This window comes from Triticum urartu, chromosome 6A, assembly GCF_056163025.1.
Source record: "Triticum urartu cultivar PI428250 chromosome 6A, HENAU_Tu73, whole genome shotgun sequence".
Taxonomy (NCBI): Eukaryota; Viridiplantae; Streptophyta; class Magnoliopsida; order Poales; family Poaceae; genus Triticum; species Triticum urartu.
Window position 1 is genome coordinate 296,867,026 of NC_141878.1, and position 72,089 is coordinate 296,939,114.

Sequence of the window (72,089 nt, forward strand, 5' to 3'; positions counted from 1 at the left end):
GTCTCATGTGATGCTCCTACATCATCAAGTGAAAAACAAGCCTTCAATGAGGAATTGAGCCTAATGGTGAAGAACTTTAAAAAGTTCTACAAGAGTAGAAGCAAAGAAAGGAGTTCCAAGTCAAGGTCCTACAATGACAAAAGATCTTCTAGTCGTGAGCGTCATTGCTACAATTGTGGAAGACCCGGACACTACTCCAATGAGTGTACGGATCCCTACAAAAGAAGAGAAGACTCACCTAAAAGGATAAGTTGAAGAGAAGAATCACCTCCAAGAGAGAGAAGGAGTAGAGATGATCATTATGAACGAATGACCTCTCGCAGAAGCAAGGATTCGGAAAGGAAGGACAAGTCATCAAGGAGCTACACAAAACAAAGACATCAAGCTCATGTTGGTGAATGGGTATCCGGCTCTGACTCCGACCATCACTCCGAGAGAAGTTATCACTCCGACTCCGAATATACTCAAGATGAAGGCGTTGTCGGTCTAGCACTTGTGTCAACCAACTCATATGACATATTTGACTCACCAAATGAAGGAATTGGAAGATGCTTCATGGCTAAAGGCCCAAAGGTATCACACCCCGAGTATGTTGATTTCAATATGATGAAGATAATTTGCTAGGTGATGATGATTTACTTGTTGACAAATCTAGTGATGAAAACTATGATGAACTTGCTATTAATCATGATAATCAAGATAAAATGAATGATGGTGATAAGAAGGAAATTGAGCGTCTAACTAGAGAACTAAACACTCTTAAGTTAGCTCATGAAACTACCTTGGAAGATCATCGAGAGCTTTTAAAGACTCATGAGAAGCTATGCTTTGAAAAGCTCAACCTTGAGCAAGGGCATGGGTTCTTAAAGGCAATCATCTTCACAAGAAAAGTTCTTCTTAAATTGTCAAGCGTTTACTCTTGTCTACTTACATGCCACAACTAAATCTAGCAATAAAAGTAAGAAAGACTCTTCTTCTAGTAGTAACAATACTCATGCTAAATCCAATGTTGTTGCTTCTAGTAGTTCTATTGATTCCACTAATGGTTCTCTTAGCCAAGTTACACTTGAGCAAGAAAATAACTTATTGAAGGGAATTATAGAGAAAGGTGTTTACAAGAGCCTTGCCGGAAGTAAGCAATTTGAGGAAATTGTACACAAGCAAGGAAGGCACCAGAAGAAGCAAGATGTTTGTTTTGAACGAAAGTTCAATGCCAATGGAGTTGAGTGGTAAGAAGATCAATGCCCCAAGACAAAGTTTTTTCCTCAACAAGAGAAGTATGATCCTACTTCTTTCAAGGGAACACAAGCTCAAGATGGTCTTCCACCACAAGACCACAAGCAAAAAGGCAAGGACAAGCTTCAAGAGGAGATTGATGCATTTGAAGAAGCTCCCAAGGCCTTGGTCAAGTGGGTTCCCAAGACTACATCAAGTTCTGCTTCATCAAGTATTACTACAACTCCAAGGATTCCCATCAAGTTGATGTGGATCCTGAAGAAGAAGAACTAGAGAGTTCTTGAGGGTGACTCCGCCAATATACTTCACTCATATCATTTTGGCGAGAACAAGTGCAAACAACTTCCACATCTTGCACTAGTTCAAGGAGTCACAAACCCGCTTGTTGGTAAGACAAGGGACAAGGTAACCTAATGCTTTCATGGACATCATCTTGTGTGTACTTCACTCTATGTCTATGGATATCCTTGTTTGTTCCTTGTGGGACTAACCCATGTAGGTATTGAAAGTGCAACTCACTCCAATGGATTGCTCCAAATGATGAACATCAATATTGAGCATCCACATCTTCAACATCTACATGAAGTCATCATCGACAAAACCCAAGGTTAGTTCATCCCTCTTAGGGGGGATATCACATCTAGGGGGAGCTTTACTCTAAGAATTGAGCTAAAGCAACTCTAATGATGTGAACACAACAATGCTTTATGTAAAAGTGGTAACCCCACTTGTGCTTAAAACGATGAGTATGACCTACGATCAAATGTTCTCATTTGACTCCTTAATCAATATACTCATATATAGATGACCTAGTCATCGCCAATTGCTTGATAAATGCTAGAGTGTTTGTGCATGCTTTGCCACATATTTCATTTGCCATTTTATTGCATGAGCATGTTGGTTGCATATTTTACTCATTCGAGGACATCCATTTCTTGCTTTGATTGTTTGGTTCTTTTTCTTTTGCCAAATGGATGGACAAGAATGCCTAAGAACTTCCTCTAGCTATCTATGCTTTCCACATCTCAAACTATATTCATGCTACATCACAAAGTTTGATCAAGTCAGATTTGAACACTCTGGGTGAGGAGCACTCGGAGTCACCGATTCATCATAGACTTAAACTTCCAAAACCTATCTGTACATTTCGGTCTGACCGATACATCCTCTTCGGTCTGACCGAGTTCACTGAGTTGATCTAGGTTTTCAATCTCGGTGCAATCGAATAGAACCTTTCGGTCACACCGAGTTGCAGTAACCGCTTGCGATTCTACATCTCGGTGCCACTCGAGTTGTTCCACTCGGTCACGCCGACAGGGTCAGGATATATATACCGACGGGTCAAATTTTGGAATTTTCTCCAAAACCACTTCGCCCGTGTGTGTCCTACTCTACCGTCTAGGGTCTCTGAATCATCCTCTCCTCGTCAGCAACCTACCGCCGCTAGTCTCCGTCGCTGTCAACGGACTTCAACACCGCCGTTGCCGCCATAGCGAACTCGTCGCCGAGTTAGGGAATGAGTTCAACCCCTTGTGCATTCTTTTTAACTCCGATTCTAAACACAAGGTCAATGCCATGTTTCTTACCACGTATGAGATCAATCTATCCAGTGAAATCTTCCTTTAGATTAGTTTTCATTCGAAAATTTAGGGTTAGGTTTCCGCCGAACTCATCTTGGACCAACCGAGTTGTGGAAATCGGTCTCACCGATTTGGCTTAGGCCATTGCACTTACACCTTTCGGTCTGACCGAAACTTGCAAATCGGTGTGACCGAGTTCAACTCTTAGTGAAACCCTAGCAATCTCGGAGCCTCCGAACTGTGTCTCAGTCTGACCGATTTCACTAGTTTAGACTCCAAAAGTTGGTTCGGTGTCACCTAGTTTACAAATCGGTAGCTCCGAAATGCTTTCTGTGGAAAACTAAAACTAAGTTTTTGAGTCATCTATTTTGCAAAATCTCTACACTTTGTGATGATCATCCACTCTATCTCATCTATAACTATTCACAGGGTCAGCTGCCAGCTTGTAGTGCCAGTATGTCTGATCAGAGTGATAGCCAGAACAAGTCTGAGGAGCAGTTGAATCTGATTGAGGGCACAAGTCCCTCTGGGAGTTATGATGAAGGCAGTAGAAGTACTCCTAGCAACCTTCCTAAGGCTGCTACTAGGCAGAGGAGGAAGAAAAATTCTGAGTCTAAAGATGAAGACAATGTAGCTGCTGAGGAGGAGGTAAACTCCAAGAAAAAGAAGGTTATCAAGAATGAATTTGGCACAGCTGCATCCACAAATCCTGGTGTGCACAAAAAGGCTCCTGCAAAGAGAGTGCCCATGTCAAAGGCCAGAGCATCCACTCTTCAGACTTAAAAATCAACTGAAGAGCCTACTGGTGAGGGCAAGAAAAGAAAGGAAAGGGCCAAGAAAACTATGGCCAAAGTCATTGGGAGATCCTCTATGATGGAAGACCCAGCTGAGGATGAAGAGGAAGAGGAAGAAGAGGATGTTGCACCATCATCCAAAGCTCAAAAGTTGATGGCGGATGCCATCATGTCTGGGGGTGCCGCTTCTAAGCCCAAGACTGCCCCCAAAGCTTCTGCTCTAGCTCCAAAGACTGCACCAAAGATGAGCACAAGGAATATACCATCTGAGGAGAAGAACAAGGCCCTAGTGCCTGAGACTGAAGTTGAGGAAGAAGAATAAGAGGCTGAAGCCCAAGTTCTTAGGAAGCTCAAGCCCATGATCCCAGACCATGATGACAATCATCTAGTGGCAGAAAACATGAAGATCAGAAAAGATGTAGGTCTCAGACTATGGAGAGAATCTGATCCATATGCTGTGAGGAGAAGGACTGTCGTGGATTACAGGTTTCACACCAAGGAGCAGCAGGACTTCTATGAGAACATTCTGCTAGATAAGAAGCCCATTGTCTGCAATATGAAATGGGTAGACTGGAAGTATATTGACAGCAGTGAAGACCACTTCCCAGGAGTGCATGAGAGCTTCAGGCTATGTGGGGTAGACAAATTTGTGGGTCAGAAGTTAACCAAGTGGAATGATGAACTTATTATGCAATTCTACTCCACAGCACACTTCTATCCTGATGGCAGAATTGTCTGGATGTCTGAGGGTACCAGGTAACAATTGACAGTTGCTGAGTGGGCAAAGCTGATAAATGCCCCTCCACAGCATCAAGATGACATAGATGTATATGCCAAGAAGAAGAAGGATCACAACTCCATGGCTAACGTGTATAAGGAGATTCCAAACAAAGCTTTGGAGACTCACAAGATGGGCTCCGTATATTATCTATTGTCTGGCCTGACCACCATCAACACAATCTTGAGGCATACCTTGTTGCCCAAGTCAGGAGATCATAGTGTCGACGTTCTGGGACCGGGGGTGCCCAAACTTGCCTGCCTGCGGCCCATAGCGTGGCTCCATCAGCGGCCCTGTGCGGCCCAGTTCAGCAGCAACAACACAAGACCCTCGCGAGGGGCCAAGCCTCGCAAGGCGGACGACACCAAGACCTCCCTCGGGGGGGGCAGCCTCGCTAGGCTGGCTCCCGAGGAGCGGAGATATCTATGCAGGGCGCACCTCGCGAGGTTCACATGACGTGAGCCATGACGACCAAGGCCAGGCGGGCGCCAGTGGGTGTAGCGTACTAGTTTCCCCTTTGGTGCTAAGGGGGCAAGCGCGGGCGCGGAGTCCCGAGGAATAAAGCAAAGGTTTCCATATTGGTGCCACAAGACCAAGACCACCAGGACGACAAGATGGAGGTCATCGCAGAGCCCACTACAGCGTCACCACCATAGCCTTTTGCAAGCGAAGACTACTTTTGTCATGATAACTTATACTAGATGTCTCCCTTCCAATTCGCCGTTGTGGGATCCCTTCCCGCCAACATTTGGGAAGAGGACCGAGGCCACTATAAATAGGACTTAGCCACCACCATAGAGGGGGCGGATCATTTGGACCATCCTCAGACCCACCAGCTCGTCGAAATCAAGAACACCTCACCTCCTGAGGCTGTTCATTCAGTGTACTAGTTAATCCTCAGCCCTTCGGGGCAATCTGTCGGCGTTCTGGGAACGGGGGTCCCCAGACTTGCCTGCCTACGGTGTGGCTCGAGTGGGGGCCCAGTGCGGCCCAGCTTCATCAGCTCAAACTCAGGACCCTCGTGAGGGGCCAAGCCCTGCGGGGCGGACGACGGGAAGCTTCCTTAGGAGCAGCCTCATCAGGCAGGCTCGCGAGGAGGCAGAGAGATCAAGGCAGGGGTACCTCGTGAGGAGCCCGTGACGCAAGACATGACGATTGAGATCAGGCGGGCGTCAGGCGGGCACCGGCCTGTGCAGTGTCCTTGTTTCCCCTTCGGTGCAAAGGGAACAAGCACAGTCCAAGGCATCGGGCAAAGGTTACCATTCCGGTGCAACGAGACCAAGACCAGCAGAGCGGCAGGACGGAGGTCATTGTGGAGCCCAAGACGGCATCATCACCAGTGCTTTTGGCAGCCGAAGACCACCTTTGGTCAGGATAACTTGTACTATATGTTCCCCTTCAAAATGGCCAATTGTGGGCGCCCTTCCCGCTCGCATTTTGGGAAGAGGACCAGGGCCTCTATAAGTAGGACTAGCCACCATAGAGGGAGGGGGATCCGAACAAAGTAGAACATACCACACCCGCTCAAGAACACCTCTCGCGAGGCCGTTCTTCCCCATGTATTGTTCATCATCAGCCCCTGAGGCAATCTACTACACCACACACTGGAGTAGGGTATTACACCACATCGGTGGCCCGAACCAGTATAAACCTCGTGTCCCTTGTGTGTTCTTCTTTCCAGCCTAGATTCCTTGCGAGCCATAGAAGCGCGAGTTGGTAGGGGAAAGATCTCCGTGCGCACCCCAGAGTTAGAACTTTAAGGGTCTTCCGGAACCTGAAATCCAACATTTGGCGCGCCAGGTAGGGGTGCGCCGGAGTTCTCCCTCTCGACGACCCGCTCTCCACCAACATCGCATTTCGCCCTCATGGCGGACAACGCGCCACCCGCTCTCGCAACCGATGCCGGCACTGGGGCCGGGGGGCTCCGAGCCTTGGCCCCCACCTTGCGACAGGTGCAGTGGCCACACAAATTCAAGCCCGAGACGCCGCCGCGCTACAACGGTGCGACAGATCCGCTGGTTTTCCTGCTGGTGTATGAGGAGGCCGTCCTCCAAGCCGGGGGCGACGATTGAGTGATGGCCAGCTGGTTCCCCATGGCCCTCGCCGGTGACCCGCGCGCATGGCTCCTCCACCTGCCGACGGCCTCTGGGACCTCCTGGGAGGAGCTGCGCGACCTCTTCCTCGCCCGTTATGCCGCACCAGTGCCGCCCGTTGTTGCAGCTCTCCTTGGTGGCTCACAGGCACCACCCTCGAGCCGCCACGTCAAGCCGTTCACCCGCCAGATCAGCACCGCCTCCAAGCGTCGAGAAGCCCCCCGGGCTGGGTGGAGCCCGAGGCCGATCTAACATTCGACTCGGATGATCACCCCTTCAACCCCATCAGTTCGGGCGCGCTCCCGATGTTGTGCACCCCCACCATCTGCCAGGTGGCCTTCACCAGGACCCTCATCGACGGTGGTGCCGGCCTCAACGTGCTCTCGGTGGAGACCTTCAGCTTCCTCCATGTGCCGCTAAACCGGCTTCTGCCTAGCAGGCCTTTCTCGGGTGTCGTAGTCGGTTCCACCGCCTCCTTGGGACAGATCCGCCTCCAAGTGACCTTCGGCACCCACGACAACTTCCGCACAGAGCTGATCGACTTCGACATCGCCCCCATCGGCCTCCCCTACAACACCATCCTCGGCTATCCGGGCTTGGCCCGGTTCATGGCAGCAACTCACCCGGCGTACAACCTCATGAAGATGCCCGGGAGCAGCGGCGTCCTTACCGTGTCAGGAGACACAAGGGATCTATTGCAGGTGCTCAAGCTTGCTTTCAGGGCGGCCGTGGTGGCGCAGCCCACCAACACCGACGCCCTTGAGCCCAAGGGGGCTGCGCCGGCTAAAAAGAACCAGTTGTTCACCCAAGACAAGGCGGAAACCAAGCAGGTACCGGTCAACGAGGACGGGTCCACTGACGCTACCTTCACCATAGGAGCCAACCTCGAGCCTGAGCAGGAGAAGGCCCTGCTGAGGTTCCTGCGTGCGAACAAGAAGGTGTTCGCATGGGAACCTGATCAGTTAGCAGGGGTCCCGAGGGGTGTGATTGAGCATCACCTTAACGTGTGCCCCAACATGCGCCCCGTGAAGCAGAAGGCGAGGCGACAGTCCACTGAGAAACAAGCTTTCATCATTCAGGAGACCTGGAAGCTAGAAGCGGCAGGAGTTATCCGCGAGATCCGTTACCCAGATTGGCTTGCTAATCCGGTCATTGTGCCGAAAAAGGGAGGAAAGGAACGCATGTGTGTCGACTTCACCAACCTCAACAAAGCCTGTCCACAGGATCCATTTCCGCTTCCCCGCATTGACCAGATAGTCGACTCTACCGTAGAGTGTGACCTATTGTGCTTCCTAGATGCCTTCTCAGGCTAACACCAGATCAAGGTGGCGATAGAAGACATGGAAAAAACGGCTTTCCTGACCCCATGTGTAGTGTACTGCTACACATGCATGCCATTTGGGTTGCGCAACGCATGCATAACCTTCCAGTGGCTGATGCACATCGCCTTAGGCCGGCAGCTCGGGAGGAAGGCTGAAGCTTACGTCGACGACATTGTGGCGAAGTCCCGGGAGGAAAAAACCCTGATACAAGACCTGGAAGAAACCTTTGCGAGCCTCAACGAAGTGGACCTACGTCTCAACCCGGAGAAGTGCATGTTTGGGGTCCCCTCGGGCAAGCTCCTGGGTTTTCTCGTGTCCCACAGGGGCATCGAGGCCAACCCAGAGAAGGTCAAAGTAGTCGAAGACATGAGCCCGCCAAGGACCCTAAGAGAGATGCAGAAGCTCACCGGGCGTGTAACCGCGCTAGGGCGCTTCATCTCCAAGCTGGGGGATTGAGCACTGCCTTTCTTCAAGTTAATGAAGAAGAAGGGCCCCTTCGAATGGACTGAAGAGGCCGACAAGGCATTCAAAGATCTCAAGAGGTACCTTACCAGCCCACCAGTGATGGTAGCTCCGCGTCCGCGGGAGCCCCTGGTTCTCTACCTTGAGGCCACCCCCTACTCCGCTAGCGCAGCCCTGGTGGCGGTCAGGGAGGAGTGCCGGACCAAGGCCGCAGCCGCCGTCCAGGCTGAAGCAAAGCAAAGTCAAGAGGGCCTCGTGAGGACCACGACCGCAGCCGGAGTGGAACAGCCACAGCGGTAGAACGCACCCGGGGAAGGAGAGGCCTCTTCAAGCAATCAAGCACTGGGGGCTCCACCATCTCAGGAGACGCCTCGACCTCTGGAGGATGCAAGCTGCGCTAGCACCCTCAACCTCGTCGAGCATCCTGTGTACTTCGTCAGCACAGTGCTACAGGACGCAAGGGCGCGGTACCCCATGCCTCAAAAACTCCTCCTCGCGCTATTAGTGGCCTCACGCAAGCTGCGGCACTATTTCCAAGGCCACCCATCAAAGTCGTCTCAGCATACCCCTTGGAAAGGGTACTCAGGAGCCCCAACTCAGCTGGAAGAGTCGCTGAATGGAACATCGAACAACAAGCATTTCAGCTAGAACTCAGTACGACCAGAGTCATCAAGGGAGCCGCACTTGCGGATTTCATGGCAGAATGGGCAGAAGCACCGGGTCTCGAGGCAAGCGAGGACCGATCACTTTCCCTGGGAAGTGAGGCACCAGACGGCTGGGTCATGTACTTCGATGGGGCATTCTCCCGGCACGGCGCGGGAGCTGGCGCAGTGCTCGTATCCCCCACTCAGGACAAACTCTACTACGTCGTGCAACTCTGTTTCCAGCACGGAGAAAAGGTCTCCAACAACATAGCAGAGTACGAAGGCCTGATAGCAGGCTTGAAAGCCATAATCGCCTTAGGGGTAAAGCGCCTCATCATCAAGGGCGATTCGCAGCTCCTCGTCAACTTCTCCAACAAGATATACGAACCAAAGGATGAGCACATGGAAGCCTACCTTGCTGAGGTTCGCAAGATGGAGAAGCAGTTCTGGGGGCTGGAGTTGCAGCATGTGCCTCGCGGCACCAATCAAGAGGCTGATGACATTGCCAAGAGGGCATCCAGGCGGCTGCCTTAGGAGCCTGGCGTCTTCGAGGAGCGGCTCTTCAAACCCTCAGCGGCACCATCACTATCGAGCACGGCGCAACCAAGGGAGGAGCTCCCTCAGCCGCCTACCTCGGGAGCTCCGGCCTGCGGCTTGGCTTCAGGGGCACGCCTGCTCCTGGCGTCAGAGCCTCAGGAAGGGTGTTGGATCACAGAGCTCAAGAACTACTTGATGCAAGGGACCCTGCCGGAGAGCGAGGAGGAGGCAGAGCGTGTAGCGCGGCAGGCCACGACTTACTGCATCAAGGATGGGGAGCTCTACCGGAAGCAACCAAATGACGTGTCCCTATGTTGCATCTCCAGGGAGCAAGGGAAGGAGCTGCTGGCGGACATACATGGCCGAGACCGTGGGCACCACTCATCATCGCGAGCCCTCGTCAGAAAGGCGTTCCGTAGTGGATTCTACTGGCCCACGGCACTCAGCGACACCGTTGAGCTGGTGAAGGCTTGCGAGGCCTGCCAGTTCCATGTTAGGCAGATCCATCAGCCGGCGGGGGGTCTACAGACTATACCCCTCTCGTGGCCGTTTGCAGTTTGGGGGCTAGACATTCTGGGCACGTTCCCTCGGTCGCGAGGGGGCTATCACTACCTCTACGTCGCTGTGGACAAGTTCACCAAGTGGGCTGAGGTTGAAGTTGTCCACACCATCCCAGCAGGCTTCGCAGTCAAGTTCGTCAAGGGTCTCGTGAGCCAGTTTGGGGTGCCCAACCGCATCATCACCGACAGCGGTTCGCAATTCACCAGTAATCTCTTCAAAAGGTACTGTGCTAACCTTGGAACGCAGATATGCTACGCCTCGGTGGCGCACCCCCGGAGCAACGGCCAGGCCGAGCGAGCCAACGCGGAGGTCCTGAGGGGCCTCAAAGCCAAGACCTTCAAGAAGAAGCTGGAGGCTTGCGGCAGGGGCTGGTACGACGACCTCTAGTCCGTGTTGTGGTCTATCCGCACAACCGCGGCCAAGCCGACTCGCGAGACGCCGTTCTTCCTCGTCTACGGAGCAGAAGTTGTCCTCCCTCACGAAGTCAGGCGTCGCTCCGCGCGGGTCCTGGCATTCGACGAGACGCAGCAGGACGTCATGCGGGGGACGGATCTCGTGCTAGGGGAGGAACGCCGTCGAGAAGCCGCGCTACGAGTGGCAAGGTATCAACAGGCGCTGCGGCGATACCACTGCCGCAACATCCACCCCAGAACTCTTGAGGTAGGGGACCTCATGCTCAGATGGGTTCTCTCCAGGGAGGGGCTGCACAAGCTCTCTCCCATGTGGGAGGGCACATTCAAGGTTGTTCATGTTTCCAGGCCTGGCTCCGCGCGCTTGGAGACCCCGGAGGGAGTACCCGTCCAGAACGCGTGGAACATTCAACATCTCTGGAGGTTCTATCCCTGAGCGAGGCCTAGCGCCTATGGAAAGGCCCGGTGCCTGTGAAGAAGGCCAATGCCTGTGAAGCTGCCGCATTTTGGGAAAGGCCCGGTGCCTGTGAAGCCGCCGCATTTTGGGAAAGGCCCGGTGCCTGTGAAGAAGGCCAATGCCTGTGAAGCTCCCGAATTTTGGGAAAGGCCCGGTGCCTGTGAAGAAGGCCAATGCCTATGAAGTTGCCGCGTTTTGGAAAAGGCCCGGTGCCTGTGAAGAAGGCCAATGCCTGTGAAGCTCGCCTCCCGTGACACTCTCACGTAATAATGAGTGGGGCTGTACACGCCCCGGAGTCTCCGGAGTGCCGCCCTCGGGCCTCGGGGGTTCCCGCCCACGCCCAGTGGCAGCACTTAGCTCCGCGTTGGTGAGAAGACGTCGAAGACTAGAATAGGTGCCGGACGCGACTTTTTCATTTGCTTTATGCAGTTGGCTTGTTCGTTCCTGTTTGAACTTTTACTGGAGCTGTTGTCGTCCCAGGCTTGTGATTCTTTGTCGTTTTCACTCACTTGCCTCGTTTTCTCTCGCAAATCTCGCGAGGGAGGTTCGCGGTCGCCCTTGCGAGTGTTTTCTGCCCCGATCGTTTGAAGCTTTCATGTCCGGGTCCGCTGCGGGAGCACCCCTCCTAGTCCATGCCCCATGGGCATCGCGACACGAGCGCGGGACCTGGGCCGATTGCCCTCGCAACCAGACCAAAGGCTACTCCTCCTGCTAATCCTTGCAAGACATGAAGCGCACGGCGAGGCATCAGCCTCGGGAGGCGAGGACCGTGTCAAGCCCCATTGAGCTAAATAATTCCCGCACATGGGCACGCGACGCGGAAACATAACGCAGAAACAGCGGAAGCAGCACAATGATTAATAGCAACAGTTCTAACACGCCCCCGCAGGGTCCTATACTACCTTCTTTTTTTGCGCAGGGAAAGAAGAAAGACAAAATGGGCACGACTTGTCCGGCACCAACTTGCGACGAAAGCTCGGGCTGCCTCAGGGGGCTCAGGCGGATCCCTCCTCTCGCTTCACTGGGGCACGACGGCGGGCTGACCCGCTACCTTCACCCAGGCGGGCGTGATGGTGCGGGGGCTAGTCGCGGTCACCGCTGGAGGAGCTCGTGCCTGAGAAGGAGCCGCCAAAGCTTGGCAAGCCCCAAGCGCCGCCGCCTACACGCCTGCCACCGTCTTCATCCTGGTCAGCACCGGGGCTGGGCAGGCAGTCGCGGTCATCGTCTTTGGGGTAGCACCCAGCGCGGCGACCGTCTTCCCTGAACACCCTCACGTAGAGGGTGGCGTCGCCATCGAATTTGAAGTGCAGGGTGCACCACCGGCTCAGGCCGCGCGCACGGGCAAACGTTTGCCAGCCGCGGGTCAGGGCCGCATCCCCAGAAGCGGAGACCTCCAGCGAAGCCCAGGAGGCCCTGCTGCAGCAACCATCTGCCTGAAGCCAGAGGCCGCCCCGAGCACCGGCCGGCAGTTCACCTACGAAGAAATGGGGGAGCTGGAGCCAGGTGCTGGTCGGGTTTGCCAACCACACGATGAACTCCGGCAGCACCTCCGTCGAGCGAAAGCGCGGCCTGGGGGGCCTCGCGGCCACGGCGTGCCTCCCATCGGCAACCGGGCGCTCACCACCGCGCAGGGAACAGCCTCCATGGCCACGGGAAGCCACTACAGGGACCGCGGGGTGCTTGCGAGGGCAGCCCCGGCCGCGCTTGGTCGGTGGGGAGTCTGGCCCTGCCGGACGAGCTTTTCCTTTCTCCGCGGCCGAGAATCTCTTCGGCAGAGCCATGGGAATGGCGAGTAGCCTAGAAGAAGAAAAGGAGTAGCAGGAAGGGATACGCTAACGAGGCTCGCACAGTCCTGTACTTATAGCTGGAGAAGGCCAACCGCCGACCACCATGATCGCAGGTAATCATGACCCATTTCTCTGCATGCAGGGACTTGCCAAGTCGTGCAGTTGCCGAGGCGTCGTGGGGAAGCGCATACGCCCACGACCAACCTGTCGCCACGTGGCGCCCAAGGCCGCAGGCTATTGGGGCCCGCAGCGCTTCGCGCTTGCCCTTTCGCTTCTCTGCTAGGCCTAGCCCGGGCGCGCCTCGGGACCAGGGGCTACTGTCGGCGTTCTGGGAACGGGGGTCCGCAGACTTGCCTGCCTGCGGCCTGCAGCGTGGCTCGAGTGGGCGCCCAGTGCAGCCCAGCTTCATCAGCTCAAACTCAAGACCCTTGCGAGGGGCCAAGCCCTGCGGGGCGGACGACAGGAAGCTTCCTCAGGAGCAGCCTCATCAGGAAGGCTCACGAGGAGCGGAGAGATCAAGGCAGGGGTACCTCGCGAGGAGTCTGTGACGCAAGCCATGACGATCGAGATCAGGCGGGCGCCAGGCGAGCGCCGGCCTGTGCAGTGTCCTTGTTTCCCCTTCGGTGCAAAGGGAACAGGCACAGTCCAAGGCATCGGGCAAAGGTTACCATTCCGGTGCAACGAGACCAAGACCAGCAGAGCGGTAGGACGGAGGTCATCATGGAGCCAAAGACGGCGTCATCACCAGTGCTTTTGGCAGCCGAAGACCACCTTTGGTCAGGATAACTTGTACTAGGTGTTCCCCTTCAAAATGGCCAATTGTGGGCCCCCTTCCTGCTCGCATTTTGGGAAGAGGACCAGGGCCTCTATAAGTAGGACTAGCCACCATAGAGGGAGGGGGATTCGGACAAATTAGAACATACCACACCCGCTCAAGAACACCTCTCGCGAGGCCGTTCTTCCCCCTGTATTGTTCATCATCAGCCCCTGAGGCAACCCACTACACCACACACTGGAGTAGGGTATTACACCACATCGGTGGCCCGAACCAGTATAAACCTCGTGTCCCTTGTGTGTTCTTCTTTCCAGCCTAGATTCCTTGCCAGCCATAGAAGCGCGATTTGGTAGGGGAAAGATCTCCGTGCGCACCCCAAAGTTCGAACCTTAAGGGTCTGCCGGAACCCGAAATCCGACACAATCCACGACAAAGCTGGAGTAGGGTATTACATCGCAAGGTGGCCCAAACCAGGATAAATCTCCGTGTCTCTCATTCTTTGGGTTCTCGAGTCAAGCTATGGAATCGTTGGGCCGGCAGGTCGGGGAGTAGGAGTTCTTCGTATGCACCCCAGCGTTCAAACCTCTCAATGGTCTATGGAACCCTGAATCTGACATTTGGAGCGCCAGGTAGGGGTGCGTGGAAGCCTCTCTTCCATTGATTGACTCGCTGCTGCTCCACCATCTCCATGGCAGATGCTCGCCAAGCCCGTGCTGAGCGTCGAGCCGCTCTCGCCGCGCGCGTCGCCTAGACGGCGCCCGTCAACGGGCCTCCCCGTAGTTCTCCATCACCAGCCGCCAACGTCGTCACGGGGACGGTAGGGCATGCGCAGCAAGCTTCGTCGCAGCATCCCTCCTTGCGGCGGGACGGACGCACCACCACCCCGTCACTGCCTCCGGCCGGCTCGTCGTCCCACGCTCATCATGGCCCAGGGAACGCGGAGGCTACATTGCTCATGGCACGTGAGCTTCTGCGCTACCGCCCAGTTGACGACCTCTATGAAGACTGGCTGGACCGCATCACCGAGCTAGTCATCACTGTTTGGCGCTCGCCTGCACCGTCCCTCTCGTTGCCTCGTCCGCTGCCTGCTGCGGGCGACGTGGCCCATGGAGCACCTCTGCCACCTCCTCGTCAGGACGTCACCCTCGGCCCAAGACGCATGACCCACCGCCCCAGGCGCACGTGCGTGAAGAAGAAAGCTGCCGGGAGGTCCAGCGGCCGCAAGAAGGTGCTCCAGCGCTCCCTCCAGCACCACATCAAGACCGCGCGCTGCTTGCAGCGGTTGTGCGCGAGTGCCAAGATCAGGCTCCACCTCCACGATAGGCCCCGGTGACCAGAGCGGGCTATCGTGCCATCACCCCTGAGCTATGTAGCATCGTCTGGCCAGGCAAGTTCAAGCATGACCTGCCTCCGCATTACGACGACACCCCCGACCCTGCGGAGTTCTTGCAGCTCTATGAGCTGAGCATCGAGGCGGCCAGCGGCGACGAGAAGGCCATGGCGAACTGGTTCCCCATGGCCGTCAAGGATGGCGCACGCTCGTGGCTCTTGAACGTCCCCACGGGATCAATCTCCTCCTGGGGCGAGATGCGCGAGCGCTTCATCGCCAACTTCCAAGGTACTCGCGACCACCCGCCTGCCGCGGGTGACCTACAGCGCATCAAGCAACAGCTTGGGGAGACCCTGTAGAAGTACATCCAACGCTTCAACAACGTTCGCCTCAAGATCCCCAAGGTTTCTAATGAAGCCATCATCTCGGCGTTCTCCGGTGGACTCCACGATGTCAAGATGAAGGAGGAGCTCGCCATCCACGAGGACTTATGCACGGCTCTGGAGATGTTCAACATGGCTACCAAGTGCAAGAGAGTTGAAGAGGGGCACCTCTCCCTCCTCGAGCTCCTAGCTGCCAACCCAGAAGACAAGAAGGCCAAAGTCAAGGACGTGAAGTGCAAGGGGGCTGTCATGCTCGCGGACGAACCGGAGATGAGGCGCGGCTGCGACCACCCAGAGTCGTCCAAGGGCAGCCATCCATTCTGCGTCTTTCACGGTTTACACAGCCACAACACCAACGACTATCAGGAGCTCAGGGCTATCCGCGATAGGCGCCTCGGTCGACGCCCCGAACGCAATGACCGAGGCTACGGCCGCGGAGGAGGCAGAAGTGGAGGACACTGGGACGACCGCGGCCCACACCAGGAGTGGCGCGACCAGTCCCGTGAGGATCGCTGGCAAGGTCAGCCTCATGAGGGCGCCTGGAGAGACCAGCCTCGTGAGGACCGTCCTCAGGGCAACGTCGGCCTCCCTCCGCTGCCGCCACCACCAAGAAGGAATGACGAACACCACCAAGATGAGGGGGCTGGGGGCTTCCAGGAGCCTCGCGCCATTGCCTACATCTTGGGTGGCGCTTAGGCCCTAGCCTCCCACCGCATCTTCAAGCAGTTCGCTCGTGAGGTGAACGCAGCCCTCCCTAGGCTCGAGGCCATGCATCCTCTCAGGTGGTCCAAGTGCACCATCACCTTCAGCTCGTCCGACCAGCTCAAGTGCACAGCAACTGTCGGTGCTCTCCCAATGTTGTGCCCGCCCGTCATCAGCAACGTCCTTGTCACCAAGACCCTCCTCGATGGTGGCGTAGGGCTCAATGTTCTTTCCATCGAGATGTTTGACCACCTCCAAGTGCCGTATGATCAGCTGCAGCCCACCAAGCCCTTCTCGGGAGTGACCGATGGCTCCACCATCCCGATAGGGAAGATCCTCCTCCCTGTCACCTTCGGCCAGCGCGACAACTACCACACCGAGCTCATCGACTTCGACATCGCGCACATCCACCTCCCATAAAACGCCATCCTTGGGTATCCGGCCCTGGCCAAGTTTATGGCGGTGACCCACCACGACTACAACATCCTCAAGATGCCAAGAAGCTACGGCATCATCACGGTCGCCTGCGAGGAGAAGGACGCGGTGTGCTCCCTTGAGCGCGCCTACCAGGCTGCGGTGGTTGAAGACCCAGACAACAAAGGTGCCATCTACCCACTTGAGGCAGTCCCCAAGAAGAAGAAGCAGCTGCACCACCAAGAGCCTCATGAGAGCGGCGTCTCCAGCGGCACCACCTCAGGACCAGCGCCCATGGATGGGGCGCCTCCCTCTCTCGCATAGGAAGGCGCACCCTGCGCCCTCCTCAGGCTGGGGTCAGGCGCTTTCTTCTGGAGGGCCTCTGGCCTGGCCAATGTCATGAGGGACGCGCTTAGGCACCACGTGGAGGCATGCTTCACTGCACGCTTCCCTCACGAGGGCACTAGGCACAAGGTGCCAGGTGCTCAGGAGTTCATCACCAAGACGACCGAGGAGCTTCAAGAGGCAAGGGCCATGCACGGCGACTGCCGCCCACCACCTAGCGCAGCTCCTTGTCCTAGCGAGGACGACGAGCTGCGCGTCTGCGTCAACATCCCAGGGCTTAACAGAGCCGCAGCTCAGGAGCGCTTCTGGCCTTCGCGCACTAGTCGGTGTGAGGGCCCATCTCACAACTACGTTCGCATGCCCTTTGGCTTGCCGAGCGCGGCTGCCGCCTTCCCTCACCGGATTCTCTCCGGCCTCATCGTCATTAGGGAGGGTGCGGAGGATATCTTACAGGCGGGGAGGAGAAGTCTCCCCCACCCGCTCCCGGGTCGCCTCCGAGTCCGTCCCCTCCTCTTGGCCAGACTCGCTGGAGGAAACCACCACCGGGGTTCCGGTGGGCGCTGGCGGCACGAGACTGCGCTTGTTGCAGACGGGCATGGCGGCGACAATCTTCGCCCCATTCGGGCGATGGTACAACGGAAGATGGGTATCAGGCGGGTACCCCTAGTCCTCCCTGACCAGGAGGCGGAGGGCCTTCTCCAGCTCCTTGTCGGACAAGGCATCCGGGCGCAGACGGAGGTCACCTCCCTCGTCCGTGAGCTTCCACATGGGGCGCGAGCGCGCCTGGAGTGGAGCCAGGTGCTGCGCCAGGAACTCCTTGATGATCATGGCCCCCGTCAACTTCTCCGCCTTTGGGTCGTCAGGCTTCAGGTCGGCTACCATCCTCCCCAACATCTACTCCGCCCATGGGTCGGTGAACTTCGCGCTATTCCACCCCTCGTGAGGCGCTGGCATCCCCATCGGCAGCACCAGCTGAGGGTAGGGGCTCTTGGCATCCATGAGGACCCACTTGTTTTGGAAGCCCTCCACCTTCTTCCCGGCTCTTGAAATTGTGTTGCTTCCGTTGGCCGCGACGAAGTTGGCACACCCCGAGCACTGGCCCTCCTTGTTCCAGAAGTAGAGGAAATGGCAAAGCAGCGCCACTGACGACATCACCCCCACGAATGCTTCATAGTAAAAGGCGAAGATCGACAGGAGGAGGATGGAGTTGGCATGAAGATAGAGCATGTGGAGCTTGTACTGGCGGAGGATGGCATAGAAAAATTCAGAGAAAGGGGGACCAGCCCCACGAAGACACTGTGCATGAAGAATGGGTAGAAGGTACTACCCGAGGCCTCCGGTTCGGCGAAGCCGTCCCGAAGTGCGGTCTCTCCCCCCTCATTGTTGTTGCCCGCCGCCATCAGGAGCGCAACGGCGAGATTCTTCTCCGAGACTGCGGATGCGCTTAGGGCAGGCTCAAACCAGGAGTTCAAGCGCACAGCCTTAGCCTTGTCGGTGGCCATCGGTTGCAACCTTGGGGAGAAGTTTCAGCGGATCTGGAGTCACTTTGAGCAAGAAGGAGAAGGGGATCTGGAGCAAGACGAAGGGGAGCAATGAAAGCCCTATGGTGGGCGCGAGCCCCTTTTTGTCAGGCAAGGATGGTTGCCGAGGCAGCGTGGGAAGCAGAGGTGCCCACGACCCGTCAATCGCCACGCGTCGACCGAGGCTGCAAGCGGTTGGGGCCCGCGGCACTCCGCACTTGCCCTTTGCCTTTGTCTCGAAGCCAAGTTCGAGCGCACCTTGGGCCCGGGGCTACTGTCGACGTTCTGGGACCAGGGATGCCCAGACTTGCCTGCCTGCAGCCCATGGCGTGGCTCCATCAGTGGCCCTGTATGGCCCAGTTCGGCAGCAACAATACAAGACCCTCACGAGGGGCCAAGCCTTGCGAGGCGGACGACACCAAGACCTCCCTGGGGGGCAGCCTCGCTTGGCTGGCTCCCGAGGAGCGGAGATATCTATGCAGGGCGCACCTCACGAGGTCCACATGACATGAGCCATGATGACCAAGGCCAGGAGGGTGCTAGCGGGCGCAGCTTACCAGTTTCCCCTTTGGTGCTAAGGGGGGCAAGCACAGGCGCGGAGTCCCGAGGAATCAAGCAAAGGTTTCCATATTGGTGCAACAAGACCAAGACCGCCAGGATGGCAGGACGGTGGTCATCGCGGAGCCCACTATAGCGTCACCACCAGATCCTTTTGCAGGCGAAGACTACTTTTGTCAGGATAACTTGTACTAGATGTCTCCCTTCGAATTGGCCGTTGTGGGATCCCTTCCCGCCAACATTTGGGAAGAGGACCGAGGCCACTATAAATAGGATAGCCACCACCATAGAGGGGGACGGATCATTCAAACCATCCTCACACCCACCAGCTTGTCGAGCTCAAGAACACTTCACCTCCTGAGGTTGTTCATCCACTATACTAGTTAATCCTCAGCACTTCGGGGCAATCCACCACAAAGCTGGAGTAGGGTATTACACTGCAAGGTGGCCCGAACCAGGATAAATCTCTGTGTCTCTCGTTCTTTGGTTTCGGCGAGTCAAGTTGTGGAATCGTTGGGCCGGCAGGTCAGGGAGTAGGAGTTCTTCGTATGCACCCCAGTGTTCGAACCTCTCAAGGGTCTGCGGAGCCCTGAATCCGACACATAGAATGATAAGAGGCCACTTCATTAACCTGCTGCAGTTGTTTGATGTGCCCAAGAAGTTCAAGGTGATGAGTCTGATTGTTGAGACAATCAAGAGGACAGCTGCAGACCAGAAGAGATCATGTGGGTATGCTTCACACATCCAGGTGCTCATCAACTCCAAGATGGGCACAGGCACCTACTTGTTGGACAAGAAACATCATCCCTTGAGGCCTAATTTTGAGGACAACATAGTTGTCATGAATGATGAAGATCCCACATCTACAGAGGCTTAAGAGAAGAGGGAGAAAGCTAAAGATGAGAAGGCAGCAAAGATGCCAAGTGCTGAAGAGGCTTCACAGGTGTTTCTCAAGTCAAAGCAAGACCAACTTGGATATCTGATTCAAGCCACCTTGAGGATTGAGAAGGGATTGGCCACCCTGACTCAGAACCAAGAAAGCTTGGAGAGGATCATCGAGACTAAATTCTATCATCTTGACTTGAAAGTAACAAAGATGCACACAACAGTTGAGCAGCTCCAGGAAGAAGCTTAGGAGAGGAAAGGGTATGCTACCACAGATGCCTTTCAGAGAGTGCCAAGAGGACAGATATCTACTGCAGTGCCAGTGACTGACACGAGAGCAACTACATCAGCACCTGCAGCCACAGCATCAATGCCACCTCCAGTTGCCACTCCACCAGCTCCAACAACTTCAACCGATGCATTCGTCCTTGGAGTCCTCTCAATGCCTCCTCCCGAAGATCAACCCTAGAGAGACATATAGCACTATACATTTTCGAGCTTGTTGGTAACTTGTTGCCAAATGGGGAGAAAGTGTATAGATCATAGGCTTCGAGAGAGAGAGTTTTGCTTCTTTTTGCCTTATTTGCCACTTGTTTGATACTTATTTGTGTGCTTGCTTGGATGATACTCTATGTTTCTGTGTGTGAGATACCCGTTCGATCATGTGTCTGATCATATCATACCTTAATGCTTGTGCGTGAATGATGCCATTATTTATCACTTATGTATGATCATTCACTTTGCCTTGGTGATGAGTGCACATTTCATATTCTATTATTTTGAGAGCTCCACCAAGATGTATGTGACATGGAAGAGTAACCCATGATCCTAATTGATTGTGCATTTGCATTCAAAAGAAAATTGTAAATAATGCACAAATTTAGGGGGAGCTCTTGCTTATCACATACTTCTTAAAGCGATAATGTATTTCAATCTTATTATCATTTGTCGAAGCTTTGATCTATATGTTGTCATCAATTACCAAAAAGGGGGAGATTGTAAGTGCAACTATCCCTGGGTGGTTTTGGTAATTCCTAACAACATATAGCTCATTGAACTAATGCTCTTTCAAGATGATTATTTCAGAAAGTTCAATGACTGGCATGGCATGGACTAGGAATGTGGACCCCTCAAATGCTAAGGACACATATTGGCAAAAAGCTCAAGACTCTACATTTTCATTTTAGTGATCCAAGATCACATTGAGTCCATAGGAAAAGTCAATACTATTAAAAGGGGATGAGGTGTTGCTTAATGGCTTGCTTGCTCAAAATGCTTAGTGATATGCTCCAAAAGCCCTCAACCACTTTCTCATATCACATTTGTCCCAAACCAAAAGTCAAACTCGGCCCCACCGATTTGATCTTCCGGTGCCACCGAGTTCATTTGACATAGCCATAGCCAGAACCCTAATCAGTTCAGTCTCACCGATAGGGATCTTAGTCTCACCGAGATGGGATAGAAAACTATCGATTTCCCTTCGTAACGTTTCGGTCTAACTGAAATGAGCAATCGGTCCCACCGAGTTCGCAATGCAAACTCTATGTTTCCTTTTCGTAACATTTCGGTCTCACCGAAATGAGCAATCGGTCCCACCGAGTTTGCCTGACCAACTCTCGGTTTGCCTATTACAGAAGTTGGTTCCACCGAGTTCATGTGATCGGTCTCACCGAGATTACGTTATGCCCTAACCCTAATGAAAGCAGTCCCACCGAGTTGATCATATCAGTCCCACCGAAAAGCCTAACGTTCACATTTGAACTGAATCGGTCTGACCGAGTTTGTGTAATCGGTCTCCCGAGTTTGGTAAATTGTGTGTAATGGTTAGATTTTGTGTGGAGGCTATATATACCCCTCCACCCATCCTACATTCGTGGAGAGAGCAATCAGAACGTGCCTACACTTCTACCATTCATTTTCTGAAAGAGAACCACCTACTCATGTGTTGAGACCAAGATATTCCATTCCAACCACAAGAATCTTGATATCTAGCCTTCCCCAAGTTGCTTTTCACTCAAATCATCTTTCCTCTAAATCCAAATCTGTGAGAGAGAGTTGAGTGTTGGGGAGACTATCATTTGAAGCATAAGAGCAAGGAGTTCATCATCAACACACCATCTAATACCTTTTGGAGAGTGGTGTCTCCTAGATTGGTTAGGTGTCACTTGGGAGCCTCCGTCAAGATTGTGGAGTTGAACCAAGGAGTTTGTAAGGGCAAGGAGATCGCCTACTTCGTGAAGATCTACCCAAGTGAGGCAAGTCCTTCGTGGGCGATGGACATGGTGGGATAGACAAGGTTGCTTCTTCGTGGACCCTTCATGGGTGGAGCGCCCCGTGGACTCGCGCAACCGTTACCCTTCGTGGGTTGAAGTCTCCATCAACGTGGATGTACGATAGCACCACCTATTAGAACCACGCCAAAAATATTCGTGTCTACATTGTGTTTGCTCCCTCTAAACTCCTCCCTTTACCTTCATATGCAATTATTTACATTCCGCTGCTATACTCTTATACTTGCATGTGTAGGTTGATTGCTTGACTTGTGCTAAGTTGCTAAAATCTGCCAAAACTTAAAATTGGGAAAAGGCTAGGTTTTTATTTGGTCGAGTTGTCTAATCCCCCCCTCTAAACATACTTTTGATCCTACAGTAGTAGTAAATGATGAGTGCCCGAAGATTTTTTTTTCGAAAGTACTCAATAATGGGCTCGTTTTCCTCAAGAAAAATGTGTTTACTAACGTATTAATTGGAATGCATGTGTGAGGAACAAATGACAAGAACTTTTACACGCATTGGTGAGTTATCTCTTAATTTTTGCATGCAATGTTTTAATCAAGCTTGAAATATGAACATGTCAATGGGAGGGAATAAAAGCCTCATGCATGCATGCAACATGCAACACTTACACGTACACATGGACGCACGCAACACTCATGCACCCATGCGGCACACAGCACACGACGCAACACACACGCTCACGCTCAAGTGCTCAACCTACTCCCTACGTCTGTGAAAGACTGTACATTTAGAGATTTACACATTGACCAGGGCATAATTAACGCCCAAAAGTAGCAGACTTATGTGTGCATAAGACCATTGAGAGAAGAAAATTAAATGAAGGTTGTTGCATGTTGTAATTAAGGATAGACATGTAGCCTATAGCTAGAGCACAAGTTGGTGCATTAGTCAATCAATATCGATTTAGATTAAAGGCTAAATGCATTGGAAGTGTAGATGTACACTCATTTTTTCAGCCGATGTACACTCTTTGTTGGAAGACCGAGGGAGTACACGTGCATGCACTCACATACATAGCTAGGGTGGTTCGCGCGCAAGGGTTGGACTCATGTCGCGCCTGCGTAAAGTTTTGTTTAACTGACTAGAACAATGCACGTGCGTTGCAACAGGGTATAAATATTCTATTATGTTAGCTTGTGATTTACCTGTCAATAATAATGTGGTTGTGTAAATAAATGTTTATCAAATTCTGACCATGAATTGCCTTATATTTTGATTAGAAGTTTGGTAAGTAAATTAAAGTGGAATTGTTTCAGAAGGTAAGTAAATTAAGGTGATTGATTATCATATACATGGAAGGTTGGACGAAGGTGTGGTGAAAAGAAAGGTGAAATGGGAACCTTACGTTCTTTTTAAGTAGTATATAGTAGAGATTTCTTTGCTCTGCCAACTGATAGGTGGGACCCAGAAACCAGGTGACAATTTAACCAGTCAACAAAGTGCCATGTCGAGTATGTGGCCGGTCAGTAGGGTGTAATACGGTGCTCTACAATGAGCTAGTGATCATATAATCACCGCAAAACTATATAGTGACCGTAAAGAGCGTGTTGTTACATACGTTGACCGCCAGTGTATTTTTCTCGTTTCAAATTAAGCCATATTAACCGGAAAGGACGCAGTATGGACTAGTACTAGTACTGCTTTGATGTGTCCCGTCAACTCGTCGAACTGGGAGAAGCTTGCTTAGAGCATGGCTAATAGAAGAGCCGGCAACGGGCTCTATACTAGTGCCATGTCACTTATAGTCTTCAAAGAAAAAGTTTGATATAATAGGGCTGGCTATAGAGGAGTGGCTCATCGGCTATAGTAATTAATTTTGGCATGCATGAAGAAGGAGGGAGACACACCTGATTGGAGGGGAGAACCAGCGCCAGCTTTTAAGGGCTGCATGCAGCTCCTTTCTCTCATACATTGCGCTATAGCCAAGCGATTAGCGAAGCGCCGGCTGCACTCTCTTTCCTCCCTTCTCTCTTTTCTAGATGGGAATTTGCTGACTTGGAATGGCTTATAGCCTGCTGACTAGGACCTATTATCCTTGCTCTTACTACGCTTCTCCCTCGCCCAGGCACGCGGTGGCTCGCAGGACGAGGAGAGGGTTTTGACTATAGCACCCTCTCCCTCGCCCTCGCCCTCGCGGTGGACGTGTAGTAGTTCAATCGATGTCAGATTGCCAGAAGCATGTTGTATTGTAGTATCATCATTGTTGAACCTTCCGAAGAGGCGAAGAGCCAAGTGCAAGGTTCACACGAGTACGAACTATTGAACCTCCCGAAGAGGCAAAGAGCCAAGCGCAAGGTTTTATAGGAGTTGTCGTCCTAGTAGGAGTATACTACAACTATAGAGAACGATGCTACTGTATGATGCCGCCACGTCACCTATATCCAAAGTTGTGCCACATTTTTTTCTCAAAGAGCGTGTTGGAACCCATGCAACAACAACATAAGTTGCACGTACACATAACACATTTACTAGTAATAAATTCTAAAGGACAAATGCTAGTATGCCACACAAGTTCATCTCCACTTCATGTGATAAATTTGTGCACGACTAGTCTACATATATTCACAGCGCTACTGTTCACAATTTACCAAACTCCACTTACACATTATATATGGGCTACATGTCCTCCTCCAGGTTCTAGTCCTAGGTGTTCTTTATGGATGGCACGATCCATAGCGGTGGGCAATGGGAATCACTGTTGCAGGTTTCTACTCCAGTTCCACATGATGGAGACTCATCCAAGCTGAAGCGGCATAAATCAGGGATAGCGTGTCTCAGCATGTCATTCATCCGGCAGTGCACACTGAAGACACAACCATGCTTCATGAACGACAGGCCTTCGTGTCGTGCACAGAAGGTGGCATCCACTTCACAATGGGGTAGCTGTCCCCAATGAAAAGTGAGTACTCTCCAAGAGTATTCCTTGGCACCCACGTAGCATCACGGGGGTCGAACTCGGCGTCGTTCATCTGGTACACGCGTCATCTCAGATCTGGACACATGGTGACGTACATAGTCAAGGTCCATGCATAATAATGTTGTGCTCAAATATGGCGGTCAGTAATAGTGTGCAGCAAATAGTACTACTCCGGTAGTATAGTGGAAGTAAAATAACCATCTTATTATATATAGCCACTCTTGGCTACATGGATGAGATAGTAATAAGACATGGAAAAACAAAAATGGTGGGAGCTAGTGGGTTCAAGTCTTCAAGGGCCTAGCTAGCTATACGCGTCCTCCAAGGTAAAAAGTACTCCTACTAGTACTATTAGTAAGTAGTACAACAATGAAAGAGAAGGCGAGAGGGTTAAAAAATATAATACTAAATGGAATACCTAGGTAGATGGTGATGGTCCGATCATGGTAGATTGTGTGACCATGTTGCACATCAGTGGTACCATGGGTAACGACTGCTAAGATAGTTGATCCCAATAAGCCAAAGTCATCTACAAGGTTCCAGGTTAGACCGAATCGCAGATGCAAATGCACATCCAGGATCGGCGATCTTATTTTGATCGGGGGATGACTGGTCCCTGCAAGATAATGCAGTACCGTTAGGGATGCAAATGATGGTTTGTGCATTCTGTTTGTAATCTCCCGTACCGTAGCATGGCAACCATATGAAACAAGTCCCATGGCTTGTCACCGCGAAGATGAGGCCTAGATAGCGCACGACGTCTTTGAACATGTAGGGGTACAAATCTATCGTAGCCAACATGCGCCGGCCTCTACCGTTACTGCCTCTTGCATTGATGGCAATTCTTATGTCGAACACCGCAATGAGATAGTAATCGTCCTAGCCGCGTTGCTTTGTCAGTGGGTCCGCAATTGCTATCTTCTTCAATCTCATGTAGGCATCATCATATGTATTCAAGCCCAGCCAGTCCGGAAGGCCGATCCCTATGGTGGAGAAGGGGTCTACGGGAACGGCCGCACTGCTGTGGTTGTTGTGCAAAATGATGGTGGTATCCGGCCAGAGGTATGCAAGCCAATCTTTGTTGGCACCGACCCAGACCTATATATAAGACGGTGGGCAGCGGAGAAATTAGGGGATGGAAATGGAATAACTAAGTACTACATGATCAAACTCCATGACTGACCTGCTCATCGGACAAAATCCGACTACCTCTCAACATCGGCAACTCTAGCGGAGTCAACATGCAACCATGGCCAGGGAGCGCTGGATTGTTCGAAGGATTGTCCCATAGAAGAACCTTCTCCTCGAGGAGGCATGGAAGACCAACAAGCATGGCCTTTTCCCAAGCCTGTTTAAGCACCGTCTTGAAAAAGTTGGTGCAGGAAGCACTGAGTCTTGCGGCAGTGAGAACGTCGGAGCAGCGTGCGATTTCTCCCAGAGGATCATCATCCAAGGTCTCCCAGCCCCGACGAGGAGGAGAACCGCCTGGCGAATCCATGGGAGCAGCGACGAACTTCCTTATCTTCGGGGGGAGGGGAACTAGCGAGGAGGAGATAAGAGCATAGTAACCGCAGGGCCTCGTTCCTTCCAACTGTAGCTCCTCGATCATTCCTTAGCGAAGGGGTGAGGCTATTATTTACTACGTACTCGTACTGTAGCAGTACTAGTACTACTTTCTCAACTAGTAGTGTGATGTACTGTACTTCTACTATAGTGCACCAGTTTTGAACTCTTGAATCTCAGGGCCAACGAGCTACAGTTAGAAGTGGAGGGTACTACTATTCTCTAGAACCATCAATGTACTATCAATGCAGGGAAAGTACACCTGCAGTGGGAACTCTCGGTGCTCTATTCAAGCGCGTAGCTTGCCTACTCAGCCGCTCCTCTCACGCACACACTAGCTGCATGTTTATCAGCAATGGTTACTGCGGTGGTAGAACATTTGAGTTATTTGATACAGCGAGACTAGGCTTTTTGCTTCCACTTGTGGAGGTGTAATGGATCTCGTCGAACTTTGTTAGTAGTTCCTTCTTTATGAATGAGATGAGGCAAAGCTTTTGCCTCCACTTCAAAACAAAAAAATCACGTCAAGTTTTATAGAGCCGATAATGGAGTGAAGTCCATGCGTGCAACGCCACAAGCTACAGAGTAGTAGAGTACTAGCATTTTACGTACAGAGCCATATTGCACAGTTGCCAATGCCGCGCCAGGATTTTCTGGCTCCTCGGGCTTAATTGGGAGGCACTAGTTTAAATATGCTACTAGCTGATGAGGAAGCCGCAAGCGAGGCACGGCTAGGGTGAGCACGCGAGCCACGAAATGATGGGAAGGAAAACCCATTCACGTGGCTGGGCTATCCAGTGCACCCAGATTGTGGTGCGACACGTTCGTTCGACTTCAAAACTCAAACTACCAGTGTACAATATTGGCTTGTAGCAAAGTTACTATTTAAAAAAAGGATGTCGTGCGTTCGGTTGGGATCGACCCCACAAAACAAGCTATACACTCCCGTGACCATTAATAGTACTCGTTGGAGTACAATGCAACCTAGAATCGCCTTTTGTCGCTACTACATTGTTCCTTATAGGAAACCACTAATAATGCCAAGAAACCACTAATAATGCTAAGAAACTACTACCACTTGCATACGTGGCAGACTTAAGATAAGACTACCTTATCAACCATTATACATGCCCTTACCAACCAGCCCTACCAAGAAACGACTACTCTACAAATTGCAGTTATAGGCACGTTTCAACTCATGTTGCCCCATAAGTCAACGCCTTCTATTCGACCGGCAAGTTAGGCGTTATGACTTGTGGGACCTACATGTCAGTCTGCACAAAAATCCCATAGTGACCTCCTACCTTCGGCTCGTCCACCTAGTCACCCTCGGCCATGGGACGCAGCTACCACCGCCGGCAGAAGGCGAGGTCAAAACCGTCGGCGGTGCGGAGCCCATCTTGCGGCAGTCCGGATGCCAACTCCGTCCGGCGCCCGCGGCCGCTAGCTAGCCAAGATAGCACACACCCTGCTGGATGCATCCAGTTGCTTGTCTGCAAGATTTGCTAGCTAGATTGGCACTGCGGTGCGGCGGCTTGCTCGCACGCACCGCGCCAAGGCCAGCCATCTGGCTCGAGCGAAGGCTAGCGCGGCGGCTTGCTCTCGTGTGGCCAGTGTGGCGTCCGGCCCGTCCAGCGGAGCGGCGGCCAACTCGCTCATCACCGGCGCCACCAACGAACACGCATCAGTACTGTTTGAAGTAATGTTCAGGAAAAATAATGATTTGAGGGGGAATAACAGGATAGAAGGTCAGATGTGGGTCCCTCGTGTCAACGGTCAAACAAAATGTGTTGGTTTAAGCTGCCTCGTCAGCACAGACGTGTGGGCCAACCCTGTCATAAACGGTTTTAAACGAGCCTAATCGACACTAGGTAGTAGTTTTTGGCGCGGATTAAGAAATTTTGTGTATGGTTTTGCTATTTTTGTGCAATAGTTTCTTCCTAGGGCTGGTTGAAAGTGGTAGTTTTTTGTTAAATACTCTACATACTGTAAGTAGGAGTGAAAGTTAAGCTTTGGAATCCAATAAGCAAGGCTAGTTACATAGTGCCTACGTGTACGTGACTGAAACTAAATATCAACCATGAGTGACTAATATCTTGATGGAAAACTCGAAACTATGGAAATACTAGCATTGTTTGCATGGTTGGAAATACTAGCAATGCTCATGTGTGTTGCAACGGATCATAATTAGAATAATACTTATTCACAAACTTGATAGAAAACACTCTAATTTTGATATACATATATCACTAGAGATATATTATGTTTCAATCAGAATATATTCCTTGGACTGTTTTGGTGAGGTGAGGGAGGGATGTGGTTGGTTTTAAGATAATAATAATGGGTTTTTCTGCAAATTGGTAGAGAAGTGGGATGTTGGTGAGAAAAGGCAAGAACTTACCTCACAGTCATTACATGTAGATCTAATGGTCAGAAATGACAGATGGCAGACACACCATCATCGCCAACTAAGTCTTACGTAGGAGTACTAGCAAGATGTCCATGCATTGCACGGAACATCAAGATGCATTTTTTTATAAAACACTTGTTGTGATTGACCCATGCGGGAGTAATCCCATGTGTAAAAACTAATGATATCTCGAGAAAGAGGAGATAAGGTGAAGAGGAGTGGGGCGTGGTGGTGATTGGTGGTCCGACTGAGCGAAGGCATGGGGATGGACGACGCCAACATCGACCACCATGCCAGTTTGTTCCAGAGGCTTCCTTTTTAATCGCTCAACAATGAGGTTGTTGGAGATAAGGATGAACGAGGGAAGGCCTTGTCTGCAAATGTGGAGAGAGGTGCAGGTATCTTTTAGCTTAATTTCTATCCATCAGATATAGATCGGACGGTCTATATTGCAAGATGGCACGCGTACCATCATCACCAACTCGGTTTTTTATAAGAGAAGAAATATAAGTATGGAGATACAAATGTATTATCGATACTTGTTTCTGTGAACTAGGATCTACATTCTATTCAACGGCTCATCATGTGGGGCCTTAGCACAATGACTTCTCTACTGTGTAAAACAAAGGTTTTCCCGTCGCCGATAAGGAGGGGGTGACAGCGGCGCGCTTTCGGCTTGCTATAGTCCTAGTAGTCATACTACGTGGTCTACGCGTGTGTAGATTTATTATTTTTCACGTCTCGTGTTCACCGTACTGCCACGACTGTTGATAGATAGACACTAAGTTATTCACGGGGAAACCCTTGTTGAGCGTGTTTGCGAGAGAGAGAGAGAGAGAGAGAGAGAGACAGTGTGCATGTGTGATATGTGTAGAGACTGAGGCGATGATAGGAGATTCTTTGTGTCTATGTGTGTGGAGGATAGAGAGAGACATGTACATGGGGCTTTGTGTTGTGTAACATGGAGACACATAGACATAATTAGAGAGTGAGTGTGTGAGATACACATGCGGACATGGGGAGAGAGTGTGAGTTAGAGAGATGGATAACTTTGGTGTGCATCTGAGCTAGAGAGAGGAGGATACATACATACCTAGAGCTGGAGAGAATATGCAAGTGTGTGTGTCTTAAAAGAAGGATCCAGATAGATGGGTGTTTGTGCGTGTCTGTGTGTGTTTGTGCGCGCGTTTGTGTGTGAGAGGGAGTGTGCGTATGTAGAGTAGAGAGACCACTAATGATGTAAACCTAGTATAGGGAAGGGGGAATGGTGTGACATGTGTTTCAAAGAGAGACAAAGGCATGTGTAGTAGCGGGAGAGGAAGAGAGGGGGAGAGAGAGGGGTTGTTTGTGTGCAGAAGTGGCGTATAGATAGGGGACAATGTTGATGTTGTTCAAAAGTGGCCTATGTATGAAGACGCAAGGGAAGCGAGTCATCGTGTGTGTGATAGGGACTTCATGAGAGATCTAGAATAGATGGTGTAGAGAACAATGTGGGAGATTGAGAATGATGATACATTAGGGAGCTATGGAAAGAGTCACGGCATATATGTATACAGGGAAGGAGCTGGGGCAGGTCCGCATGTGGGAGAGATAGAAAGAGGATTGTGGTGCACAAGGAGACAAAGTGTGCTTGTTTGCAGGGGGGTGGTGTGTGAGGTGAGTGTGCGAGAACCACGTAACTAGGGAGACAAACGTTTGGAGCGACGTTTTGTGTGTATGGGAAAGATACACTCTACATAGTGTGTGTGCTTGGGAAAGAGAGATGCCGGGAGACCTATATAGTGGGGGAAGAGATGTGTGCATGCCCGAGAGACAAAGTGATAGCGGCCTATATTGGGGTCCAGACTTTAGAAGATAGGGGTGTTAATGTGCTCGTGTGTTCGTGTATGGGGGAGAGAACGACTTGTGTGTTGGGGGGTGGGGGTTGGATTCAGATAAAGAGTGAGGTGTCTATATTTGAGGGACTTTAGCGTAATTGAGATATATATGGTCAATAGTGTGTGCACTCATGGTTGATCAATTTGTTTCGCAGTTTGGACTATGAGATAACGATACTTTTGAACATGCGTGATATACCTTGATGTACCAGAATTAGAAACCTAAGGTTGGAATTTTGGAATTCGACTCCATCATTAGCTTTTGTAATTCATTTAAACGGAGGTATATTTTTTAAGCCGGGATTTCATGATTTCAAATTCATATATCAAACCTAGAGATATACACATACGGACATGTTCAAACTTTATAATCATCCAATTTATTCATACACATACACATTTTTGCTTTTGTCATCATATTTAGGATAAACACATTTGGAATTTCATTTGAATTGGACAGTATGATGGTATTTGCTTGTACTAGCTCAATGATCCATATTTGAATTGAATGGACAATCTAAGTTTTGAGTTGGAGACATTGATTTTCAAAACTTGCACTTTTTTTGCATGCAAAACAAATAAATTCTCGGCCATGATATCATAGTCGGCCGTACAAGAGCAGAACACTTATAATTTCAGGCGCCAAAAGCTTTCAAATTTCCCGCTCACATCAAAATATCTCGCGAATGAAAGTTTAGCCCTCCGATATTCCTGTTTTACCCCTGCCACATGAACGGAAAAGGTCTGCTTTGGTAACTCCATTGTTTTCCCCTCTTTGCCCCCAGCATTCTTCCCCAGAGCCCCTCCCCTTCCCGCCCCCCAACCACGGCAAGCCGTCGAATCTAGTCCTCCGCCGCAGCGGACCTCACACCCCGCCGGATCTACCTTCTACACCTTGGAACCCCCGACTGCCAACTCACCACTTCACCGGAGCTGCTTCAGCGACTGGCTTGTCCACCGCTCTAGATCTCCTTGACCGCCATCATGGTCCACCGCACCGGATCTGCTTAACCGATACCCATACGCCGCCGAGAAACAGGTACTATTATCCAACGGCCGGCGCCTACGTTCACTTTCTTAGCATAAGCACCGCACCTTTGAATTTCTTCAGGGCATCATTCAATTTTTCATGAGATGCGTTATTCTGCTTGCACCTATAGGGCCATACTTCTGGCAGTGAACATGTTACATGTGCTAAATTACAAACCAATGCACATATAGTTACAATGCTTTAGTTTTGTCCTAAGTATTACTGTACTTCCTAGATATCACTGACTACTATTTTACTTCTTTCATGCTATATTTATGATAATGGTGTTGTTCTGATGCCACTTGTTGGTTCCATTAGACTGCTTCATGTTCTCTATGCTTAATTACACATCAGCAAACTAGCATGTGGTTCCGCTGCTTTTTGTTTGTTTTACCCTACATTTTCTGATGCTAGCTATTACATCACTGCTCTGAGCCTCTGTTCATTACTTTTTTGTGTGTTCTTGATCATCCCAAGTTGCATGACTAATTTGATGCTTCTATTAATTATGGAGCTGCCAACCCCATCAAGCAAAATATTTGTTCTTTTGGGGCTGGCACCTCGAACAAGCATAAAGATATAGTGAAGCACATATATTGTCATGTAAGCACACACACCCTTCTATCATTAGTTTAGATGAACCATTGATGATCAATTTGAACCAGTGCATGTGACTAAAATTAATTTTACCTAAATAGAGGGTGCAGAATAAACTACAACAACTAGATTTGCAACTATGAGATGCTGACGATATCTTCAAAGAACATTGCAACAGCAGCGAGGCTTCACAGCAACATATGGTAAGCCAGTGTGTTTTAGTACATGTGAAATGTAATGCGTGGGGGCTCCTTTCTTTGCTTGTGCCCTCAACCTGTAATCCTACAGAATTACAAATAGTTCAGTTGCCTGCTTTGTTGTATTGCTTGATCTGAATGCTTGTTTGTTACTTGTTAGGCTATACCTGAGTTGGCCAATATGTCAGCAGTGCCTGTTGTACTATCGTTAAGAAATGCATGCCTAGTTCGTTTGAGTCCTTAACTTTTCCTATGAACTTCATTACAAGACTGTCTTCGTATTTTATACGATGCCACACTGTTAAGTGCTTTCTCAGATTATTTCAACTTCTTAGATGCCTTGGCAACTTAAATATAGAGGTGGTACACTCCCTTTCAACTAGGGATGTCAACTGGGTCCCGTTTAATCCCGATTAAAGTCCACTAGTCGTATGATCACTACTGCATGATGCTGCTAACGTGACACTACGATCAGAGACCCTTTGACAAAACAGTGTACGATGCATTTATCACAAACGGGGATATAAAATAACCGTCAAAAAAGGTGCAAAACGTTTGCGATGGAGGATGCATCAAACACGGTTCAGATTTTAGTTGCGTGTGCGATGCAGGGCACACGGTTAACCCGTTCGAACTGTTTGCGATGAGGAAGAACAATAGAAACGGGCAGCCATGTCAATGTGTGTGCGATATACAGCATATAGTTCGCTCCGATGAACCGTTTGCTATTAGGGAGTGCAACATAAATGGTTAGCCATATCAAGGTGTGTGTGATATAGGGCATACGGTTCACTCGGATGAACTATTTTCGATTAGCGAACTCAACAGAAACGGTCCAACTTAACAAGATGTGTGTGATACTTGGCAAACAGCCGACTCGGATGAACTGTTTGCGATGAGAATTTACAACACAGACGGTTAATACAGTTAGCTCGTGTGTGATTCTATGTGTACAAAAAACTTTGAAAAATGCAAACTAGTTGCTTGCGGTGGCTAGGAGTATCGCACACGATGCATCTGCAAGTACTCGTGTCCGATGATTAGTAAGTTACACATGCATTTCCTTATGTTAACACTTGTGTGATAAAAAACACGTGGCACCGGATACGGTATTCTGGTTGTATGTGTGCTCCACTTAGTCTTCCCGCGCTCCACATGGGTGAACTGTAAAATCCACGCCTATTCCCTCACTAGTTTCCCACCACCAGCTAACGGATTGCTGCATATAACCCAAGCGGCAACGCACCGCCGTGACACTCTGCGAAGATCTAGTCCTCACCCATCTACCATTAGTTATTCCAAGCATGCCAGACAACGACCTATGATAGCCTGGCTTAATAGGGATGATAGACTACTCATATCAATCAATGTTCAAGAAATCGTTAACTGGTAGCTGCTCGGTCAGTTTAGGAGTAGCGATTAATCACCGAATCGGCCTATTAATTGATTAATCGGTCAACCATTAATCGATAGATTGAATAGAAACTTGCCAACATATTCTAGATTTTTTTAATGTATTATACCATACTCTCATGCTCCTAACTACGTAGTATACCAAAATATGCTGCCATGCACATATGAAAAGCATAGAGAGGAGGTAAAATTATTAATCCTATCTATTAAGGAGCGGCATGGGGCCGGAAGGGGTTATGGGCCAAAATTTTGGGCTTTGTTTGCCCATCGTTAATGGGCCAGCAAGGATTAATCGGCACGACAACTGATTAATTGGTCTAACTGGCCAATTAATCGGCCTGCCAAGTTAACGCGACGAATAGGTGTTATTCGATTCGGCCATGCTATGACTAGCGATTAACTGGCCCGTTAACTGATTAATCGGGTGAATTCTTGAACAGTGATATCAATAAGGAATTCCTTCTTTTCCGAGAGCCCATTCGGACAGAACTCCAAAGTTAAGCGTGCTCAGCTTGGAGAAATTTCAGGATGGGTGACTGCCCGAGAAGTTGCTCCCGGTTGCGCACGAGTGAGGACAAAGTGCGCAGAAAAGACTACTATTGATCTGTGGGGCTAGTCAAGATCCCGCCAGGAGTAACGACCACCGGCGGGTGTGTCCGGGGCGTTACAAGTTGGTATCAGAGCCGACCCTCACGGTTACATGGATGTTTGCGGACAGGTGCGCGGTCATGTTGTTCATGACGTTTGTGACCCATCGTGGCACACGGCATGGCACATGTACCAGACTGGATGCACAGACGTTTGTGCCAAGAGGGAACGTTCCTATGGCCCGACGAGGACATCGGTTCCTCTGAGTGGGGGTGTATGTGATAGCATGGCTTAATAGGGATGATAGACTACTCATATCAATAAGGAATTCCTTCTTTTCCGGGAGCACATTCGGACAGAACTCCAAAATTAAGCGTGCTCAGCTTGGAGAAATTTCAGGATGGGTGACTGACCGGGAAGTTGCTCCCGGGTGCGCACGAGTGAGGACAAAGTGCGCAGAAAAGACTAGTATTGATCTGTGGGGCCAGTCTAGATCCCGCCAGGAGTAACGACCACCGGCGGGTGTGTCCGGGGCATTACACGACCAAAGCTTCAACGTTGATGCCTACCTGTGTTACATGTTTGGCGAGGAGAACGAGCCAGAGCAGGTCGGTGAGCAAGAGCTTCATCAGCCGGTGCAGGCACCATGGCCCATCGGCAGCGATATCGGCATCACAATCCTTGGGAGCACAATCGACATATTGCAAAGGAGGTGTGATGAGCAGTTTGCCATCCACCGTGCAAAAGAGCCAGAGCTGCTCGGTGGCATGATCGACGACCCACCCGAAGAATCGTCGTCACTAGTGCTCATCCAGAGCCTGATGCCCCGCAAGGAATGGGCAGAGGACCTCTGCGATTCAGTCAAGCCAAAGGCAGCCTGTGGCTTCATCATTGCCCGCGGCGGCCGTGTCAACCTCGATCCCGATGATGTGGTGGCCAGGCTCGAGCACATCCTTGGCATATCAATAAGGAATTCCTTCTTTTCCGGGAGCCCATTCGGACAGAACTCCAAAGTTAAGCGTGCTCAGCTTGGAGAAATTTCAGGATGAGTGATCGACCGGGAAGTTGCTCCCGGGTGCGCACGAGTGAGGACAAAGTGCACAGAAAAGACTAGTATTGATCTGTGGGGGCCAGTCTAGATCCCGCCAGGAGTAACGACCACCGGCGGGTGTGTCCGGGGCGTTACACGACCAAAGCTTCGACGTTGATGCCTACCTGTGTTACATGTTTGGCGAGGAGAACGAGCCGGAGCAGGTCGGTGAGCAAGAGCTTCATCGGCCGGTGCAGGCACCATGGCCCATCGGCAGCGATATCGGCATCACAATCCTTGGGAGCACAATCGACATATTGCAGAGGAGGTGTGATGAGCAGTTTGCCATCCACCGTGCAAAAGAGCCAGAGCTGCTCGGCGGCAATGATCGATGACCCACCCGAAGAACCGTCGTCACTAGTGCTCATCCAGAGCCTGATGCCCCGCAAGGAATGGGCAGAGGACCTCTGCGATTCAGTCAAGCCAAAGGCAGCCTGTGGCTTCATCATTGCCCGCGGCGGCCGTGTCAACCTCGATCCCGATGATGTGGTGGCCAGGCTCGAGCACATCCTTGGCAGAGTTGATGTCCCCAACGAAGTAGAACATCGCCAACGTGATATCATGAGGATGCAGATGATCGACGGAATTTGCTACCAGGCTAGAAATATGGAAATGGAGCGGTTCCGCCACTACACCACGACACTACAATGACGACACGCATCTGTTGGCATAAGTGTACATTAGCGACACATTGTCTATCAAAAAACAATAACGACACATCGATTGTGAGAGTTGCTCTAGAGTGATGACATTCTATGTGTCATTAATGCTTAAAGATGTGCGGACATACAATGTGTCAGCGTATGCTTTTTTGGCTGTTAGATTATCCGTCGCCGTTGCTTGGCGATAGAAAAAATGTCGGCGTATGTTTGGACCGAGCCACGCGGGACAAGTTTTGCGCGCGAGAGACTCCAAAATTTTGGCTAGGCCCATCTTATCTCCTTCTCCGCCCGGCCACCCATCTTCAACTAAAAAAAACTCTTTCTCTTCCTCCCACGCCACACACTCTCCCACCTAAACCTAAACCTAAACCCAGGTCACCTGCCGCCGCCGGCCCCTGACTTGCCGGCCGATTTGCTCGCGCTGCCGCCTCTCCCACCACCAACGGCGCCTCCCAAAGCAGGAGATCCACCGCGACCGAAGCAGGTCAGGCGGCGGCCCTGGCGCACCTAGATCAGCCAGCGCCTTCCGACGTCGAGCTCCTCTGCTCCCAGCGCCAGATCCACCTATGGCTCCATCTCCACAACCACGCACCGGCAGCCGCCACGGAAGGTCTCCTCCCTGCCCCTCTCTCCCCTGGGCTGTTGGTTAGTTTTGTTTTGGCCGCTCCCCTTCCTGATGTGGTTTCCTCACGCCCGCACGCAGGTGCTCTATGTGCTTGCTTCTTCCCTTCCGGGGACGCCGCTACTCTGACGCCATGGACAAATGTAAGCATTTTCTTCTCTCCCCTTCTATTCGTCTCCTTCCTCCGGCCTGAATTTGCTTACTGCACAACAGTAATTATTTCTTCAGGGGTGAGAAAAGGAGAGGTCCCACAATCCAAATTTCCTTCTCTTGAACCAATGAAGCACAATCCTTTGCAGCACCTTAAGTTTCAGACTGAATAAATTATGTTGGCCACCTGTATTTGGAAAATTTACCCGATGTAGTATGTACATTTAGTTTCCTAGAAGGCCAGTGTGCTTGTCGTTAATTAGCAACTCACATTCCAAAAGTGCCGGTGGGAAATTGTGAAATTAGTATTGCAGTTTGCATCTTTGTACAGAACATGTTATAAGGTCAATATTAACACTAAAAGTTGGACTCTGTATGTAGTGTATGGGAAGTTTTAAATGATTATGCGAATTTGCTTTTCCTTCGGTTGTGCCTCAGATTTCACAATCATTATTTATTTATTTTAGAGACTAAAAAATGAAGAGAGAGATTATGGGGTGTGGTGGCCATTAGTTGCTTCCGCTGTATGTTGACCTACTTGCCTTTCCTTTTGTTATACATGCAGCCCAAATTTACGGGGGGTGTTATATAGCTTGGCAACGGATTATATTGTAAACCATCTGCTAGTTTATTCCTCGGCTTGTCTAAGATTGTTGTTATTGCTTCAGAGTTCATATCAAACATATTTCCCTTTTGATAATTTGGACATGTTATTTCCTGAGTGCTAGCTCTAAAACAGGACATGCATTTCTGTAACAGCTCCAAACTCTGACAATTAATTTGCACAATAAAGTAATTAATGATAAACCAATTTAATATTTTTTTCTTTTTCTGCGCTACTTGTATCGATGTTGCTTCAGTTTCAGAATTTCAGTCACGTGTTTTTATCTATCTATGTACCAATTAATGGATTCAACTCTTGTGCCACAGGATTACAAAAGGTTGATGCAAACCAGCTCCAGAATGGGCTCAAGGCATAGAGGAAGAATGAGGAGGAGGAGATGAGCACACTTCTGAACCACTACCTCCATTTCTGTGCAGTTCTAGAAGGAGCTCAAACATATTTCTCATGCCTCTGAATTTCCTTTTTCTTGTACTGGATATCTTCTTGTTCTTTCACTCCTAACCAGTAGACTTCTAATCTAGGTGCTCATTATTTCTACTTATTTGTTGTCTCAGGGATCACAAGTTTAATGTTTACTAAATCAAGAAACCTTCTGAATCTGCTAACATAGCCTCCATTTACTCTCTGCTCAAGTCTGTTTGTGGCATATCTTATTTTAACTTCTATTTTAGTCTGCTCAAGTGGAGATCTCCGTAAACTTCAGAAATCATAGTCACGAAATTGTAGGGATAAAAGGGGTAATGGAAAATTGCATTTCTCTAGTCTCAGTTTGTTCTTCCTTGGCGCCCTACTATTTACATTTTTTCTATTTGGTATGTATATTAGTAATGAATGTCCACTTCTCCTATCTATATTTTCATAACTATGTTTCTTAATTATACTACTAATTCACACGAAGTTGTTTGGTGGATAGTGCAGTTTTAACCTGCTGCTTCTCGATAAAAGTTGTTGCCATGTATTTAACTCATCACATAATTTGCTCAGTATGCATATTTTGCACTATTTTTTATTAAGCATCATGGTCTGATATGTGCTACTTGCAGGAGAAAAGATGGAAGGAACAAGAGGTGGAAGTGAGCTCCCAGCATATGAACAATCGAGGCTTGCAAGTATTGCAGAAAACAAAAGTAAGTTGAGAGCTCTTGTTGAATTAAAAAGAAAATATTTAGCATTGGGAGAAAACATGAGGCCCTCTGGGGAAGTAGGCGGCTCGTCCCAGCGAGCCAATAATTAAGTTTATTCGGAGTTGTCATTGCAAAGTGTAGCTGGCATCAAGAGCTATGCTCGTAGCAGGCATGAATTGGTAAACTCAAGCACCTCTTTTTGAAAGTTATGCATCCAATTAGTTGGTTTTCTAATTATTAGGGAAAAAATTGTTGCAGGCTGAAGAACTTGGTTATGACATGCAGAGAGATGAAATATTTGTCAGAGCACATACACGTAAAATTGGAGTTCCTACCGCACAAGCGGAGACACTAATTGTTAGTCACACATACACATCATGTGTTTTTCTTTAGTACAGCCATGCACGTGACTGCATATTAATCGATGACAAGTATACATTGCACTGACTTCATTGTAGAAATAAATTAGGTGCCTCATTTGCTCTATTTTTTTGCAGAAACAACCTGAAGAAACAGCTGAACCACCAACAACACTTGCAATGGAAATTCAATTTCATCGACAAGATGAACAAGTTTCTACTCTACTAGGGCGCACAGAAAAAATGCAATGATAAATTGGAGAGATGCATCAAGTTCTCTTTTCTCAAGGCATCAGAAATGTGGAAACACTAGGTATTATTCTTACTTTTTTCCATGAGTTGGCATTGCCATGTTTCGCTTGATGCTTGGGTAGGAAGAGATAGGTTCAGAATGGGGAAAAGGGTCCTCAGTTTGAGCTAAACAATATGATTCTTCTTTTGGGCAATCTTTGCATTTTTCTTGTCAGGTTTCATGCATCATAACTAAACACATGTAGTGCAGTTTGTAGTGTCATTATAAATAGATGATGCATGAGGCTACTAGAGTATCTAGTTTCTATCAGAAATAGATAAGAATTAAGGGCACGATAAGGTGATACTAAATCTGGGCTATAGTAGAACATAGAATGTTTGGTTTCTACGTTTATATGTGTGCAACGCAACCGCCATTGTCATGCAAATAGTATGCAGGCTAAATATGTGATTTAGTACGCAAGCTAAACTGAATGTTTGCTTGCATATTTGTTCAAATACGGTCAGTGGTACAATTGTCTGTCAGTGTGCAATTCCTAGTAGCTAAACTGAAGCTTGCTCTCTTTTAAAGATCAGCCACAAAAAAAATACTTGACCATTATTTTTCTGCGAAGCATATTTAGTTCAGTCCACATGTTAGGATTACACCTGACTCCTTTTTTAGGTAAACATAGGTGTCGTAGCCTATTGCAGCATCTGTTTAGTTTTAGGATTTTAACCATAGCAGAAAACAACATATGCGAACCCCTATTGTATACCACAAAATGTTTCATAGCATGCATGAACCGCAACACAAGTGATGTCTTTTAAATTGACTTGTTTTCACCAAGTACACTATTACATATATGACTGCTGGTACATGTATATGTAATAATGCTTATTTCTTAGACCTTTGGACTCGAAGGCAACTCATAAATTTGAATACATTGTATTATTTCAAAGATTGCTGAAACATATGAGTTCTTTTGTAGGGACAAATGGTAGAAAGTAGCAAGTCCACTGGCTGATTGAAGATGTTCTCGTGATTGCTTTTGTTGAGAACATGGATGACACATTTTGTTCATACGGAAGTTGATTTGGTTTGGCAATTAAAGAGTTGGTCTTCCATAATATTCTGTAGCAGTAGCAGTCCAGTGAACAAGCACTTGGTCTCTTATGAACTTTGGCCATTATGTTTGTAACATGCCTCTCTTGTATATGTGACTTGTGCATTTCCATAATGGTTGTAGCTAACTTGAGTGAACAAAACTAATGAATCTTCTATATATAGTGAATGAATGCATTGGTCAACGATATCTTGTGATGAATAGAAGAGTGCAATTGTTTGTATGTATTGCATATTGAACATGAGTTTAATATTATGAATGTAATTGCATTCAAAATATTGTGCATTTGCATTTGTGCTGAAATGTAGAACACTGGCAGCAAATGTGTCGGTAGAAGTATCTGACGTCACACAAACTGTCGGCATAGCGCATTGATAGACAAACTGTCGACGTAGAAATGCACGTCGCACAATCTGTCGGCATATCACACTAACAGATGATCTGTCGGCATAGAGTTGTCTGTTGGTGTAGAAATGTCCCTCGGTGTAGATCTCACAAATGGCGTCATACTGTCTGTCGGCCTAGATTTATCTGTCGGCAAAGACCTTTCTCGGCAGGACTATAGGCGGCAACTCCTTTCTGTCAGGAAAGGTCTTTGTCGACACTAAATGTGTCGCCTTAGGTGACCTTTGCTGACAGATTCTTTGACGCTGTTTTGAGTGTCGTGGTGTAGTGCGCGGAGTTGTCATGCGCGCGATTGCACGATGTCAAGCTCTTCTGGAAGAGGCCCAGCAGCCCCAAGAGCCTCTCAGCGCCAGCAGATCCGTAGGCGGAGTCGGGTCGGGACACTCAGAGTGAACGGTCGCAAGGGTGCTATGCTGATCATGGAGTCTGAGAAGACCATCGTCGGAAGCCCACCAACTCAACCTTTTAGCTTATGTTTTATTATAATTGTATGCATATGTAGGTCGTGAGTGTTCTGGGCCTTGCCACATTTGGCATTTTAAATTATCCTAAATATGTAAGACAATTATTAAGAATTATTAACCATTGCCATTGTAACATTGCCTCAACGGCGAGCAGAGTGCGCGCAGGATGCCAGAGCGGAGCGTGCCACGGCCGCCTCAACGGCGAGGAACCACGTGGTCAACCTTCTGCCATCAATAAATTTTGACCTTGTTTCTCGTCACATTGCTGATTACAACGCAATAAGTAATTGCAAATCTGTTCACACCTATCAAACTAATATGTGTTCACACTTAGCATCGGGCTATAAAAACTACCCACTCGAAAATTACTTCACAGTTCCTCTCCTCATCACCCACAAAACTGGTTTTTTCTGTCAAGTTGTTCCGCCATGACCGATAGGAGGAGTTTAGGGTGGAAATATAACCAGGCAGCAAAGACCAAGGCCGTGGAAGCACTAGAGAGGTCCTGCCGCGAAGCCGCAGCCGCAGCAGAGATGTCCCGGTGCACTGCGGAGCCCTCGAACGAGCTCTCACGGGCACACGAGGGCTCTCACAAGTGCATTCATGGCATTGGCCATCGCGACGAGCCGGCGTTCCTGAAGTCCTTCACCGGTGATGACGACATTCACGCTAGCGTCACTACCCAGCAGCAGCTGGTCGACGGCTTGCTGAAGCTGCTCAAGATCAGCGATGCCTCGGTTGACAAGGCGACCAGCCTCGTCGAGCAACTCATGGGTGACAATGCGAAGCTCTTCAAGTTGGTCGCTGAGAAGGAGGAGGAGGCCACCGGCTGGAAGATGCTGCATGAGCAGAGCAGTGCCTCGGAGATGACGCTAAAAGCGGTCGTCGAGGAACTGAGGGGTGGCTTGAGGAAGCTCCGGATCGAGTGCGAGTAGGAGGTGGAGGAATCTGTGGCTTCTTTCAAGCAAAGTTGTGAGGAATTGAAGAATGAGCTGGAGGATTTCGCCGCTCGGTGATCCATCGACAAGTAGAGACAGTAGCGACCCACATCATTGTCTGCAATTTCCTTCTTCTCTTGCCCCCGTGTCTTCCGGGCTTTGCCGCATGTGGCATTTTAAATTATCTAGAATATGTAAGACAACTATTATATGTGCCATTGTAAATTTGTCGTCGTATTATTCGTTGCCATTTTATTTGTGGTCGTACTATCCGTTGCCTTATGTGGCAATTTAAATTAGGGCGGAATATGAGTTGAAAACACGAACAAAGCAAATGTTGCCATGGGATCACAAGCAAACACCATCCGTCCAGGTGCTTTAATTAACCCATTAATAGAGAAGTTGTGAGCGAGGCGGGCGGCGGCTGGTGCATGGAGGCCAAAGAGCTCGCTTCCCGGTAAGCATGGGTGGCCTTGCTGCTCGCACGTGTCCCATCGAGCCTGCGAGGTGGACAGGATGCACGAGTCCCGTCGAGCCTGCGCGGCGGACTGCTCGCACACATCCCGTCGAGCCTGCATGGCGGACTTCTCGTGCTCGTCCCGTCTAACCAAACAGCTGCACGCACGCCACTGAGTATGATTAAATTTTGACATGGTTAATATAATACAACTGTTTGCGATATTAACGTGTTAGTTTTTTGTTTCAAAAAGGACTTCGTTTGCAACTAATGTGTGCGCCTCTTCTCAAACTGGAAGGTTTTTTTACCACGGCATATATGTGCCATGTCATGAAACCATGCCAAGTTTCATGTTTTTGGGTGACTTTTTGATTTACTGGGATTTAAAAACCGAGATTCTCAATGTTTCAGGACGACGACAAGTTTGTAATTCATTCCTATTCCTTAAACGAGACCTAAACATGCACCCAATGACACATGTATGATTTCCCACCCATTTTGTTTCATTGGAGCATGTGGTTGTAGTTCAAATTTGAATTATGGACTACACTAAATGCACAGAAAACTTAGTAATCAGTAATATATATACAATGGCCAAACGAACCCTAAACGGTTCCAAATTTCAGCTTGACACTCTTGTTACTCTATGTTGCCTGTAGAAAACAAAGTTCAAGGTGAGAAGAGGCAGCGATTATTGTTTCGCCCACAAGAGGGGCATGTAGCCCTACTGGAATCATGAGGGTTGCGACAGACTCCGGTTTGTAAAAGGCTTGTAATATAGCTTCGCCCAAATTGGACAATTATATGTACCATGTAGTGACACCATGCCAAGTTTCATGATTTCCTAGTGAGTTTTGGATTTAGAGAGATTTAAAAATCGAGATTCGCAATGTTTGTGGCCAAGCCAGGACGGCGAGATGGTTGAATTCGTTCCCATTCATTCCATGGGACCTAAACATGCACCCCAAGGAAACATGTACGGTTTTTCTAGAAATTTTGATGCACTAGATCATGTATTTGTAGTTCGGATTTGAATTATGGACATTAAATGCCTAGAAAAATCAATTAATGAATAAAAAAGGTCAAACGAACCCTGAATAATTTCAAAGTTCAGTGCGAATCTCCAGTTGTTCCGTGTCGTGTGTAGAAAAAAATACGAGGCTAGAAGAGCGAGTGTTATCGTTTGGCCCACAAGGGGACACGTTTCCCTATCGAAACCACGAGAGTTCTTGCGACAGGCTCCGGTTTGTAAGAGGTTTGTAATAAAGCTTGGCCCAAATTGGCAATGTTTTTACCATGACATATATGTGCCATGACGTGACACCATGCCACCTTTGATGACTTTCTGGTGAGTTTAGGATTTATGGGGACTTAAAAACCGAGATTCGAAATGTTTAAGGATGAGCCAGGACACCGGTACGGTTGTAATTCGTTCCTATTCCTGGCATGAGACCTAAACATGCACCCAAGGACACATGTATAATTTTTCTAGACATTTTAGTGAACTGGAGGATGTATTTGTAGTTCAGATTCGAATTATGGACATTAAATGCCTAGGAAACTCAATTAGTTTATAAAAAGGGCAAACGAACCTTGAATAATTTTAAATTTCAGCACGGGTATCATGTCGTTCCATGTTGCCCATGGAAGAAAATACAAGGCAAAAAGATGCAGTGATTACGTTTTGCCCACAAGGGGGACACGTTTGCCTATCAAAACCATGAGGCTTCTTCGAGAGAAGCTCCAGTTTCTGTAAGAGGTTTGTAATAAAGCTTGGCCCAAATTGGACAATGTTTTTACCATGACATATATGTGCCATGACGTGACACCATGCCACCTTTGATGACTTTCTAGTGAGTTTAGGATTTATGGGTACTTAAAAACCAAGATTCGAAATGTTTGAGGATGAGCCATGACATCGGTACGGTTGTAATTCGTTCCCATTCCTGGCATGGGACCTAAACATGCACCCAAGGACACATGTATAATTTTTGTAGCCATTTTGGTGAACTGGAGCATGTATTTGTAGTTTATATTTCAATTATGGACATTAAATGCCTAGGAAACTCAATTACTGTATAAAAAGGCCAAACGAACCCTGAATAAGTTTAAATTTCAGCACAGATATCATGCCGTTCCATGTTTCCCGTAGAAGAAAATACAAGGCAAAAAGAGGCAGTGATTACGTTTTGCCCACAAGGGGGACACGTTTCCCTATCAGAATCATGAGGCTTCGTTGAGAGAAGCTCCGATTTTTAAGAGGCTTGTAATAATCTTGCGCCACAATGGACGAAAAAATTCCTTGACATATAAGTGCCATGTCATGATACCATGGCAGGTTTCACGATTTTTGGCTTAGTTTTGGATTTACGGGGATTTAAAAACCGACATTCTTCTCACGAAATGTTTTCAAATAGCACATGGTTCACTCACGAAAGCCGATATTCAATGAAAACTTCGTGGAAACCATATTTTACAGTTTCATAAAAATATGAAGAAAAAAAATGTGGCATGTTAAGAAGGTGATGATTTATTGCGACACAAAATTTCAAGTTGAATAACATTACGAGATGTGAGCTATGAAAAAGACAAACTCAGCCCTAAATAGTGACATTACTATTCGGCACTATTCAATGCTGATTTTGTCTTTTTCATAGCTCACATCGCGTAATGTGTTTCAACTTGAAATTTTGTGTGGCAATAAAACATGGGACATCATCCTCTTAACATCCCGCATTTTTTCAAAAAAAATTGAAACTTTAAAACATCTTTTTGTCGTGGTTTTCACTGGTTTCCACCGAATGTTGGTTTCCGTATGATCCCCCCCCACTACGCACCCGATCTGAGTCGTGCGTTCTGACTGGCCAGAACCCAAACCCCACAGATCGTACGTGAGCACCATTGGATGCTCCCAGATCGAACGACAGCCGTGAGCCCTTTCGGTAGCAGATGCAGTACATGGGTAAGCACTGTGCGCATGCGTCGTGTACCTCACACTTCCTTCTCTACTAGGTTTCCATTCAAAACAGGCTACCGTTTCTCGCCACTCCTCTCATCGGTTTCCCGTCTCTTCTCCCAGATATGCATGATGTAGATGTTCGTTTAATTATTATAGTTCATCTCATCCAAAATCAATTAGTTTTATAAAAAAAATCTATTTTAAGATTCATGGAATTGTGCATTGTAAAGGTAAAAACAAAAAGTGACAATTCATTTAGAAAAAAAATTGGGCAATTAAGATATGGAAGACTCTAGAGGACAAAGGGGAAGTGCTTGTATTTTGAGGTTTGTCCATTATGCTTAAGTTCAACCATGGAGTCTTCTAGATTGTACATGTGGCAGAATCTGGTGGAATGTAGATGATATCCAACGGCTAGTAGTGCTCGGATTTGCCATCTCTGTACCGTCGAATTGGCTTCATCCAACGAGCAACTTTCAAAGTTATTCGCACGCTATATAGGTGTATAGATGTATAGATATATATATAGACGTGTCCCATGGTAGACAAAATAAAGTTTGAGCGCATGCGTGGGACGCCCCCCCCCCCGCCGCTGCCGCCTCGAAGTTGGGAAACTGACATCGTACGTATAGAACCAGGCTTGGAGTCGGGTATGGTTTTTGGTTTGTACTGTAGTTGGTGGCCCATCGAAGTTGTGCATTTGGGATTTAAACACATCATACACCATCGTACCCATACATATTTTCGGGCCGCATGTAGTGTATATGGGGTCTTCTGATTGACCACATCTCCCTTGTGCGGTTTTTTGTGACGACACGGATATCTGTGGGCTCCCCGAGTGTATATATATCATCCCTTTGACTGATAATGAGGGATATGTGTTGGCCATGAATGGATTCATCCTGGTTTGTGTTACGGTCGGTCACCATCAAATGTCGGTCAACCAAAGCTCGACCTCATACGTTGTCAGGATTCACTCCCAGATGCTCGGATTGCTAGGTTTGACCTACATCAAACCCTGCGTATCTCGTCCTTAACTACCTTGCATTCATGTTGTTGACTGTATCAAGAGGTAGGCACCACATCTAAATTGTACATTATTCTATATTGAAAACACACATCACCCCTTCCCAATGTACATCATTTTGGGCCGCATGCAAGAGGTGCTGGTTTTGTGGTCCCTCTCATGTGATTTTTATGATGGTTCAATCTATTGGACTAAGCGGTTTATCAACAACAACAATTGTCATTTGACCAAACGATAGATTCATTGGTCCGTCTTATGGTAGGTCATGGTGACATGCATGTATGACCAAAGTATCGATCATTACGTGCATCCACCCCACTGACCTGAAGTGGGAGGTGGTGGTCCAAGCATCCTAGCTAGGTACGACATTATGTCATTATATATATCCTAGCTAGGTGGTTGTTAGGGTGCTTTCGGGTTTGCGAGGTAGGTGCCACCAAAGTTATGCATTGTGTATTTAAAGTTTTAAATATCCCCAATATTCGTACATAATTTGGCCACTTCCAACTCCAAGTGGTTCTTGACTTCTGGCCCCTCTCATCGATCATCAACAACGCGCCCAACCGTGGGCCCGCGGGGTCAAAGTTGTGCATTGGAATTTTGAACATCACAGACAACCCTTTTCACTCATATATATTTGGGCCACATGTTGGTGTGGCTACCTTTTGACCCTCTCTAACATTATTTTTTGTTGCAAAGACTCTGATGACCCTCAACGGACACGGGGTATAATATCTTAACCGTGTGTGATACAAGTGCGATGTGAATCAACATGCCTGCGCGATCGCAAGCAAATTAAGGTGGAGGTACTAGCTCAACCGTGTGTGATGCAAGTGCGCTGAAATCACCACAACCGCACAAGCGTGAGAAAATTAAGGTGGAGGTACTGGCTCAACCGTGTGCGATTCAAGTGGGCTGAAATCACCACGACCACGCAAGCGCGAGCAAAGGGTGGAGGTACTGGCTTAACCGTGTGCGATGCAAGTGCACTGTAAAACCACCACCTGTGCAAGCTAAAGGCGGGTAAGTTTATTTGGAAATTAGGACGAACCCTGTGCGATAGACCAGCTAGCTAGAAATATAAAAAATAAACTACCCACCTTGAGCGTTGCAAAAATCTGTGGATCTGCGCCACTTTTCCATATTATCATACACGCTTATTGTTATTTAACCGTGCGCGATCTTGTGCACTCCCTCCCCGCATCAATTCCTTTACCCAAATTTTAGTAGCCGCCATATTTCAACTGTCACCCACACTCATCCAGTACCGACCTTATAGTAAAATTGCAGTAGGCGAGGCATTTGAACCGTCGCCCTCCCTCGTCCACCACCAGCTCCACCCACCATTACTAAAAATTTCAGTAGCCGTGGCATATCCTCAAACACCAACCCCCCCTCCATAGTCCCCCACCTGCCCCCCTCCCCCCTCGAACCCTAGCTCGCGGCGGCCGCCAACGCCGCTGTCAACCCCTGCCGGTCTGCTTGTTCTTCCTACCTTAGATAATAAAGTTCAGGTTACCCAGCGATTCCCATACCATCGCCCCACTCCCCCTGAGTTTTTAGATGAGGCATGTGGTGTTCCTCCCCGCCAGATCCACATCCCCTACTCCAGAATGTCGCACCCTAAGCTCGACCACGTATCCCGGGGAGCCCAACGCGCGTTTGGGCAAGAAGAGGTTTATCATGGCCTCTCCGGTGGACGTTGGCGAGGTGGCCGCCGTTTGCCCCGACCTGTCGATCCCGGAGCAACACGTCGCCACAGAAGTCGGCGAAGGCGTTGACTACGTTGCCATGTCGAAGGCTTCATGTCAGCGGGCTAGCGTATCACTGTATCTCAGGAAAGCTGGCTACGACATCAAGCTCGTCCACACCGGCGGCTTCACGCGGGCCATGTCACAGGTTAAGTGGTCCATCCCCAACCCCTCTGGTTCAGCCGCCGTTGATCTCTTCAACGGCCCTAACGCTGATCTCCTCTGACAAGCGGTCAAGGATTTGCGAGCTTTATACGCCATCGAGCCCATCTTGTCATTTCTGAAGGACACGTTCTACGGCGGTGGCTTGGGATCCTCAATTGCCAAATCAGATCTCATCAACCATGACCACGACCACGAGGAGGGCACCCACGAAGGTTCTTCCAAGGTGAAACAACCCATATGTGACATCAGAGAGCGCACCATGGGTCTATGCTCTTCCAACTAGAATGATCCCGTCCATGAAATGTGAGGAAACATTCTATCAGCAAATCTAACCTTTTCTAGCTTGTCAACCCTTACCCTTTTTGTAGCATTTGTCGTGCGGTGCTTTAACTGTGCCGTGTTTAATTATTTCAGTTATGCAAAAATGTATTGTTCAATAGGTCTATGATGTTTAAGTATGAATTATCCACTTCAGTTTCACAAATGTCTATATTTGGTTGTTTATAGTGAGTGGATGCCTTGTTTATCTGTATTTGGTTGTTAGGTTGGTTGGAGTGAGCATTTTTCCAGTTATCGAGCAGATGCCTTGTTTATCTGTATTTGGTTCTTAGTTTGGTTGCAGTGAGCATTTGTCCAGTTATCAAGCAGATGCCTTGTTTATCTATATTTGGTTGTTAGGTTGCTTTTTTAGCATTTGTCCAGTTATCAAGGAGATGCCTTGTTTATCTGTATTTGGTTGTTAGGTTGCTTTTTTTAGCATTTGTCCAGTTATCAAGCAGATGCCTTGTTTATCTTTATCTGCTTGTTAGGTTGGTTGCAGTGAGCATTTGCCCAGTTTTCAAGCATATGCCATGTTTATCTCTATTTGGTTGTTAGGTTGGTTGCAGTGAGACTCTGTCTAGTTTTCAATGGCTATATTTGGTTGTTATACTGGTCATTTATTGTTGGGGAACGTAGTAATTTCAAAATTTTCCTACACACACGCAAGATCATGGTGATGCATAGCAACGAGAGGGAAGAGTATCGTCCACGTACCCTCGTAGACTGTAAGTGGAAGCGTTATGAGAACGCGGTTGATATAGTCGAATGTCTTCCCGATCCGACCGATCCAAGTACCGAACGCACGACGCCTCTGAGTTCAGCACACATTCGGCTCGATGACGTCCCACGACCTCCGATCCAGCAGAGCTTCACAGGAGAGTTCCGTCAGCACGACGGCGTGATGACGACGATGATGTTGCTACCGACGCAGGGCTTCGCCTAAGCACCGCTACGATATGATCGAGGTGGATTATGGTGGAGGGGGGCACCGCACACGGCTAAGAGATCAATGATCAACTTGTATGTTCTAGGGTGCCCCCCTGCCCCCGTATATAAAGGATCAAAGGGGAGGCTGGTCGGCCCCGATAGGGCGCGCCAGGAGGAGGAGGGGTCCTCCTAGTAGGAGTAGGGCTCCCCTTTCCTACTCCTATTAGGAGGAGGAAAGGAAGGGGGGAGGGGAGAAGGAATGAGAGGGAGGTAAGGAGGAAAGGGGGCCCCCTCTAGTCCAATTCGGTTTGGGCTAGGGGGTCGCGCGCCCTGCCTCCTCTCTTCCACCACTTGGCCCATGAGGCCCAATACTTCTTCCCCGTATTCCCGTAACTCCCCGGTACTCCGAAAAATACCCGAATCACTCAGAACCTTTCCAATGTCCGAATATAGTCGTCCAATATATCGATCTTTACGTCTCGACCATTTCGAGACTCCTCGTCATGTCCCCGATCTCATCCGAAACTACGAACTACCTTCGATACATCAAATCACATAAACTCATAATACTGATCGTCACTGAACGTTAAGCGTGCGGACCCTACGGGTTCGAGAACTATGTAGACATGACCGAGACACGTCTCCGGTCAATAACCAATAGCGGAACCTGGATATTCATACTGGCTCCTACATATTCTACAAAGATCTTTATCGGTCAAACAGCATAACAACATACGTTGTTCCCTTTGTCATCGGTATGTTACTTGCCCGAGATTCGATCGTCGGTATCTCAATACCTAGTTCAATCTCGTTACCGGCAAGTCTCTTTACTCGTTTTCGTAATGTATCATCCCGCAACTAACTCATTAGTTGCATTGCTTGCAAGGCTTATAGTGATGTGCATTACCGAGAGGGCCCAGAGATACCTCTCCGACAATCGGAGTGACAAATCCTAATCTTGATCTATGCCAACTCAACAAGTACCGTCGGAGACACCTGTACAACACCTTTATAATCACCCAGTTATGTGGTGACGTTTGGTAGCACACAAAGTGTTCCTCTAGTAATCGGGAGTTGCATAATCTCATAGTCATAGGAACATGTATAAGTCATGAAGAAAGAAATAGAAGTAAACCAAAACGATCAAGTGCTAAGCTAACGGAATGGGTCAAGTCAATCACATCATTCTCCTAATGATGTGATCCCGTTTATCAAATGACAACTCATGTCTATGGTTAGGAAACATAACCATCTTTGATCAACGAGCTAGTCAAGTAGAGGCATACTAGTGACACTCTGTTTGTCTATGTATTCACACATGTATTATGTTTCCGGTTAATACAATTCTAGCATGAATAATAAACATTTATCATGAAATAAGGAAATAAATAATAACTTTATTATTGCCTCTAGGGCATATTTCCTTCAGTCTCCCACTTGCACTAGAGTCAATAATCTAGATTACACAGTAATAATTCTAACACCCATGGAGCCTTGGTGCTGATCATGTTTTGATCGTGAGAGAGGCTTAGTCAACGGGTCTGCAACATTCAGATCTGTATGTATCTTGCAAATCTCTATGTCTCCCACCTGGACTTGATCGCGGATGGAATTGAAGCGTCTCTTGATGTGTTTGGTTCTCTTGCGAAATCTGGATTCCTTTGCCAAGGCACTTGCACCAGTATTGTCACAAAAGATTTTCATTGGACCCGATGCACTAGGTATGACACCTAGATCGGATATGAACTCCTTCATCTAGAATCCTTCATTTGTTGCTTCCGAAGTAGCTATGTACTCCGCTTCACACGTAGATCCCGCCACGACGCTTTGTTTAGAACTGCTCCAACTGACAGCTCCACCGTTCAGTATAAACACGTATCCGGTTTGCGATTTAGAATCGTCCGGATCAGTGTCAAAGCTTGCATCGACGTAACCATTTACAACGAGCTCTTTGTCACCTCCATAAACGAGAAACATATCCTTAGTCCTTTTCAGGTGTTTCAGGATGTTCTTGACCGCTGTCCAGTGATCCACTCCTGGATTACTTTGGTACCTCCCTGCTAAACTAATATCAAGGCACACATCAGGTCTGGTACACAGCATTGCATACATGATAGAGCCTATGGCTGAAGCATAGGGACCATTTTTCATTTTCTCTCTATCTTCTGCAATGGTCGAGCATTGAGTCTTACTCAACTTCACACCTTGTAACACAGGCAAGAACCTTTCTTAGCTTGATCCATTTTGAACTTCTTCAAAACTTTATCAAGGTACGTGCTTTGTGAAAGTCCAATTAAGCGTCTTGATATATCTCTATAGATCTTGATGCCCAATATATAAGCAACTTCACCGAGGTCTTTCATTGAAAAACTCTTATTCAAGTATCCTTTTATGCTATCCAGAAATTCTATATCATTTCCAATCAACAATATGCCATCCACATATAATATTAGAAATGCCACAGAGCTCCCACTCACTTTCTTGTAAATACAGGCTTCTCCAAAAGTCTGTATAAAACCATATGCTTTGATCACACTATCGAAATGTTTATTCCAACTCCGAGAGGCTTGCACCAGTCCATAAATGGATCGCTGGAGCTTGCACACTTTGTTGGCACCCTTTGGATTGATAAAACCTTCAGGTTGCATCATATACAACTCTTCTTGCAGAAATCCATTCAGGGAATGCAGTCTTTACATCCATTTGCCAAATTTCATAATCATAAAATGCGGCAATTGCTAACATGATTCGGACGGACTTAAGCATCGCTACGTGTGAGAAGGTCTCATCATAGTCAACTCCTTGAACTTGTCAAAAACCTTTCGCAACAAGTCAAGCTTTGTAGACAGTAACGTTACCGTCTGCGTCAGTATTCTTCTTGAAGATCCATTTATTCTCGATGGCTTCCCAATCATCGGTCAAGTCAACCAAAGTCCACACTTTGTTCTCATACATGGATCCCATCTCAGATTCCATGGCCTTGATACGTCTACAACGTATCTATAATTTTTTATTGTTCCATGCTATTATATTATCTGTTTTGGATGTTAATGGGCTTTATTTTACACTTTTATATTATTTTTGGGACTAACCTATTAACCGGAGGCCCAGCCCAAATTGTTGTTTTTTTTGTCTATTTCAGTGTTTCGCAGAAAAGGAATATCAAACGGAGTCCAAACGGAATGAAACCTTCGGAAACGTGATTTTTGGAACAAACGTGATCCAGAAGACTGGGAGTGGACGTCAAGCAATCAACAAGGCAGCCACGAGGCAGGGGGCACGCTTATCCCCCTGGGCGCGCCCTCCCCCTCGTGGGCCCCTCGTAGCTCCACTGACCTACTTCTTCCTCCTATATATGTTCACATACCCCGCAAACATCCAGGAGCACCACGAAACCTTATTTCCACCTCCACAACCTTCTGTACCCAAGAGATCCCATCTTGGGGCCTTTTTCGGAGCTCCACCGGAGGGGGCATTGATCACGGAGGGCCTCTACATCAACTCCATGGCCCCTCCGATGATGTGTGAATAGTTTACTTCAGACCTTGAGGTCCATAGCTAGTAGCTAGATGGATTCTTCTCTCTCTTTGGATCTCAATACAAAGCTCTCCTCGATTCTCTTGGAGATCTATTCGATTTAATCTTCTTTTGCGGTGTGTTTGTCGAGATCCGATGAATTGTGGGTTTATGATCAAGTCTATCTATGAACAATATTTGAATCTTCTCTGAATTCTTTTATGTATAATTGGTTTATCTTTGCAAGTCTCTTCGAATTATCGGTTTGGTTTGACCGACTAGATTGATCTTTCTTGCAATGGGAGAAGTGCTTAGCTTTGGGTTCAATCTTGCGGTGCTTGATCCCAGTGACAGAAAGGGAAACGACATGTATTGTATTGTTGCCATCAAGGATAAAAAGATGGGGTTTATATCATATTGCATGAGTTTATCCCTCTACATCATGTCATCTTGCTTAAGGCGTTACTCTGTTCTTATGAACTTAATACTCTAGATGCATGCTGGATAGCGGTCGATGTGTGGAGTAATAGTAGTAGATGCAGGCAGGAGTCGATCTACTTGTCACGGACGTGATGCCTATATACATGATCATGCCTAGATATTCTCATAATTATTCGCTTTTCTATCAATTGCTCGACAGTAATTTGTTCACCCACCGTAATACTTATGCTATCTTGAGAGAAGCCACTAGTGAAACCTATGGCCCCCGGGTCTATTTTCCATCATACAAGTTTCCAATCTATTTTATTTTGCAATCTTTACTTTCAATCTTTATCATAAAAATACCAAAAATACTTATCTTATTATTATCATCTCTATCAGATCTCACTCTTGCAAGTGGCCGTGAAGGGATTGAAAACCCCTTTATTGCATTGGTTGCGAGGTTCTTATTTGTTTGTGTAGGTACGAGGTGACTCGCGCGTGGTCTCCTACTGGATTGATACCTTGGTTCTCAAAAACTGAGGAAAATACTTACGCTGCTTTACTGCACCACCCTTTCCTCTTCAAGGGAAAACCAATGCAGTGCTCAAGAGGTAGCAAGAAGGATTTCTGGCGCCGTTGCCAGGGAGATCTACGCCAAGTCAAGACATACCAAGTACCCATCACAACTCTTATCCTTCGCATTACATTATTTGCCATGCCTCTCATTTTCCTCTCCCCCACTTCACCCTTGCCGTTTTATTCGCCCTCTCTTTTCTGTTAACCTCTTTTTCATTTGCCTCTTTTGCATGTTTCTTGTTTTCTTGTGTGTTGGGTTGCTTGCTTGTCACGATGGCTCAAGATAATACTAAATTGTGTGACTTTGCCAATACCAATAGTAATGATTTTATTAGCACTCCGATTGCTCCTCTTACCGATGCTGAATCTTGTGAAATTAGTACTGCTTTGCTGAATCTTGTCATGAAAGATCCGTTTTCTGGCCTTCCTAGTGAAGATGCCGCTACCCATCTAAACAACTTTGTTGATTTGTGTGATATGAAAAATAAAAAAGATGTGGACAACGATATTGTTAAACTTAAGCTATTTCTGTTTTTTCTTAGAGATCGTGCTAAAGCTTGGTTTTCGTATTTGCCTAAAAATAGTATTGATTCATGGAATAAGTGCAAAGATGCTTTTATCACTAAGTATTTTCCTCCCGCTAAGATCATCTCTCTTAGAAACGATATTATGAATTTTAAGCAACTTGATCATGAACATGTTGCACAATCTTGGGAGAGGATGAAATTAATGATAGGTAATTGCCCTACACATGGTTTGAATTTATGGATGATTATACAAAAATTTATGCCGGATTGAATTTTGCTTCTACAAATATTTTAGATTCGGCCGAGGGAGGCACTTTTATGGAAATCACTTTAGGAGAAGCTACCAAACTCCTAGATAATATTATGGTTAATTATTCTCAATGGCACACTGAAAGATCTACTAGTAAAAAGGTGCATGCAATTGAAGAGATTAATGTTTTGAGTGGAAAGATGGATGAACTTATTAAATTGTTTGCTAATAAGAGTTCTCCTACTGATCCTAATGATATGCCTTTGTCTACTTTGATTGAGAATAATAATGAACCTATGGATGTGAATTTTGTTGGTAGGAACAACTTTGGTAATAACGCGTATAGAGGTAATTTTAATTCTAGGCCGTTTCCTAGTAATTCCTCTAATAATTATGTTAATTCCTAAAACAATTCTTATGGAAATTATAATAAGATGCCCTCTGATTTTGAATCTAGTATTAAAGAATTTATTACTTTGCAAAAGAGTTTCAATGCCTTGATTGAAGAAAAAATGCTTAAGATTGATGAGTTGGCTAGGAACGTGGATAGAATTTCTCTTTATGTTGATTCTTTGAAACTTAGATCTATTCCACCTAAGCATGATATCAATGAGTCTCTCAAATCCATGATAATTTCCATTGATGAGTGCAAAGAAAGAACCGCTAGGATGTGTGCTAAGAAAGATTGCTTTGTGAAAGTGTGTTCTTCTAGTTTTCATAACAATAAAGATGAAGATCTAAAAGTAATTGATGTGTACCCTATTAAATCCTTGTTTTGCAATATGAATCTTGATAATGATGGGACTGGAGATGAGTCAACTTTAGTTAGAAGGCGTCCCAAAAATTCGGAGTTTTTAGATCTTGATGCAAAAATTGGTAAAAGTGGGATTGAAGTGGTCAAAACTTTAGATATCAATGAACCCACTATCTTGGATTTCAAGGAATTTAATTATGATAATTGCTCTTTGATAGATTGTATTTCCTTGTTGCAATCTGTGCTAAATTCTCCTCATGCTTATAGTCAAAATAAAGCTTTTACTAAACATATCGTTGATACTTTGATGCAATCTTACGAAGAAAAACTTGAGTTGGAAGTTTCTATCCCTAGAAAACTTTATGATGAATGGGAACCTACAATTAAAATTAAAATTAAAGATCCTGAACTCTATGCTTTGTGTAATTTGGGTGCTAGTGTTTCCACGATTCCAAAAAACTTTGTGTGGTTTGCTAGGTTTCCGTGAATTTGATGATTGTTCTCTAAACTTGCACCTTGCGGATTCCACCATTAAGAAACCTATGGGAAGAAATAATGATGTTCTTATTGTTGCAAATAGGAACTATGTGCCCGTAGATTTCATTGTTCTTGATATAGATTGCAATCCTTCATGTCCTATTATTCTTGGTAGACCTTTCCTTAGAATGATTGGTGCAATTATTGATATGAAGGAAGGGAATATTAGATTCCAATTTCCATTAAGGAAGGGCATGGAACACTTTCCTAGAAATAAAATTAAATTACCTTATGAATCTATTATGAGAGCCACTTATGGATTGCATACCAAAGATGACAATACCTAGATCTATCCTTGCTTTTATGCCTAGCTAAGGGCGTTAAATGATAGCGCTTGTTGGGAGGCAACCCAATTTTTTTTATTCCTTACTTTTTGCTCCTGGTAATAAATAATTTATCTAGCCTCTGTTTTGATTGTGTTTTTTGTGTTTAATTAGTGTTTGTGCCAAGTAGAACCGTTGGGAAGACTTGGGGTAGGTCTTTTTGATCCTGCTGTAAAAAACAGAAACTTTAGCGCTTGCGAGAATTGCTGCCATTTTTTATTGGAGAGTGATATTTAGTTAATTATTTTTGCAGATGATTAATATATAAATACCTCACGCCCATCAATGTATTTTAGAATTTTTTAGGTTACAGAAGTATTCGAAACCTATAAATTAATACAGACTGTTCTATTTTTGACAGTTCGTGTGTTGTTTGCTTATTTTGATGAATCTATGGCTAGTAATAGAGTTTATGAACCATAGAAAAGTTGGATTACAGTAGGTTTAACACCAATATAAATCAATAATGAGTTCATTACAGTAACTTGAAGTGGTGGTTTGTTTTCTTTTACTAACGGAGCTCACGAAGATTTTCTTTTAAGTTTTGTGTTGTGAAGTTTTCAAGTTTTGGGCAAGGATTTGATGGATTATGGAACAAGGAGTGGCAAGAGCCTAAGCTTGGGGATGCCCAAGGCACCCCAAGGTAAAATCCAAGGACACCAAAAAGCCTAAGCTTGGGGATGCCCCGGAAGGCATCCCCTCTTTCGTCTTCATCTATCGGTAACTTTACTTGGAGCTATATTTTTATTCGCCACATGATATGTGTTTTGCTTGGAGCATCTTGTATGATTTGAGTCTTTGTTTTCTAGTTTACCACAATAATCCTTGTTGTACACACCTTTTGGGAGAGACACACATGAATTGGAATTTATTAGAATACTCTATGTGCTTCACTTATATCTTTTGAGCTATATAGTTTTTTGCTCTAGTGCTTCGCTTATATCTTTTAGAGCACGGCGGTGGTTCTACTTTATAGAAATAATTGATATCTCATGCTTCACTTATATCATTTTGAGAGTCCTTTAGAACAGCATGTTAATTCACTTTGGTTATAAATTTTAAATGCTAAGAGAAGTTGGATGCTTGATAGATGGTTTTGAGATATAAAGGTGGTAATATTAGAAGTGTGCTAGTTGAGTAATTGTGACATTGATGAATACTTGTGTTGAAGTTGGCAAGTCCCGTAGCATGCACGTATGGTGAACGTTATGTGACAAATTTGAAGCATGGGGTGTTCTTTGATTGCTTTCCTTATGAGTGGCGGTCGGGGACGAGCGATGATCTTTTCCTACCAATTTACCACCCCCCTAGGAGCATGCGCGTAGTGCTTGGTTTTGATGACTTGTAGATTTTTGCAATAAGTATGTGAGTTCTTTATGACTAATGTTGAGTCCATGTATTATACACACTCTCACCCTTCCACCATTGCTAGCCTCTTCGGTACCGTGCATTGCCCTTTCTCACCTTGAGAGTTGGTGCAAACTTCGCCGGTGCATCCAAACCCCGTGATATGATATGATCTATCACACATAAGCCTCCTTATATCTACCTCAAAACAGCCACTATACCTACCTATTATGGCATTTCCATAGCCATTCCGAGATATATTGCCATGCAACTTTTCACCGTTCCATTTATTATGGCACGCATCATCATTGTCATATTGCTTTGCATGATCATGTAGTTGACATCGTATTTGTGGCAAAGCCACCGTTCATATTTTTTCATACATGTCACTCTTGATTTATCACAATCCTGGTACACCACCGGAGGCATTCACATAGAGCCATATTTTGTTCTAAGTATCGAGTTGTAATTCTTGAGTTGTAAGAAAATAAAAGTGTGATGATCATCATTAGAGCATTATCCCATGTGAGGAAAGGATGATGGAGACTATGATTCCCCCACAAGTCGGGATGAGACTCCGGACGAAAAAAAAGAGGCCAAAAGAAAAAAAAAGGCCCAAATTAAAAATAATAATAAATAGATGATAGAAAAAGAGAGAAGGGACAATGTTACTATCTTGTTTCCACACTTGTGCTTCAAAGTAGCACCATGATCTTCATGATAGAGAGTCTCTTATTTTGTCACTTTCATATACTAGTGGGAATTTTTCATTATAGAACTTGGCTTGTATATTCCAATGATGGGCTTCCTCAAATGCCCTAGGTTTTCGTGAGCAAGCGAGTTGGATGCACACCCACTTAGTTTCTTTGATGAGCTTTCATATATTTATAGCTCTAGTGCATCCGTTGCATGGAAATCCCTACTCCTTGCATTGACATCAATCGGTGGGCATCTCCATAGCCCATCGATTATCCGCGTCAATGTGAGACTTTCTCCCTTTTTGTCTTCTCACACAACCTCAATCATCATATTCTATTCCACCCATAGTGCTATGTCCATGGCTCGCGCACATGTATTGCGTAAAAGTTGAAAGAGTTTGAAAAGGCTAAGTATGAAACAATTTCTTGGCTTGTCATCGGGGTTGTGCATGATGAGAGCATTTTCTGTGACGAAAATGAAGCATGGCCAAACTATATGACTTTGTAGGGATAAGTTTTCTTTGGCTATGGTATTTTGATAAGACATAATTGCTTGATTAGCATACCTGGAGTATTACTATTTTTATGTCAACAATAAACTTTTATCTTGAATCTTTTGGATCTGAACATTCATGCCACAATAGAGAAAAATACATTAAAGAATATTCTAGAAAGCACTCCACATCAAAAATTCTGTTTTTATCATTTACCTACTCGATGACGAACAGGAATTAAGCTTGGGGATGCTGATACGTCTCGAACGTATCTATAATTTTTGATTGTTCCATGCTATTATATTATCTGTTTTGGATGTTAATGGGCTTTATTTTACACTTTCATATTATTTTTGGGACTAACCTATTAACCGGAGGCCCAGCCCAAATTGCTGTTTTTTGCCTATTTCAGTGTTTCGTAGAAAAGGAATATCAAACGGAGTCCAAACGGAATGAAACCTTCGGGAACGTGATTTTTGGAACAAACGTGATCCAGAGGACTTGGAGTGGACGTCAAGCAATCAGCGAGGCGACCATGAGGTAGGGGGGCGCGCCTACCCCCATGGGCGCGCCCTCCCCCTCGTGGGCCCTTCGTAGCTTCACCGACCTACTTCTTCCTCCTATATATGTTCACATACCCTGCAAACATCCAGGAGCACCACGAAACCCTATTTCCACCATCGCAACATTCTATACCCAAGAGATCCCATCTTGGGGCCTTTTCCGGAGCTCCGCCGGAGGGGGCATTGATCACGGAGGGCCTCTACATCAACTCCATGGCCCCTCTGATGATGTGTGAGTAGTTTACTTCAGACCTTCGGGTCCATAGTTAGTAGCTAGATGGCTTCTTCTCTCTCTTTGGATCTCAATACAAAGTTCTCGTCGATTCTCTTGGAGATCTATTCGATGTAATCTTCTTTTGTGGTGTGTTTGTCGAGATCCGATGAATTGTGGGTTTATGATCAAGTCTATCTATGAACAATATTTGAATCTTCTCTGGATTCTTTTATGTATGATTGGTTTATCTTTGCAAGTCTCTTCGAATTATCAGTTTGGTTTGGCCTACTAGATTGATCTTTCTTGCAATGGGATAAGTGCTTAGCTTTGGGTTCAATCTTGCGGTGCTCGATCCCGGTGACAGAAAGGGAAACGACACGTATTGTATTGTTGCCATCGAGGATAAAAAGATGGGGTTTATATCATATTGCATGAGTTTATCCCTCTACATCATGTCATCTTGCTTAAGGTGTTACTCTGTTCTTATGAACTTAATACTCTAGATGCATGATGGATAGCGGTCGATGTGTGGAGTAATAATAGTATATGCAGGCAAGAGTCGGTCTACTTGTCACGGACGTGATGCGTATATACATGATCATGCCTAGATATTCTCATAATTATTCACTTTTCTATCAATTGCTCGACAGTAATTTGTTCACCCACCGTAATACTTATGCTATCTTGAGAGAAGCCACTAGTGAAACCTATGGCCCCTAGGTCTATTTTCCATCATACAAGTTTCCAATCTATTTATGCAATCTTTACTTTCAATCTATATCATAAAAATACCAAAATACTTATCTTATTATTATCATCTCTATCAGATCTCACTCTTGCAAGTGGCCGTGAAGGGATTGACAACCCCTTTATTGCGTTGGTTGCGAGGTTCTTATTTGTTTATGTAGGTACGAGGTGACTTGCGTGTGGTCTCCTACTGGATTGATACCTTGGTTCTCAAAAACTGAGGGAAATACTTACGCTGCTTTACTGCACCACCCTTTCCTCTTCAAGGGAAAACCAAGGCAGTGCTCAAGAGGTAGCAGGCCTCAAGCCATTTTGCGGAATCTGGGCTCATCATTGCTTCCTCATAGTTCGCGTAGGTTCGTCATGGTCAAGTAACATGACCTCCAGAACAAGATTACCGTACCACTCTGGTGCGGATCTTACTCTGGTTGACCTACGAGGTTCGGTAGTAACTTGATCTGAAGTTTCATGATCATCATCATTGGCTTCCTCACTAATTGGTGTAGGTGTCACAGGAACCGGTTTCTGTGATGGACTACTTTCCAATAAGGGAGCAGGTACAGTTACCTCATCAAGTTCTACTTTCCTCCCACTCACTTCTTTCGAGAGAAACTCCCTCTCTAGAAAGGATCCATTCTTAAGAACAAATGTCTTGCCTTCGGATCTGTGATAGAAGGTGTACCCAACAGTCTCCTTTGGGTATCCTATGAAGACACATTTCTCCGATTTGGGTTCGAGCTTATCAGGTTGAAGCTTTTTCACATAAGTATCGCAACCCCAAACTTTAAGAAACGACAACTTTAGTTTCTTGCCAAACCATAGTTCATAAGGCGTCGTCTCAACAGATTTAGATGGTGCCCTATTCAACGTGAATGTATCTATCTCTAAAGCATAACCCCAAAATGATAGCGGTAAATAAGTAAGAGACATCATAGATCGCACCATATCTAGTAAAGTACGATTACGACGTTCGGACACACCATTACGCTGTGGTGTTCCGGGTGATGTGAGTTGTGAAACTATTCCGCATTGTTTCAAATGAAGACCAAACTCATAACTCAAATATTCTCCTCCACGATCAGATCATAGAAACTTTATTTTCTTGTTACGATTATTTTCCACTTCACTCTGAAATTCTTTGAACTTTTCAAATGTTTCAGACTTATGTTTCATCAAGTAGATATACCCATATCTACTCAAATCATCTATGAAGGTGAGAAAATAACGATACCCGCTACGATCAGTATGTATGATTTCCAACAAATCTGTTGCTCGCTCCATAGTTCCGGAGAACGGCGTTTTAGTCATCTTTCCTATGAGTCATGGTTCGCAAGTATCAAGTGATTCCAAAAGTCCATCAGAATGGAGTTTCTTCATGCGCTTTACACCAATATGACCTAAACGGCAGTGCCACAAATAAGTTGCACTATCATTATCAACTCTGCATCTTTTGGCTTCAACATTATGAATATGTGTATCACTACTATCGAGATTCATTAAAAATAGACCACTCTTCAAGGGTGCATGACCATAAATGAAATTACTCATATAAATAGAACAACCATTATTATCTGATTTAAATGAATAACCGTCTCACATCCAACAAGATCTAGATATAATGTTCATGCTCAACGCTAGCACCAAATAACAATTATTCAAGTCTAAAACTGATCCCGAAGGTAGATGTAGAGGTAGCCTGCCGACGGCGATCACATCGACTTTGGAACCATTTCCCACGCGCATCGTCACCACGTCCTTAGCCAATCTTCGCTTAATCTGTAATCCCTGTTTCGAGTTGCAAATATTAGCAACAGAACCAGTATCAAATACCCAAGTGCTACTGTGAGCTTTAGTAAAGTACACATCAATAACATGTATATCACGTATACCTTTGTTCACCTTGCCATCCTTCTTATCCGCCAAATACTTGGGGCAGTTCTGCTTCCAGTGACCAGTCCCTTTGTAGTAGAAGCACTCACTCTCAGGCTTAGGTCCAAACTTGGGTTTCTTCTCTTAAGCAGCAACTTGTTTGTCGTTCTTCTTGAAGTTCCCTTTCTTCTTCCCTTTACCCTTTTTCTTGAAACTGGTGGTCTTATTGACCATCAACACTTGATGCTCTTTCTTGATTTCTACCTCCGCAGCCTTTAGCATTGCGAAGAGCTCGTGAATCGTCTTATCTATACCTTGCATATTATAGTTCATCAGGAAGCTTTTGTAGCTTGGTGGCAGTGATTGAAGAACTCTGTCAATGACACTGTCAACAGGAAGATTAACTCCCAGTTGAGTCAAGTGGTTATGGTACCCAGACATTCTGAGTATATGTTCACTGACAGAACTATTCTCCTCCATCTTGCAGCTGTAGAACTTATTAGAGACTTCATATCTCTTAATCCGGGCATTTGCTTGAAATATTAACTTCAACTCCTGGAACATCTCCTATGCTCCATGACGTTCAAAACGTCGTTGAAGTCTCGGTTCTAAACCGTAAAGCATGGCACACTGAACTATCGAGTAGTTATCAGCTTTGCTTTGCCAGATGTTCATAACATCTGGCACTGCTCCTGTAGCGGGTTTGGCACCTAGCAGTGCTTCCAGGATGTAATTATTCTGTGCAGCAATGAGGATAATCCTCAAGTTACGGACTCAGTCCATATAATTGCTACCATCATCTTTCAACTCTGCTTTCTCAAGGAATGCATTAAAATTTAACGGAACAACAGCACGGGCCATCTATCTACAATAACATAGACAAGCAAAATACTATCAGGTACTAAGTTCATGATAAATTAAAGTTCAATTAATCATATTTAAGAACTCCCACTTAGAGAGACATCCCTCTAATCATCTAAGTGATCACGTGATCCATATCAACTAAACCATGATCGATCATCGCATGAAATGGAGTAGTTTTCAAAGGTGAACATCACTATGTTGATCATATCTACTATATGATTCATGCTCGACCTTTCGGTCTCAGTGTTACGAGGCCATATCTGCATATGCTAGGCCCATCAAGTTTAACCCGAGTATTTCTGCATGTGCAAAACTGGCTTGCACCCGTTGTATGTGAACGTAGAGCTTATCACACCCGATCATCACGTGGTGTATCAGCACGACGAACTTTGGCAACGGTGCATACTCAGGGAGAACAGTTGTACCTTGAAATTTAGTGAGAGATCATCTTATAATGCTACCGTCAATCAAGCAGAATAAGATGCATAAAGGATAAACATCACATGCAATCAATATAAGTGATATGATATGGCCATCATCATCTTGTGCCTGAGATATCCATCTCCAAAGCATTGTCATGATCACCATCGTCACCGGCTTGACACCTTGATCTCCATCGAAGCATCATTGTCGTCACGCCAACTATTTCCTCCATGACTATCGCTACCGCTTAGTGATAAAGTAAAGCAATTACATGGCGATTGAATTTCATACAATAAAGCGACAACCATATGGCTCCTGCCAGTTGCCGATAACTCCGTTACAAAACATGATCATCTCATACAATAAAATATAGCATCATGCCTTGACCATATCACATCACAACATGCCCTGCAAAAACAAGTTTGACATCCTCTACTTTGTTGTTGCAAGTTTTACGTGGCTGCTATGGGCTGAGCAAGAACCGTTCTTACCTACGCATCAAAACCACAATGATATTTCGTCAAGTTAGTGTTGTTTTAACCTTCAACAAGGACCGGGCGTAGTCACACTCGGTTCGACTAAAGTTGGAGAAACTAACACCCGCCAGCCACCTGTGTGCGAAGCACGTCGGTAGAACCAGTCTCGCGTAAGCGTACGGTAATGTCGGTCCGGGCCACTTCATCCAACAATACTGCCGAACCAAATTATGACATGTTGGTAAGAAGTATGACTTGTATCGCCCACAACTCACCTGTGTTCTACTCGTCCATATAACATCTACGCATAAACCTGGCTCGGATGCCACTGTTGAGGAACGTAGTAATTTCAAAAATTTGCTACGCACACGCAAGATCATGGTGATGCATAGCAACAGGAGGGAAGAGTATCATCCATGTACCCTCGTAGACCGTAAGCGTAAGCGTTATGAGAACGCGGTTGATATAGTCGAACGTCTTCACGATCCGACCGATCCAAGTACCCAACGCACGACACCTCCGAGTTCAGCACACGTTCAGCTCGATGACGTCCCACGAACTCCGATCCAGCAGAGCTTCACGGGAGAGTTCCGTCAGCACGACGGCGTGATGACGGTGATGATGTTGCTACCGACGCAAGGCTTCACCTAAGCACCGCTATGATATGATCGAGGTGGATTATGGTGGAGGGGGGCACCGCACACGGCTAAGGGATCAATGATCAACTTGTGTGTTCTAGGGTGCCCCCTGCCCCCGTATATAAAGGAGCAAGGGGGAGGCCGGCCGGCCCCTGTAGGGCGCGCCAGGAGGAGGAGTCCTCCTCCTAGTAGGAGTAGGACTCCCCTTTCCTACACCTACCAGGAGGAGGAAAGGAAGGGGGGAGGGGAGAAGGAAGGAGAGGGAGGAAAGGACGAAAGGGGTCCGGCCCCCTAGTCCAATTCGGTTTGGGCTAGGGGGGCCGCGCGCCCTACCTCCTCTCTTCCACCACTTGGCCCATGAGGCCCAGTACTTCTTCCCCGTATTCCCGTAACTCCCCGATACTCCGAAAAATACCCGAATCACTCAGAACCTTTCCGATGTCTGAATATAGTCGTCCAATATATCAATCTTTACGTCTCGACCATTTCGAGACTCCTCGTAGTGTCCCCGATCTCATCCGGGACTACAAACTACCTTCGGTACATCAAATCACATAATCTCATAATACTAATCGTCACCGAACGTTAGCGTGCGGACCCTACAGGTTCGAGAACTATGTAGACATGACCGAGACACTTCTCCGGTCAATAACCAATAGAGGAACCTAGATGGTCATATTGGCTCCTACATATTCTACGAAGATCTTTATCGGTCAAACCGCATAACAACATACGTTGTTCCCTTTGTCATCGGTATGTTACTTGCCCGAGATTCGATTGTCGATATCTCAATACCTAGTTCAATCTCGTTACCGGCAAGTCTCTTTACTCGTTTCCGTAATGTATCATCCCACAACTAACTCATTAGTTTCATTGCTTGCAAGGCTTATAGTGATGTGCATTACGGAGAGGGCCCAGAGATACCTCTCCGACAATCGGAGTGACAAATCCTAATCTTGATCTATGCCAACTCAACAAGTACCGTCAGAGACACCTGTACAGCACCTTTATAATCACCCAGTTATGTTGTGACGTTTGGTAGCACACAAAGTGTTCCTCCGGTAATCGGGAGTTTCATAATCTCATAGTCATAGGAACATGTATAAGTCGTGAAGAAAGCAATAACAGTAAACCAAAATGATCAAGTGCTAAGCTAACGGAATGGGTCAAGTCAATCACATCATTCTCCTAATGATGTGATCCCGTTTATCAAATGACAACTCATGTCTATGGTTAGGAAACATAACCATCTTTGATCAACGAGCTAGTCAAGTAGAGGCATACTAGTGACACTCTGTTTGTCTATGTATTCAGACATGTATTATGTTTCTGGTTAATACAGTTCTAGCATGAATAATAAACATTTATCATGAAATAAGGAAATAAATAATAACTTTATTTCAATTTATTTCAGCATATTTCCTTCATTTATGCCTTGTTTATTTCAGTCATTCACAATGTGTTGTTCATTATGTGCAAGTCAGAACTGTGCCGCTCGACTACATCAATACCAGTTTGAAGGGCTATATTTGGTTCCAGTTATTCCTGGTGTAGTTAACAGATGCCCTTTATTTCAGTTTTACACATTTATCCAATGTTATGTTTAAGCATTACCTATGTTCTATTCATTTTCAGCAATACCAGTTTGAATTGCAATATTTGATGGTTGTTAAGCCTGCTGTCGGTAATATTGCCTTCTGTTTTATATCTGCTTTAACAGCATGCTGAAACCAACACATTCAAGCTATCATTTGTAGATGATGTTTTTTACCTTTCCTATATTTGTTTGATGTTAAGATTGTTGTACTTATCATGCCTTTCCACTACTTATGCAGGACAACAACGGGAGTGGCCACCATTTTCCGCCGAGGTTAGTTTCATCCCTCAGCTTGTACTCCCCCCGTTGTTCCATAATGTAGTGCATATAGATCCAGGCCTGGACAGTAGTTAGCTTCTAATATTGACTTGTTGCTTGTAGGTACATATGCCCTTGGCAAGGATCCATGCATCGACCCTTTTTGCGTATGGGGCAATGAGATATTGATGAACAAGCATCAAGTGAGGAAACTGATAAGGATTATTAGCAAAAAGATACGAATGGTGGCAAGCAAATTATTTGTTTATGCTCTATCCAACACAATAGTGAGTTGTAGGATTGTAACTACACACTCTACAGCCTTCTCTTTTTACTGCCCATAATGAGTTGTTAGACAACAATGTCTGAATCTTTTTCGTTCCCAGTGGTTCCCGAAGCAGTTCACTCAAGATTACCTCGCAAAGTACATGATTGGTAGACATGTAATGAAGGTTAAAGTATTTCATCCAGACTACAATGAGCATCAAGAAGTCCTAATGAAGACAGTGAAGGATGGAAGGGGAGCCATCACAAGGGGTTGGCCTAGAGGCGTGCGCGCATTACGCATGGAGGAGGGCACAATATGGGCATTCCCCTTCACCTTCACCATCAACCAGAATGTCTTTTGCCTCTCCCTTTATAGTCTTTCGTACAACTGTGGTTCATCATTCTTTACTTGGTGCTTCTGTAGTTCTTCAGTATATGTACCTGTGCATCGGATTATGGATTCGTGGTTGAACCTATATTTGAAATAAACATGGTTGGATATGAAATAAGTGATTGCCTACTTTCAAATTCAAAACACGTGTTAAATTAGGGACTAATTAGGGATTACACTGCACACGGTTTGCGAAAGCAAAATGTCTGTGATATACGTGGAGATAGGAAACGCTTCTAGGATCCACTACGTGTGCGATTGTAGGATTGAAAGTATGTCTAGAGGGGGGGTGATTAGACTACTTGACCAAATAAAAATCTAGCCTTTCCCAATTTTAGTTCCTGGCAGATTTTAGCAACTTTGGACAAGTCAAGCAATCTTAACACAATTCAGGCAAGCATGCAAAGAGTATATGAGCAGCGGAAAGTAAAGCATGTAACTTGCAAGAATGTAAAGGGAAGGGTATGGAGGATTCAAACGCAATTGGAGACACGGATGTTTTTGTCGTGGTTCCGATAGGTGGTGCTATCGTACATCCATGTTGATGGAGACTTCAACCCACAAAGGGTAACGGTTGCGCGAGTCCACGGAGGGCTCCACCCACAAAGGGTCCACGAAGAAGCAACCTTGTCTATCCCACCATGGCCATCGCCCACGAAGGACTTGCCTCACTAGCGGTAGATCTTCACGAAGTAGGCGATCTCCTTGCCCTTACAAACTCCTTGGTTCAACTCCACAATCTTGTTGGAGGCTCCCAAGTGACACCTAGCCAATCTAGGAGACACCACTCTCCAAGAAGTAACAAATGGTGTGTTGATGATGAACTCCTTGCTCTTGTGCTTCAAATGATAGTCTCCCCAACACTCAACTCTCTCTCATAGGATTTGGATTTGGTGGAAAGAAGATTTGAGTGGAAAGCAACTTGGGGAAGGCTAGAGATCAAGATTCATATGGTAGGAATGGAATATCTTGGTCTCAACACAAGTGTAGGTGGTTCTCTCTCAGAAAAAATAGGTTGGAAGTGTAGGTTTTTTCTGATGGATCTCTCCATGAATGAAGAGGAGGTGGAGGGGTATTTATAGCCTCCACACAAAATCTAACCGTTACACATAACTACCCAAACTCAGTGGGACCGAATGGTTAAACTCGGTCTGACCGATTTAGCAAAGCTAGTGACCGTTAGGGTTTTTCGGTAGGACCGACGTGCAACTCAGTAGGACTGATATGATTAGGGTTAGGGCATAACATAATCTCGGTGAGACTGATTACACAAACTCGGTGAGACCGATTTTGGTAATAAGCTAACCAGAGAGTTGGTCAGGTAAACTCGGTGGGTCCGATTGCTCATTTCGGTGAGATCGAAACGTTATGAAGGCAAAACAGAGATTTTACATTGCAATATCGGTGGGACCGATCGCTCATCTCGGTGAGACCGAAACATTATGAAGGGAAACAGAGAGATTACAACCCCATCTCGGTGAGACCGAGATCCCTATCGGTGAGACCGATTTGCCTAGGGTTTGTGGTAGTGGCTAAGACATTTGAAACTCGGTGGCGCCGGATAGGAAGAATCGGTGGGGCCGAGTTTGACTTTTGGTTTAGGTCATATGTGGATGTGAGGAACTAGTTGAGGGTTTTGGAGCATATCACTAAGCATTTTGAGCAAGAACCTCATTAAGCAACACCTCATCCCTCCTTGATAGTATTGGCTTTTCCTATAGACTCAATGTGATCTTGGATCACTAAAATAGAAAATGTAGAGTCTTGAGCTTTGAGCATGAGCCAATCCTTTGTCCTTAGCGTTTTGAGGGGTCCACTTTTCTCATCCATGCCATGCCAATCATTGAGCTTTCCTGAGATATTAATATTGAAATAGCATTAGCTCAATGAGCTATATGTTGTTAGGAATTACCAAAACCACCTAGGGATAGTTGCACTTTCAATCTCCCCCTTTTTGGTAATTGATGACAACATATAGATCAAAGCTTCGACAAATGATAATAAGAGTGAAAAACATTGTCGTTGTGAGAAGTATGTGAAAAGCAAGAGCTCCCTATAAGTTTGTGCATAGTTTAAGATTTTCTTTGGACTGCAAATGCACAAAGAGTTAGGATCATGAGTTACTCTTCCATGTCACATACATCTTGGTGGAGCGCTCAAAATGATAATAATCAAAATACATGCACTCATCACCAAGCAAAGTGAGTGATCACATAAAAGGATAATGTCATCCAACAAGCATTAAGTTAGCATATGATCAAACACATGATCATCCAAGTATCACAAAGGCATAAAGTATCTCAACCAAGCAAATAAACGAAGTTTAACCACCAAACAAAAAGAGAGAATAAAAATCAATGCTCTCTCTCTCAAAGCCTATGATCTATACATTTTCTCCCCCTTTGGCAACAAGTTACCAAAAAGTTCATAAAAAATGCATAGTGCTAAAGCGACTCTTAGGCTTGGTCTTCAGGTGGTAGACAGAACTCTAAGGACGAAGGCATCAGTTGATGTAGATAGAGCAGGTGGAGTAGGTGCTGGAGCTGGTGGCACTGAAGCTGTAGCTGGTGCAGATGAATTTGCTTTGGTGTCTGGAACAGGCACTGTAGCAGACCTCTGACCTATGGGCACTCTAGCAAAATCATCAGTGGTTGTCTTTCCCTTCTTATCCTGCACTTCATCCTGAAGTTGCTCAACCACTGACTGGATCTCAGTGACCTTCACATCTGGGTCATAGAACTTCTGCTCTACGATCCTCTCCAAGATCTCCTGGTTTTGAGTTAGGGTAGCCAATCCCTTCTCAATCCTCAGAGTGGAGGCAATCAAGTAGCCAAGTTGTTCATGCATGCTCTTCAGAAGATACTGAGATGCCTCTTCAGTAGTTGGCATCTTTGCAGCCTTTTCAGCCCTTGCCTTCTCCTTCTTGGCTTGTGCGTGTACAGACGATGGTTCATTTTCATCCATCACCACAGTGTTGTCCTCAAAGCCTAGGTAGATGGGCAGGTGCTCCTTGTCCAGCAGATATGTTCAACTGCCCATCTTGGAGTTAATCAGCTCCTGGATCTGTGGGGCGTATCCACAACTCCTCTTCTGATCTGCAGCTATCCTCTTTATGGTTTCCACAATTAGGCTCATGACTTTGAACTTTTGTGGGACATCAAAGATGTGAAGCAAGTTAATTGCATGGCCTCTGATCATCTCGTGATCACCTGACTTTGGCAAGAGAGTGTGCCTGAGGATCCAGTTGATTGTTGGCAAGCCTGACAGAAGGTAATGGACTGATCCAAACTTGTGTGTCTCAAGAGCAGCATCTGGGATCTCCTTGTACATGTGTGCCATCGTGTTGTGATCCTTCTTCTTCTTGGCATAGACATCCAAGTCATCTTCATGTTCTTCTGGGGCATTGATCAACTTAGCCCATTCTGCAACTGTTGATTGGTACCTAGTGCCTTCAGACATCCAAACAATCCTTCCATCTAGGTAGAAGTGAGCTGTGGAGTAGAACTGCATGATGAGATCATCATTCCATTTTGTGAGCTTCTGAGCCAAAAACTCATCAAGTCCACAAGCCTTGAAGCTGTCATATACACCAGGGAAGTGATCCTCGTTTTCCTCAATGAATGTCCAATCGACCCATCTCACGTCACACACTATGGGCTTCTTGTCAAGCAAGATAGTCTCATAGAAGTCCTGTTGTTCCTTTGTATGGAACATGTAGTCCACAGCAGTCCTTCTCCTGTTGGCATATGGATCAGACTCTCTCCATAGCCTTAGACCAAAGTCCTTCCTGACGTTCATGTTCTCTGCAATTGGATAAGCATCATTGTGGTCTGGAATTTTTGGCTTCAGTTTCCTCAAGACAACAGAATCATCTTCTTCTTCCATTGTAGCTTCAGGCATTGGGGCCTTGTTCTTCTATGCTGCTGGGATGTTCCTGGTGCTCCTCTTGGGTGCAGTTTTGGGTTTGGAGCAGCTGGCTTAGAAGTTCCTTTGGGCTTAGATGGAGCAGCCCCTGATCTTATGGCATATCCCATAAGCTTCTAAGCTTTAGGTGCTGGTGCAGCATCCTCGTCATCTTCCTCTTCTTTAGAGTCTTTCATTATTGAAGATCTCCCAAGCACTCTGGCAGTGGTCTTCTTGACCCTTTCTTTTCTTTTCTACCACAGCCTACTCTTTGGGTGCAAATCCCAAAGTCTCTTGAGTAGATGTTCTGGCTTTTAACACTGGAGCTCTCTTGGCAGGAACCTTTTGCTTCATCCCTGGCTTAGTGGCAGCAGCTGTGCCATATTCCTTTTTTAGGACTTTCCTCTTTGAGGTGGCTTCTTCCTCCTCAGCCACATAGTCCTCATCCTCTAACTCTGAGGTTCTCTTCTTGCTGGCCCTGGTGGCAGCCTTTGGAAGATTGCTTGGTGTGCACCTGTTGCCATCATCTGAGCTGCTAGAGGGACTAGTGCCCTCATTCAAGTGAACC

General features: G+C 46.7%; 1 long non-coding RNA gene across 2 annotated transcripts; it reads left to right on the top strand.

Annotated features, from left to right (window-relative positions):
* The first annotated feature begins 36,499 nt into the window (after positions 1-36,499).
* Positions 36,500-40,641, top strand: LOC125513408 (uncharacterized). Of its 2 annotated transcripts, XR_015608115.1 has the most exons (7): positions 36,500-36,824; positions 36,918-36,979; positions 37,917-38,348; positions 38,655-38,914; positions 38,994-39,092; positions 39,233-39,407; positions 40,318-40,641. It is a non-coding gene; the product is annotated as an uncharacterized LOC125513408 (long non-coding RNA). The 2 variants fall into 2 exon arrangements; XR_007285905.2 differs by having other exon boundaries at positions 37,917-38,914.
* Positions 40,642-72,089: the final 31,448 nt, after the last annotated feature.